Source organism: Festucalex cinctus, chromosome 9 (genome assembly GCF_051991245.1).
Source record: "Festucalex cinctus isolate MCC-2025b chromosome 9, RoL_Fcin_1.0, whole genome shotgun sequence".
NCBI classification, from domain to species: domain Eukaryota; kingdom Metazoa; phylum Chordata; class Actinopteri; order Syngnathiformes; family Syngnathidae; genus Festucalex; species Festucalex cinctus.
Genome location: NC_135419.1, coordinates 2,866,409 through 2,937,873, shown reverse-complemented (window position 1 = coordinate 2,937,873; position 71,465 = coordinate 2,866,409). Strand labels below are relative to the sequence as shown.

The 71,465-nt window shown below is 39.7% G+C and overlaps 5 protein-coding genes across 7 annotated transcripts; 4 read left to right on the top strand and 1 right to left on the bottom strand.

Annotated features, from left to right (window-relative positions):
- Nucleotides 1–503: 503 nt before the first annotated feature.
- On the top strand, nt 504–9,122 carry tent5d (terminal nucleotidyltransferase 5D). Of its 2 annotated transcripts, none has more exons than XM_077532736.1 (3): nt 504–1,687; nt 4,329–4,639; nt 5,964–9,122. In XM_077532736.1, the coding sequence occupies exons 2-3, from the start codon at nt 4,337–4,339 to the stop codon at nt 9,093–9,095; spliced, it is 3,435 nt and encodes a 1,144-aa protein (XP_077388862.1). In that variant the 5' UTR covers nt 504–1,687; nt 4,329–4,336; the 3' UTR covers nt 9,096–9,122. The 2 variants fall into 2 exon arrangements, with proteins under 2 accessions (XP_077388862.1, XP_077388863.1); XM_077532737.1 differs by lacking the exon at nt 504–1,687 and adding an exon at nt 2,892–3,041.
- A 10,060-nt stretch (nt 9,123–19,182) lies between these two features.
- hmgn6 (high mobility group nucleosome binding domain 6) lies at nt 19,183–22,795 on the bottom strand. 2 transcript variants are annotated; one of them, XM_077532009.1, is made up of 6 exons: nt 22,630–22,795; nt 21,656–21,682; nt 21,499–21,528; nt 20,350–20,400; nt 20,155–20,271; nt 19,183–20,066 (listed from the first exon to the last, which is right to left on the bottom strand). In XM_077532009.1, the coding sequence occupies exons 1-6, from the start codon at nt 22,642–22,644 to the stop codon at nt 20,019–20,021; spliced, it is 288 nt and encodes a 95-aa protein (XP_077388135.1). In that variant the 5' UTR covers nt 22,645–22,795; the 3' UTR covers nt 19,183–20,018. The 2 variants fall into 2 exon arrangements, with proteins under 2 accessions (XP_077388135.1, XP_077388134.1); XM_077532008.1 differs by having other exon boundaries at nt 20,155–20,274; nt 22,630–22,794.
- An 856-nt stretch (nt 22,796–23,651) lies between these two features.
- sh3bgrl (SH3 domain binding glutamate-rich protein like) lies at nt 23,652–32,379 on the top strand. The gene is made up of 4 exons (XM_077532007.1): nt 23,652–23,892; nt 30,589–30,774; nt 31,349–31,429; nt 31,662–32,379. The coding sequence occupies exons 1-4, from the start codon at nt 23,848–23,850 to the stop codon at nt 31,695–31,697; spliced, it is 348 nt and encodes a 115-aa protein (XP_077388133.1). The 5' UTR covers nt 23,652–23,847; the 3' UTR covers nt 31,698–32,379.
- A 154-nt stretch (nt 32,380–32,533) lies between these two features.
- Nucleotides 32,534–34,886, top strand: LOC144025713 (uncharacterized). The gene is made up of 2 exons (XM_077532006.1): nt 32,534–33,992; nt 34,100–34,886. The coding sequence occupies exons 1-2, from the start codon at nt 33,866–33,868 to the stop codon at nt 34,795–34,797; spliced, it is 825 nt and encodes a 274-aa protein (XP_077388132.1). The 5' UTR covers nt 32,534–33,865; the 3' UTR covers nt 34,798–34,886.
- Nucleotides 34,887–37,962: 3,076 nt separating this feature from the next.
- Nucleotides 37,963–43,264, top strand: LOC144026052 (transmembrane protein 182-like). The gene is made up of 5 exons (XM_077532548.1): nt 37,963–38,204; nt 40,620–40,743; nt 41,735–41,833; nt 41,967–42,104; nt 42,196–43,264. The coding sequence occupies exons 1-5, from the start codon at nt 38,037–38,039 to the stop codon at nt 42,414–42,416; spliced, it is 750 nt and encodes a 249-aa protein (XP_077388674.1). The 5' UTR covers nt 37,963–38,036; the 3' UTR covers nt 42,417–43,264.
- Nucleotides 43,265–71,465: the final 28,201 nt, after the last annotated feature.

Here is a 71,465-nt window from a genome sequence, read left to right as displayed (position 1 = left end):
TATACAAAAAAAATGTCATCTTTTTTTATCTTATTTTTTTATTTTTTATTTTATTTTTTACTGTAAGTACAGAATGTGACCACCTTTGCCACTCTTTCAGAAGTCACTGTTGTTGCATTGCCTGTATCTGCTGGGAAAATGACAAATTAAAACTACAAACATTAACCACCATTTGCTGCAAAGTGAACGCTTATCTTATATTAGTCTTTACACAAAAGGCAATTCAGCACTGGCAATGGCAAAACAGTCTCCAAAACAGAGTCAATACGCTCAATTGGATAGTCGCTCTTATAACGTGCCGGCAAAGAATAAATAATTATGTGTCATTTTACTTAATAGTGAATGAAATATGATATCTATTCAAAGCGACTAACGTAAATTGGCCTTGTGATGAGGGAGGAACGACCCCGAAGACAAGCTGCTCGATGACTCCCGCCTTCCTCTCATCCTCGTCAAATCGCTCACGATTTTGCATCGCGTGACCGCGCCTCCTACGTCACGAGTGTTCTCGAAGTAGACAGATGCGCGTGTCCGAAGCAAACAAGTTCAGTCCGGGCTAAAAATAGTTTGTGCGCGGAATCGCTAGGTTGTGGGGCAGGTCTAGTGACGTAATTTATGCTCTCTGTTCTTGTGAACGAGTAATTTGACATTTATTTTTTTCCACCACGCCTTTTATCTTCATGTTTTCCCTTGTGTGTTTTGTCACTTGTTTGTGACGCACCCAGTATAAAACATATTCCCCGCGGTTTTCTGACACAGTAATTTTATTTTATTTTATTTTTTTAATGCGCATTTACACACACGAAAACACCGAGAACGCCTTGCAATGGCCGCTTTATGTTGGAGGGTAGACTATATTTGCTAACGATTTAAAAATAATTGATGTGAAAGGTCCGTCGTGTGCTTACGTGCAGTGGCCGAGTTGGGTGGGATTAACGGATGGGTCAAAGAAGCTTGAGCAGCACGGATGACTCATAGCTGGACACCAGATATCATTTCTGACTGTGGGCGAGGGGGAAAATGTTTGAAACTGTTTTTTTTTTATTTTATTTTATTTTTTTTATTCACTAGTTCAGCTGCCCTTTCGGGGGAGAAATGGCGGGTCACATGCGCGAAGCAAACTCAGTGACCTTACATACAGTTCCAAAAATATCGTCATGCATTTTCGCTCGTTCTAAATATAATTCAAATCAGAAATGGTTGTTGATGCCTGCCACTGTTGTGACGTGCAGTCAATGCGTGTAACTCGCTCAGCTTCATCGTGCGCGCACACACACACACACACACACACACACATACACGCACGCGCGCACATACTCCCCAGCCATAAGTGAATGACGGCAGGTCGCCATGGAAACTGCGTTACGCTCCGGGCACCCGGAGAGGAAAACAAGAGCGCGAGGACTGCGTGGAGTCATTTCAGCACCAAACGCCTCGTGGACAGCGCCCGGGAGAAGTGGGAGCATCCTCACATGTCTGGACAGGGACAGAGACAGAGACGCTTGCAGAAGCAACAGCAACAACAGCAGAGAGCTTCACCAACGTGGGTCGAGACTTTCAAATAAAAATAATTTAAAAAAATAAATAAAAAGACTCTCAGACCATCCAGACGTGAATCGCGGTGGTTCCACAAAGGCTTGATCCCCCGCTGTGAGAAGAGGAGGCAGCCGCTCTGCCTCAGCAACAGGTAAGACCAGTCACCACTATGACGTTGCTTCATTCACTTCATGCTGCATGCATTATTGATCGGAAGTGAACCTGAACCTCCCACAAAAGTGCCAATGCTACTTATCCTGGCGTGTCTTTAATTACCTTTCCCTGGCATCTCACTTTTAACTAGTGGAAAGCCTGAAATGATCTAATGCGGGGGTGTCCAAACTATGGCCCGAGGGCCATTTGTGGCCCGCCATACATTTTTTGGTGGCCCGCACCAAATACTGAAAATAATTTTTCAATGCTATTAAAAAAAAAAAAAAAAAAAAAAAAAGAGAGAGAGAGTGGATTAAACATTTCTAGCTACGCAAAGACACAAAATTGCAGCTAATAATTCAGTTCCAGAAATAAAAAAATAGTTTCATCCACTTGTTTCTTGGTGTCAACGTCCAATTTGTGAAAACGTCTCATTAATTAATGGTTAATTATTAATGGGAAAAAAATGTGAAAACATCACATTAATGGTTGTTAAGTGTGGTGAGTTGACGACCGATTGTTCTTGTGGTTCAGAATTGTCAAGTTGGGATCAGCTGCTGCTCAGTGGAGAGGCATTATCCATTATAGTGGCACACAGGGGTCACTGTTTGCCCTGTGACTGTTAGCAGTTTTCAATAAGTAACTGTACATTATATCAACAATTTATAATTGCTTCATTGATTTTTACCATGTTTAACTCATTCACTGCCATTGACGGAAAAAGACGTCAAATGATGCATATTTTTTTTTGCTGGTCTGGCAATGAATGTGTTAATAAATAACTAAAAAAAATAAATAAATCAAAGTGGCCCTTGAAGCTTTCTATTTTTCTGTATGTGGCCCTCAGAGGAAAAAGTTTGGACACCCCTGCTCTAATGGAATCAAGGAGACCTCTGGCTCACTTTGAGTGTTAGCGATTGACTATGAAACTGTATAATGGTGCTAATTCACGAGTAAACAACCTGCACTATAGTTGCAAAAACAACAAGTCACCAGAATCAGTCGAGTTCTACAGAATAGGGCTTTGCGCCAACCACTTGAGTTTCAAGAAAGCAACGTGAGGACACAATTTCTCCGTGTTTTGTTTTAAATTGAGGTCTGTGTACCAACCCTGAGCATTATGTGTGAGCTGGGCTGATACGCCTGCATGAGTCACTCGGGCTGCAAGTTTGCAGAAGAGTGTGACGGGAGAGAGAGAGAGAGAGAAAGGGGCCAGCTGTATAGCGATCCTGCAATGGCTGTTTGCTTTCCAAAGATGTGGCTTTATTGTTTTTATGGTCAGTGCCTAAGGACCAGGTTTATTGCCTCTGTTTGTGTGATTTTTCCAGACTGAAATCCTTTTTTTTTTTTAGGTAAGCATACATATTTCTCTCTAATAAGCACTTCACATGTATTTTGGTTATGTCACTTTATAGTTGGAGAATGGAGTATTGTTTCGAAAGAAAAGTGGCAATTCATGTTTACTGAATCTGTCAGATGGATTGCAATCTAGGTTTGTAAAGACTGTCTTTTTGGCTGCTACAGTCTTTGAAGTCTGACAAATGATTGTCAGAGTGCAACCCATTATTGTTCATTAGCATCCCAGTGTTTACTTAGAGTGTTGACAAATCACAGCAATCATCCGTATTCAGCCGTAGCAATCGGTGACGACTACTGGTTAAAGCAAACAGCGGTTAATAACAGGCTGCCATGTATCACATTTTCACAGTCAAACTCACGCACTTGCTCCCCTTGAAACGCTTGACATGCGCCCTCAAGCGCACGCTGCGATTCGTGACACGGACGGATGTAATTTGGTTCATTGAAAAATGCGGGTAATTTGCCACGACTGACCGATGAGTGCTTCTGTTGAGGTTGCATGCGGTGCAACTTCCTGTATGACCAAACAAAATGAGCAATCTGATCTCAAACCCTCAACTCATTTGCTCCATTTTTTTTTTTTCCGGAGGGGTAATAGAAAAGCTTGTTTTTTTGGGGGGGGTGAGACACATGCAGGAGTTGATGTTCGTGAAATGTGCATATTTGCATGCCGTGCGCACACAGACACGAAAACAGATGTGTGTCCTTAATTTGTGACGTTGCTGTGATTAATGAAGTCTGCTGGCGATGACTCATTCAGCTTAACCCTTGCACTGCTCATGGAAACAATCAAATGATAAATATTTCGGCTGTCACAACCAATACACATGATTCGTTTTTCTGTTTGCTTTTCATTATCAGCCATACTAAGTTTAGATATCAAATAAACGTAGTTGATAGCTTTATTCATATAATGTTTCAGACTGAGAGGAAGTGTTAATAAAGTCCCAGTTTCATTGGATGCCGGCAAAGTGCATTACGCTTTTCAGATTCAATTATCTCAGTGAAACACTTCTCCCTAATTTGTTACGATCAGGTTGCAGCAGAGAGGGATATTTATTTACGCAGGGCAAAGTGTCATGAATGGCCACACGTGACCGTTTGTCAACACGTTAGCATTGTGGAAAAGCTGTCAGCCAAGCTGTGACTCGCAGACATCAGACCGGCAGGGACACTCTCTCGCTCTCTCGCTCTCTCTGTGTGTGGGAGAGTTATACATTTGTTGCTTTAAATATGAATGAACTCTCATGTTGGCTATTTTTTCCCCCCTCCCTTTCAAGGCAGCAGCATGTCTGAAATCAAATCCAGTCAGCGGTTCCACAGCCTGAAGCCTGAGCAAGTGGCAGTTCTCCATCAGGTTTTGTCAGACATCGTTCCCATCCATGGCCGCGGGAACTTTCCAACTCTGGAGCTCCGCCCTCGAGACATCATCATTGCCGTACGGGCTAGCCTGCGGGAGCAAGGCATCATCGTACGAGACGTGCGCCTAAATGGCTCCACGGCAAGCCATGTTCTGGTCCAAGACAGGATGAGCTACAAAGACCTGGATATTATTTTTGGGGTGGAGCTGCCCAGTCAGGAGGAGTTCCAGGTATGTCTTCGCAAAAAAAAGAAGCAGCCAGTGAAATACTGCATATGCCATTATTTCTATTTAGCAGAGTTACTCTAGCTCAGTAGTTCTTAACCTGGGTTCGATCAGTAAGTCAGTCTCAAGACACACTCGACTCAAATGATTCGTGATGATACGCCCCGCTCGGCCATCATTGGCTGCAGGTGATCACGCTATATTGCTTGGCCTATCTGTGCTGCCGGGAATTTGGTGCGCTCAGTAGTCAACTATTGACTATTTTGATGGTACGTTGTGTACTTTCTTTCTTTATTATTGTAATCCATTCATTACCAACTATGTCGAGCAAAACAAAACAAAAACAAAAAAAAGTGGTCCGATCTGGTGCTCCACAGGGTTCAATTCTGGGACCTCTGCTGTTTTCATTATATCTGTTGCTCCTGGGTTCCATCTTAAGAAAACCGTGGTGGTTGTTCTAAAGTGCTCTATAAATATAGAGTTGAGTTGAGTGATGCGAGTCAGCGTCCTAACTAGTGTTGTTGCGATACCGTTTTTTGGCCCCCGATACCGATTCCCATACCCAGCTTTGCAGTATCGGCCGATACCGATACCATACCGATACCTAAGTTTGTTTTGTTTTTTCCTCAACATGAAAAAGCTGTCCTGCCATTGGTTCAGAGCATTCAAGAGCCAATAGGATATCTTACGATCGGCATGCAGTGAGCATGTCACATATCAGTGAATGTCGTGAACGAGCAAGACACAAGATGCTGCATCCAAAATCCTATATTAGCGTTGGAATTAATGGTATCGGCATGTTACTTGTGAGTAGTCACCGATACCGATACCACTGTTTTAATGCAGTATCCGCGCCTCTGTCGATACCAGTATCGGTATCGGAACAACACTAGTCTTAAGCTGCATGGAGATGGGGAATACAAGAGCACAAAAATTTCTGAATTCAAGGTGAAGAGAGCCACATTCGATAAGAAGGGTACCATATACCTATGTCTTAATTTAAAAAAAAACACAAGAAAAAAACCCAAAAAAAAACAAAAAAACAAATGTGCTTAAGAAACTGGTGAGGTTCGGTACATCCAACAAGGTTAAGAACCACTGCTCTAGCTACTGTCTCTTTCATACTGCAGTATTGATTCTTGTGCTTTTCATTTTGACAAAAAAAAATGATTTAAATCTAAACTAATTCCATTACAATTTATTTCACAAGCAGGCTGAATTGGTTTTAATATTTGTAATTGAATTACACCCGAAGCCAAAGTCTAATATTGCAAGCAATATTGCAGTCATTATTTATAATCCTTGTCATATTGCTTCCCTTTTCCCACAGGTGATCAAAGAGTCCGTACTTGGTTGCTTGCTGGACTGCCTGCCATCAGGGGTCAATAGAGAGAGGATCAGCAGTGCGACAATGAAAGAGGCCTACGTCCAGAAGATGGTCAAAGTCTTTAATGACCAGGACCGCTGGAGTCTCATCTCATTGTCAAACAACAGCGGGAAAAACTTGGAGCTCAAATTTGTCAGCATGCTGAGGAGGCAGTTTGAGTTCAGCGTTGATTCCTTCCAAATCATTTTGGATCGTCTTCTCGAATCTTACCTGCAGGAGTCGCAGCACAAGCATCATGTTACACTGAAGGACCAAGAGGTCGAGAATAAAGACGTTAAGCAGAAAAGTACTGAAAAACCCAAACGGAAAAATGCACCCCTCTTAGAGAAAGGGGCTCACGTTACCGACGCTGACCAGAAAAATGAGATGCATGGAAAACAAGATCAAATGGAATCGACTAAACACGTCACACGGGAAGGAGGTAGTAAAGCCAAAACAACCACAGAGCTCAAAGAGAACCAAGAAAACCTTAATGAATCCAAACTCCCTGGGCATGCATCCTTAGACGTAATCGCAGGAGAGCAACCAACCACTGAAATCAACGAGGCAGACTATAAACTCAAAGATGAGGCACAGTCCCCAGACTCAAACGAATGCTCCGGGCACTCAGGACTGGTATTTTTAAATACTAATGCTGAAAAACAGGAAGTACTCACAGAGGAAACAGGACTGACAAAAACCACGCAGCCGACGCCTGTGGAGTCCGTAACAGCGACAGAGAACCGTGATAGTAAAGAATTATCCGAGAACACAAAGACGTCTCAGAGCTTCGAAGAGTGCGTAGAAGACGAAACACGATGTTTGTATAACCCAGATGTTGACTCATCTTCTCAAGTAGACGTGATTTTAGAGAATGAAAAAAAAGTTCCAATCAATGTACTGACAGATGCTGAGATTGAAGGAGACATAGAGCAAAGTCAGATATCGAAAGAATGTTTAACGCCAGACCCCACGCAGGCTGATGAGTGCGTCTCTTCCATCTCTGTCGCGCCGCTATCGCGAAACAGCACTCTGGAAACGCACAACACACCACAGATTGAAAGATCACCTGACACACCTGACAGCACAGCAGATACTCAGGACACACTCACGCCACCTGGCCTCGTTCTGGAAAGAAAGGCATTGAGTCCGGCTTGTAAGGTCTCCGAAAGACTCTCTCATATGGTTGTGCTAAAGCACTCGTCTCCGAAACCTCCACGTAGGATGTGTAGGAAGGTGACCTCCATTCCTTACCAAGGCACAGCCTTTGAAAGTGACTCTGTAACGGATTCCTGTTTAGATCCAAAATCTTCCTCAAGCCCTGAACTAGATCTGAAAGGAAATCAAAGACTTAAGCCCGGTCTTGTTATGGTAACTGGTTCAGAACTCACAAGAATCACACACTCGATTACAACAGTCCCAAGACCTGAAAGCAACCCAGACAGCGACCTTTCGGCAAATCTGGACTTTTCCGCCACTCCTGATCCTGTCCCTGATTCCACTTCTAATCTACCTCCGGATCCGGAATCTTCTCAGTTCATTACAGCGTGTTTGTCCATGACAGACATTCAAAGTCAGGAAGCGAGACCACAATTGGCTGAGCAAACGCAGTCTTCCGCGGAAAATACTGCTTTGCAACTGAAACATTCGGAATCTCCCGATAGCCTGGACTCACTAGTTTCACACGCTGATGAATCTTGCTTAAATGCCCAAGAGGCCGCACAAACCTCAGGAGATGAAACCAATGAGGAAGAGGAGAACAACACGGATGAGCCAAATGGCAGCAGTGAAAAGACTTCACCACGACAAAAGACCTCTCCCCCCCGATCACCTCCCTCCTTCCACGGTGGCGCCCCCCTTGTTTCATGTCTTCCGCCTCCTGTACTCAGTTTTACCCCTTCGCCCCCAAGCCTCAGCCCTCCGCCATGTGTGACTCCTCCCTCGCGCTGCCTCTCGTCTTCGATGCTGCACACTGCCGGCTCTACGACCAGTTACAGCTCCCCGTCCGTGGGCTTCAGCCCCACGTCGTCCAGCATCAGCTCACCGCCTTACCTCACCCCGCCTATGCTCAGTCTCAGCCCTCCCCCTGTCTGTCTAACTCCTCCTTCTCCTTGCCTCAGCCCTCCCCTCCTCTGCTTCAGTCCTCCAGCGGAATCAGAGGATGCCGTCTTTCAGATATCCTCGACCACAGACAGCGATGAACAGATTGTCGAACCCACTACCCTGCGCCGAGTCCCTGTCCTACAACTGGAGGATAAAATAGAACAGACGTATGTTTCCCTGTTGAGCGAGGTTCCAGAATCCGTCTCTTTTCCAATCACACTCCCGAGTGCAACCTCAAATGCGCTGCCCCACGCTCAGCTCGGAGACCCAAGTGAACCTGCCCCTCCAGACACAGATGAAGCGTTTAGCCCTGCGTCTGAGAACAAAGAACCCCGGAAAACAACTGCAGACGTATCTGAAGAGATCGCCACTCCGCAGGCAGCAAGCTGCGTCCCTGCGGTGGAGGTCCTAGCCGAGAGCATGTACGGCGACTTTGAGGCCGCCATGGACCACCTGCGCTACCGCTTGATCGCCACGAGGAATCCCGAGGAGATCCGAGGCGGCGGCTTGTTGAAATACAGCAACCTCCTGGTCCGGGACTATCGACCGGCCAGCGAAACTCAAATCAAGACACTGGAGCGTTACATGTGTTCGCGCTTTTTCATTGATTTCCCCGACGTGCAGGAGCAGCAGCGGAAGATCCTGTCCTACTTGAAGAATCACTTCATTGGTGAGGAGAGAAGCAAGTATCAGTACCTAATGACGCTGCGCCGCGTGGTCGACGACAGCACCGTGTGTCTGATGGGCCACGAAAGGCGCCAGACTCTCAACATGATCACAGTGTTGGCGCTGAAGGTTCTCGGGGAGCAGAATATTATCCCCAACACGGATCACGTCACATGCTTCTATCAGCCTGCGCCGTACCTTGCGGAGCACAACACGCCCTATCTAACGGAACCCAGTTACTGCAGCTACTACATACCTCAAGGGGGATCAACTGTCCTTTACCAACCGTACCCCTTGCACATGCATACACAAATGGGACTCGTTTAACTACAAAGGAAACATGCATGAATAACTCTACAAAACACACAGCAAAGGTAAAAACCTGCCTGCCATGAGAGCGAAAACACGCTTTCGTCTCTAACACACTTTTTGGTGAGTGCAAGGCGCTGTACTCCAAAGTTCAAACAAGAATATTAGTATTGAAAAACAAAAGGAAAAAAAATATTCTGGTATTGTTTCTGACTCAGGGCGGCACGGTGAGCGAGTGGTTAGCACGTCCGCCTCCCAGTTCTGAGGACTCGGGTTCGAGTCCAGGCTCCGGTCTTCCTGGGTGGAGTTTGCATGTTCTCCCCGTGCCCGCGTGGGTCTTCTCCGGGTAATCCGGTCTCCTCCCACATTCCAAAGACATGCATGGCAGGTTAATTGGGCGCTCCGTATTGTCCCTAGGTATGCTTGTGAGTGTGGATGGTTGTTCGTCTCTGTGTGCCCTGCGATTGGTTGGCAACCAGTCCAGGGTGTAGCCCCGCCTACTGCCCAGAGCCAGCTGAGATAGGCGCCAGCACCCCCCGCGGCCCTTGTGAGGAATAAGCGATCAAGAAAATGGATGGATGGATGTTTCTGACTCATAACACTTTGGCATACCTGGGACCAAAGATGAGTTCCATGCAAACGTACTTCCAGGTTCTTGGATTCCGACGTGTTCTTCTCCTGTTCTTACTGTGGTGTTCTTACTGGGTTTGTTAAGACTGTGGACCTTACCTGTGATGAATATTGTGCATGGACTACATGGGACTGTTCTCGCCACTGCCAAAATACTGTGTGACTACGTTCCTCAGACGGTTTCATGTGACTTTTGTTTTCATTTACTCAAGAGTAAAATGTTGAAGATGTATACAAAGATGGGTTGATCAGTTTGTGACGTGCTATATTCAAACGACATGCATGTTCACATATTGTAAGATTCACGGGAAGTAAGATAATGCATGAGCAAGTTGATTTACCGTACATATATGACACAATGCAAAAGCTTTTCAACTCATAGAAATTGATCTATTTTTGCAAAACTTTCCAAGACAATACCCAACTGTCATTCTACTGGTGGTCCACAATGCCTTTGTAATAACTGTACAACATATTACAGTATGTTGTGTGTGAATACAATCCGTCATTCTCAAGCAAACTGTGAGAAAACGTGCTTGATACCCTTTTTTTTTTTTTTTTTTTTTTTTTTTGTGGAGCCCTTTATGTAGTCACGTGACGTACTTCACCATTTAATTTTCACAGGTGGTCAGATTATAACATCTTTGGGTCATTTCCTAGCACGGCTGGGCAAAAATTCAGAATTCAATTCGATGGATGAATTTGAATTTAAAAATGGCTTCACCCCCACAGGATGTTGAATTGAGTTTTAAATTGGATTACAGGAAGTAGAATTGGATTCAATGCAACTCATTCTCATCACGTATCAGCGTATGTCACCGGTGTGTTTCAAATGAAATGTCTAAAATGTTTGGGCAGCCATTATAGATAAACAGCGATAAAACAAGTCATTGAAATGCTTTCTATTATCATATAAAACTATTTATAAGTTGATAAATTTTTTGATCAAAATTCTAAATATTTACAATAATTTAAATTACTACATGCAATTTATGTTGTATATAGGCTTCTTCCTTGTAAAAATAAACTTTAACTTTGCGTCATGAATTTCTTTGACTTTCATGGAATTTCGATTCTACTTCCTGCAATGATAATTTGAACTTCAATTTTGCTTCCTTTTTTTTTCCCAATTCAAGAATTGAATTGGAGTTCAGGGTTCATTCTCAGTTGAACGGTGAATTTTGCCCAGCTCTGATTTCTAAGCACGGCGGAGGTAGAAGAAATTTGCCTTTTGAAATACTGACTCTTCTTAGAATGAATCAGCGCTCACAAATCCACATGATAATTCCATAACAAGTTGAACCCAGCACGGAATTCATTTAAAGTAACAGAAACTATGACCAAAGATGGTTGGGCAGGGAAATCAAGTGCCTAATTGAAAGAAACGAGTTTTTAATCTTCCTGTTTTGCGGGTATTAATGGGGTGGGTGTGGACCTGTGTTGTTGTTTTCATATTTAATTGTTGACCCTTGTCACTAGCTGCCTGTTTTGATGTCTTCTTTAATGTGTTCATTTGTTGTAGTTTATTCATGTTAATTTTTGATAAATAAAGTGGAACTGGAAAAAAAGTTCAAATTATGGTGAGATTATTTCAGAAGTAGCTCAGCCAAAATGAAAAAGTCACATTTCTTCCACATATAAAATATCACAATTTATCTCAAATATTGCTCACAAACCAGTCTAAAGCTGTGATAGTGAGCACGTCTCCTTTGCCGAGATAATCCATTCCACATCCACAGGTGTGCCATATCAAAATGCTGATTAGACAACATGATTAGTGCACAGGTCTGCATTAGATTGCCCCCCAAAAATGGCCACTCTGAAGGGTACAGTTTTGTTTTATTGGGGGGGGGGGGTTCTGAGGACTCAGAAATCTTTGGTCAGTACTGACTGGTTCTCTGGAGAAGCAAAGGAGAAGTCCTCACTATCACAGATTTAGACTTGTTCGTGAACAATATTTAAGAGAAATTGTGATATTGTGTATGTGGAAGCAGTTTTAGAGCTTTGAGTTCATCTCAGAAAAGATGGCAGCAAAAACACAAGTGTCGCGTTTCTATTTTTGTTGCGTAGTTCAACCAATTAGTTACAGTTTTTGCTCTGAATGCAGAGATGAGATTCCACCGCTTGTCAGTGCAAGCGCAGATATTTTATGGCGGGTTACAGTTAATCCAGTTTTGGTAAAATCCAAAACTATTTGCCTTTTAGACAGCTGTTCAGGTAGCATTAAAAAAAATTATAAAAAAAAAAAAAAAAAAAAAATCAGCGTAAAATATAAACTAAATGCAATTGCTTGATGAGCTGAATTTGGCGTGCTTGATCAAATAAAGTAAGCATGCTTAAATTTTTCTGCATGTGGCCCTCGCAGGAAACAAAAATTTGACTCACCTACAATACAGCTTGTTTAAAAATATGTAAATTTAAGGAAAAGGCTGTGGCTTCTGATTTGGTTTTACACATAGTTATCAAAAATACCAACAGTGTGTTGTTGCAACAAGGAAACTCCCTCCCAGCTGACTCCCTTCTATGTCACACCGCTAATTATACAGTGGGCGACAATGTGATCACAGGTTGGTGCTTTCACACATCATCTATTTACTCCCAACGTCGGCTCACGCGAAGGCTGTGTGTGACTCTCTGGAAGAGAGAAGACGTGTGCGTGATCTTTAAGGCTCTCTATCAGTATCTTGCAGACCTCTCAGCCACTCGGGGGTTTCCATAGAGACAGGGACAGACAGCCTGTTGGGCGCAGCAGAGCAATGACGTCGGACAGGGGGGAGACCCACACAGCAAAAATGGGTGGGAGGGCGGATGCTAAAAGAAACAAAAGAGGCTGGTGAAATCAACGGCTCAAGATAGTGGACGGGTGACTAGACGGGAAAATAGAGTTGAGAAGGTAACAATAAGACAAGGACAGCGAGTGGAGAGGTGGTGATAAAGCAAAAGAGGTAGGTGGAACAGAGGAGTTGATGAGGAACGCGTGGGAGGCTGTCAGGCCTTCAGTCACAAGGGAGTCACCGTGAAGTGGCTGCAGTGACGCCAGCAGTGATGTCAGAGCAGTATACACGCACACGCACACACACAAGCATGTGCACCAGACACACGGCTGCATGTGCATCCATTTTCCTAATGTGCAGCCCACTTGTGCACCATCAACAGGCATTTTCAAAAATTACTCAGACACCTCATCCACACGTCTCCATAACTCATTCGGGTTTAGACGGCAGGGCGTGTTACTCAGACGTCCAAGTCCCTTTAGATCATGGAGTTAAATTTAGCGTTGCAGGGCGTCAACATGCGAGTTTGGCAGCGCAAATGGTTATCTCAATTGATTGAAAGTACAAAATGCCAGACTGTTTATTACTTTTGGTTGCCCTTTACAATTTCATGTTAGTGCAATGTTTGTAAATGTCATTCTCAAATGAACTTGCGATTGAAAATCAACTGGAATTAGAGCTGCTGAAGGCTTTTTTTTTTTTTTTTTTTTTTACTCTTTTGAGGACACAATTCACATTTAGTATTCACCATTTACTGAATGTATATTTAGTCATTTATAAAAATGACTGCAGCCTCACCCAACCTAACCTTGTACCACTCACACCCTCTTAAGTTTTTTTTTTTTTTCCCCTCACTCCACTACTCCACCGTGTGCCTCTCACACATTAGCCTCCTCTGACTCAGTGCTCATTCAGCACAGACAGAAAAAGCTAAAAAAAATCTTGATGAATAACAGCAAGGAAAAGCAAGTGTAGTTTGTTGTCATATAAATCATCACACATTCCGCAGATACACGTACAGCATATTATATATATATACACACAGTGCTGTATATGTACATACACAGTGCTACCTTGGAGTTTGAACATAATTTGTTCCTGTGAAGTGTTCAAAGTTCGAATTATTAAACCTCCGAAATGTTTTTCCCATTGGAAATAATGTCAATGCAATTAATCCGCTCCCAAGCTCCAAAAACAAGAAATTCCTATTTTAACTCATTTGCTCCCAAAAACGTATAAATAGGCTTATGTTCTATTTTAATTGTTTTAAGTGTCCCAAAGACGTATTTATATGTTTTTATGTGTTTTTTTTTTTTTTTAAGAGAGAGCTCTGGATTGTTAATTCGGTAGTGTTACCGATTCAACGTCTTATCATCATTGCATCATTTTTTTTTTTTTATGTGTATGTGTGCGTTTCTGTGCGTGCCCGTATGTGGGTGCGTGCGCGTGCGTGCAAATAATTCACCTAAAGCCGAATAAAATGTTAATTTTAAATAAAATTTATTTTTTAATGAAATTTCTATTTTAATGTTAATTATGTTAATTTTTTTTAATGCTAGATTATACAGAACACTTTGATGCGGCCTCTCAACTGCAGAGAAAGGGTGAACAACGGTAGTAATTACAAACACGGCCAGCGGGTGGCAGCAGAGGATAAGAGATCAACCAGGGCCATGTTGAAAACAAGCTGATTTCCCCAGAATTCTAATCAAATTTTTGAATAATAATAAAAGGAAAAGGTAAAGAAAATCACCACCACGCATTCATAGAAGCTCAGAGGTGTCGATTGGGAAGGAGTTCATGGGTAAAAATCCTATATTTATATAGTGCGTTTTCCTGAGTGAAAACGGAAGTAGGCTATAGTGCAGGGGTGTCCAAACTATGGCCCGGGGGCCATTTGTGGCCCACCTAACACTTTTTGGTGGCCCGCGGTATATAATAAAAGTAAGTTAAACCTAAAACCTAAAAATAAATCCTGAACTATTTGACTTATGACCTTTAGCAGTAGCAGTGTTTCAAAAATAACTACATTATATTAACAATATGCCATTGCTTCAATTATTTTAATAAATAAGTTCAAGTAAAAAAAAAAATAATAATAATCAAGGCCCTTGCATCTTTGTATGTGGTCCTTGTAAGAAAAGGTTTGGACACCCCTGCTATAGACCCTCCAAATGGCATGAAATAAAGAAAGACCTGCTGCACAACGCACGTGTTATTTCCACTTCTGTGACGGAGAGCTGAAGAGCTTAAAATATGAAACCGGTCCATCAGTGTTTACATTACATTGATGCCGGGTCTCTTTGGGACGATGTTCCAATAGTCTGTGACGTGGAGCACTTCTGCTGTTTGGATTGAAGAGTCATTTAGCATGGAACTTGATGACAAGGGTCAAAGGGAGTTTGTGTGTGTGTGTGTGTGTGTGTGTGTGCGTGTGTGTTTATGCCTACACTGATTGACGTCACAGACTCCCACTCATTTCCATCTCGCCTGCATGCGCACAGAATAGATTCCCATCTGCATCCAGCTTTTCTCCCCTGGAACATTTTTTTTTGTACCCTTATTTTATGTTTTGCTCCCTCCCTTAATGCTCACCAATGTTTCTTTCTATCGTCCTTCCTCCTCCTGCCTTCCTATAGTCACTGACTCGCTTGCATCCATGGAGCGGAGACAGCTTGGCGGATAAACAAGACAGTTAAGCATAAACATTTGAAGACAGCAAGACAAGCTCCTCTTAGAAAAGCACATGAAAGACCCCTGCCTTAAACGTCTGTTCATTTCAAGCATCACTAAGGTTCTGCAAGGAGGGAGGGCACATTGACTCCTTGCACCTGATGGCTGCTTGTGTGTGTGTGTACACGGTCCTCTTTTCTCTTCTCCATGCGTGCTGAACTGTGACGTCGTTTCCGCAGTCGATGTTCAGCCACACTCACTCGTCGGTATCCCTGGTGATGACGGGGCATCATTTTAAATCGCTTCCTCGTGAAAGGTCATCCTCATGTTTTAACGCAGACGAAGGTGTGTGCAAAAACTCACTCAGCCGCTCTCACGCTCGCCTCCTCCCGTGACCATAATTAAGTGCACGGTGGGGCTGCAGGGGAAGACAGAGGCTGGAAATGCGTGGGATGACAGGGTAGGACGTCTACGTGTTTGATAAAAAGAACATGAAAGCTTTTTTTTTTAAGTCATCATTCCGAGAGTTCGACAGGACACGGGTGCATAAGCCAAATATCTGTGATTACCCTGAATTTGGGAAAAGAATCCCACGGACAAACCCGAAGCAGGTGGACCAGAGACAAGAGTGTGCGTGCATGTTTGTGTGTGTGATTTACAAGTAAAGCCATTAACAAGTCAAAGGGATGATCACAGGAGACAGATTGAACAGATTGATCGATCCATGTGTTGGAACTGTGAAATATCACTTTGCAGATGAAAAAGAAAAAAAAAAAGTATACAGGTGCTAAAGAAAAAGGCATTGCACCTCTGTCTGATCAATGCACAGTTTTTCTGCTCATGATAAAGACAGTGGAGAATACATACATACTCTCATTCGAACTTTCTGGCTGAATATGAGGCCGCTTACTCTTCACAAGGCTCACTGGAGCCAATCCCATCCGGCTTCGGGCAGTAAGTGGAAAGCCCTGAACTGGTTGTCAGCCAATCGCAGGGCACACAGAGATGAACAACCACTCACACTCAAAAGCACACCTAGGGACATTTCAGAGTGTTCAATTAAGCTGCCATGCGTGTCTTTGGAATGTGGGAGGATGATGCATGAGTACCCGGAGAAAACCCACGCGGGCACGGGGAGAACATGCAAACTCCACCCAGGAAGGCCGAAGCCTGGACTCGATCTTGCAGCCTTCTTAGATTTCAAACAACTTCTGAATAAAAAAAAAGTTGGTTATTGTATACTTTATACATTAATTGTACTATTTTAAGCTCGACTCGGTCATGAAATTTGATCATATTTAATTTAATGAATAACGGATTTGTTGGTTCAATTTAACATGAGTGATTAATAACTCGTATGGCTATTTTTTGTAGCTTAAACACAGATTGAGTGTTAGGTTTATATGTTTTTCCCCATATTTCCACACAATAAGACAAATATGGCAGTTTGGGGTAAAATGTATTAAACTTACTTTATTTCGGGCAATGTTTATGCAGGTTTGTGTGCATAATTTATACATTTAAAGTCAAAGTGTGTAATGTTTAGCGCCATCTAGTGATGAACTAATAATTAAATCAATTTAAAAACCCACTATTGATTTCAGCATGCACAAAATAGATTTTCTATCACATCAATGTCAAACTCCATCCATCCATCTTTTTGTTTTCCCATGCAAAAGACTGGAAAGTATGCATGGTGATTTCTTCACATTATTCAAATTTTCCTGATTTTGTGGGTTTAATGAGCTGTAAGCCCAAATAATGTAAAAATAAACAAAAAAATACTTGAAATCACTTGAGTTGTGGACCCTGAATCTATAATGTATGAAAGTACGACTTTCTGAATAGAATTACAGAAATTATTCAACTTGTGGAGGATATTCTAATTCTTTGACGATGGTCAATGTCTGACCAATTGGTTAATCAAGGCAATTTTCAGAGTGTAGGTCTGCCAGCTGGGTGGTGAATGGTTGACGGCGCTACTCCTGCCTTCACTGGTGTGTTTCAAGAAATTCTCCAGCAATTCAAGAGGACATGACCACAAAGTCGATCAACTGCGGCATAACGTGTCTTGGTGCCGATCCATTGGCGATTGGCCTCTCCCAGAGTTGGTGACCCCCATGGGAATTGGAGCTGCAGCCCGTGAGTACAGGCCTGGCCACATGGTAGCCTCCAGATAGGGGCCCAGGTGACTTTGTGTCTCGGGCAATGGAAAACAAGGTCCACGTTTTGGTTTTAACAGAGGGAGTTAGTTGCTCACCGGTACTTTCCCTAAGAACTGTTTGCCAAGGGTGACTCTGCCAGGGGCATAAATCCCAAGCGCTCATTTGATTACTGGTAAGAAAGAAAGAAAGAAAGAAAGTACGGAAGCATAGAGCTGCCAATGTGGAGTAAACATTTTTGGCTGGTGAGTATGTTTGAACATACTCGCAAATATGTTCGAACGTACTTGTAGGCTACATGCTACAAAGTTAGCATACATTCCCATAATGCCACGGGGTATTATTTGCGCATGCGCAAGTGAAAAAAATGACAAATCTAAATCATGCACGGCAGACATAATAAATCATAAAAGTTACGAATAAACACTGTTGTTGTTGTTTTTTTTTGTCTACGTAAATTTCTAATGAATTGATAATTTGGCCCAAATGTCTAAAAAGGTATGCTAACTTTGTAGCATGTCGCCTCCATGTAAGTTCAAACATATTTGCGAGTATGTTCGAACATATTTGCAAGTATGTTCGAATGTATTTGTATGTTCGAATGTATTTGCGACTATGTTTGAATATATTTACGAGTATGTTCGAATATATTTGGGAATATGTTCAAACATATTTGCGAATATGTTCAAACATGTTTCAATACGTTTGAACATATTTACAAGTATGGTCGAACGTACTCGACAGCCAAAAATGTTTAGTCCACATTGGCAGCTCGACGCTTCCGTAAGAAAGAAAGAAAGAAAGAAAGAAAGAAAGAAAGAAAGAAAGAAAGAAAGAAAGAAAGAAAGAAAGAAAGAAAGAAAGAAAGAAAATGTAAATAATTGAAAATGTAGTTTTAAAAAGTAATGAAAGTAATAAAATTAAATAAAAAAAACAAGGTCAATTTAAGTTTAATATTAAAAGTTTAATATTAAAGGCCTTTTTTTGGGGGGGGGGGTTGTTTGTTGAGCCAGAGCTCTGTGTTGAGCGAGGCAAGGTTTCCATCTAGTGGCACATACTTGGAACAACACCCACCCCTCGGGAGACACCATATCGACAAAATGGAGCCCAGTGCTCGGCCATGACGATTATGGCTGGCTCAAGAGAAGCCGCATCTGCTCCACGAAATAGCCAACGAGCAGGAAACTAAAGCGATTATGACGTATTTACTGTGGCGGATGTGGGCCGCGAATCATGGATGGATTTGCAGGAGAGAGAAAACAGAGAGAGAGAGAGAGAGAGAGAGAGAGAGAGAGAGAGAGAGAGAGAGAGAGAGAGACTGCTAAATCCTACTTTAAGATATCCTATTTAGGGGTGAGCACTAGCGAATGTGAACCATATAATGAAAACACTGCTCTGAAAAAATGTTTATGAACAACAGACATGCGCGTTTGGATGTAGTTTAAAAAACAAAGCCGCTGGACTCAAGAGAGTGGGTTAGCTTAACAACACTATTTGCATCTTTCATGATTCTGCTTGCATGTAGGTCTCAGTGGAGACTGAGCTAAATGTGAAGGAAGATTGTATAGAAATAATGTAAAATAGTGCATCTGGGTCATGGTATTCATGCAGAGTTGTGTGTAAACATGTGAAGACTAGGTGGAAGGCAAACCAGGGCAACTTAACACAAAGCTAATGGAAGAGGGAGATGTTGACTTTCAGATGACAGAAGCGTGCCAGGATTACCAACCTTGATCAGGCCAGACACATTATTAATTAGGCATCATTATTTGCGTGATGCTATAATATTTATCCATGTGTAGTTGTAAAATCATCTTACTATTTTTTTATTCCCCCCCCCCCAAAAAACAGTCTCCACACACATGCTTCGAGGAAAATTCCCAGGACTCGTTTTTATTAAGAGAATTTCAGAACATAAGAGTGGGACCAGACACCTGCGTTTGTGAGTGATTTCCAAATTCAAATCATTTAAAAACACAACCGTTCAAAAAAAAATAAGCTGACATGACAGCGTGGATGGCGCAGGAGCTGTTTTTTTCTTTTTTCTTTTTCTTTCCCATCTTGCTCATAACGCAGGGTCGTCTCGGACACAGGCCAGAGGCATCACTGTTCCAGGAATGTTTCGCATGTTCGTCTTCCTCTTTCTTATGGGCGATGCGCTTAATTAACCTTGAAAAACACATTTTCAATGAGGGGGAAAAAAACAAATAATAATGTGACATAAGCAAAGGGGAACTCACTGCACATTAAGAGATCTAAAAGAAACAGCCACGACGACATGGCTGAACCGTTAATAAAACATGGATAGGAAGCTGAACTTGCGAGGAGAGGGAGGGTCTAATCTGCAGAGGAGGCGGCGGGAGGAAAAGCACAGGAATACAACAAGTCACGACAGAGCCAATCCGGCAGGGGACACTTTCTACACCAAACAAGGCTTGAACAATCACGAAATGCCATTTAAAAAAGATTTTAAGTGTGTTTGTCTTGCTTGCAGACACTTTGATATGACCACTGCAAATCTGCAAGGTGCTCCATAATCAGCTTTTGCTTTTTGTGCTAAAAATCTGTACGGATACTTATAAAATCATTGATAAAAATATTCCTCTGTTAACAATACGCCTTGGAGGGAAACCATGTGAGAGACTTGAGAAGGGAGATTCAAAGGGAGGGCTTGTAGAGGAGGAACGCTTGGGGCAGTGGTGCTACTCTGACTTGGCCTCCTCCTTGGCCTCCTCGGGAGCTTCCTCCACCTGCGGCACACGGAAACGATAGCGAATCGGCAAGGTCAACGCCATCGTTTGCACTTTTCCCGAATCCGCAGCCGAAGCGTCCGCTCACCTCATTGGTCTTGGCCTCTCCGTTCTCAGAGTGGTTTTCTTCATTGGCCTCTGCCTCGGCGTTCTCCTTTGTCTTCTTGGTCTTCTTGTCTTCCTTCTTGTCATTCACAGCCTTCTCCTTCTGGGAAAAGGCAGCAAGATGAGCGGATTCATATTCAAACAGTTGATGGCCGCGAGCGCGGTTGGCCCCGCCTACCTTCGCTGCCTTCTTCACTTTTGGTTCCACCTTAGATGTGGCCGGCTTCAGCTGACAAAAACAGAAATAAAATATGCTCAAATGGGTTTTCTTTTGTTCATGCGCAAGATTTGCGTTGTATAAGCAGTCTAGGTCCCGGGGTATAACTTTTAAAAGCAATTGCTCGTTCTATTATTACACTGTAACATTAAGAAATTATTACAATATGCAAAACTAAGCTGTTAAGAGTATTGGGTTACTTTAAGTCAAGTTGCCAAATATGTCAAGCCCTTTTGTATGCTGCTTTTTAACAAATCATGTGATAGGGCTCTAAATCACTGTCACACTTACGTTTGTAAAATAAATAAATTAAAAATTAAAAAAAAAGATACATGAGTAGTACCGAGTATAAAATTTCTATAACCACGGTTGGTTTTGCTCTCTAAAATTGTTGTCTGAGGTTTTGAATGCAATCTGAAAATATTCTATTCTAAACATTACACGACTTTTTTTTCTTATAATTATCAAAAACAAAGCGGGCTAATCCCACAAACCCTTTATGCACGGGTTTCATATTATTTTGTAGTTACAGAATATGAACCACCAACCTATCTTGGAAACAATCTTCAACTTTTCTCTGAATGTAAAAGTGTATAATATTTGATTAAAATGTTTTTACGATTTAAAAAGAGGCAGCTGCGTGCTACTACAAGCTTATGTGATTCAAATAAATTGATTATGTTTAAACATATTTAATCATAACTTTTTTTTTAAGATTAATGTAAATTACCCTTAAAATTGTGGCATTAAAATAAAGTTTTAACTGAATTGTTCTCAACCTGCATTGGGTTATTTTTAACCCAGCAGTTTTTAAATATATATATATATATATATATATATATATATATATATATATATATATATATATATATATATATATATATATATATATATATATATATATATATACTGTTTAGACTGTGATGCTATTTATGAATGATTAATGAACACTCAAATTAATTTAAAACAAACAAAAAAAGGTTTTGCATGGAAAATCGCCTGTTTTTACCAAATTAACTATTTGCTTGTATATATTTAAGTTCTGTTTATCTCAAGTTAATTAGCCATATTATTCAATGAAAACATTATTTCTTAATTGGGTTCTCTTACATCTGATAACCGTGCTGATCTCCTCGTGGGCTGTAACAGAAAACAGGTTATTTTTAATCATGTTGCAATGTAATCTTGGGACATTGTGCATGATGACAAATACAACATTATATTTAAAATGCCATATAAAGTGCAATTTAACATTTTCAACACTCACCTCCTCCTTGTCCTCTGGTTCTTGTCTCTGCAAAAGAGAAAAACAGCAGTTAAACACAGAAGCATGAAAATACTATTGTTAAAAGCTTAATTTGTGATTATAAGTACAATAAAGTGCCACCAAACGACTTGTGTACTTAAAATGATTAACAACAGAGGTGTCGAAAAAACTTTTTCATATCACCCAAAAACATGAAAGTGTGACACATAGAGCTGCTTTAAACCGTTTAGGGCTATGCAATATGGCGGCAAAGCGTGGTGGGCGAGAGGGGCTCCGAGAAGTTGAGCATGCGGGCCTCTGGGGACACATTTGGAGGGCCCCGGCCTCGCTTGTCCCTTTCACTCCCCCGTGTCTGCCTCCCATTCAATGCATGCAGCTCAGATTTGAAAGCTGGCGCGGGAGTCTCAGAGAGGGGGGGGGGGGGGGGAGACCTCGCTCAGCCTCACTGGCGCCACCCGCAGGCACAGCGCCGCCACCGCAGCCATTTGGGACTACGAACAAAGAGAGAAAATATAAAATTGTATCCAAACGCGACCGCGAATGTCGGATTTTGCGCCCAAAGCGCAAAGTAAAGTCACCGTAGTATTTTCTGGCGCCACTTTGGCGCGCTTTCTCGGGCAAACGGCGATAAGCTCGCCGTTTGTTCTCGGCTGGCTCGCCGACGAAGGTGGACAAGAGCTGCAAAGCATGGCTGCTGCTGCTTGTGCTTTAACTGCATGGAGAGCCACAGACTTCGAGCTACATAACGGACAGCGGCGGCTTGCACCGTTACAGAGCCTATCAGCGCGGGAAAATATTCATTCCAACACACAAAAAAAATCACATTATTTTTACAAATCTGGGCGAAATGACCGATTACATCCGAACACTATACATTGTGTTATAATTAAGTAATGTCTCAGAGGAACGTCTCGCACGCGTTTGCATTGCATCCGCGCTCCTCTAAGTATGTTTACGTGTTTTATCTCACTCACCTTTCTCCTGGGCATGTTGAGCTCGTGGATGTTTTAACGCAAACACAACTAAAAAAAAAACAGTTGTTCTCAGTGCATATGAAGACGAATGTCTGTCCTATGCTCGCCAGTGTAGTAAACACACAGAAGCAGAGAGGCGAGTGGTTGAATGGGGGGAGGGGTGCGGCTAAGCGCCGGATTGACAGCTCGGTCAGCCAATCGCGTGTCGCCTTTCAGGGCTGCGGAACACTTGGAATTTTGGAGCCGGTGATGGTTCGGGGCTCTGCACGAATGGCTTCTTCTTACAGGGGCAGATGGGAGGACGCCTGTGAGAATGAAAGGATTCGAGGACATGTTGGCCGAATACATGTGTAGTGATTGTTCAAGGAGAGGGTGGGGGGGGGATTCACGGGAAAGCCGCCGCGTTCGAGCCCCCCAACCGGTGGAAACATGCAACGTAAAAGCCGAGCTTTCTTGTTGATTTTTCTAAATAAAACAAATTAAACCAACATCCATCGATACGGGGCGATTTTTGTCGTCATCTGCATTCGTGTTTGAGTCCAATATGGCGCCCACTCTTCTCCTCGCGGACACTTTTTTTTTTTCTTCCCCCGGCTTTCCTAAATTCATTTGAGTGGAAAGGAGTGCATCGTCTGCTCCAGACGCCTGCAGGGGGCCCACTGAGCACGTCTCTTGAACATGGCTGCCCTCGCCTCTCACTGCTGTCTGGTGCACAACCACACGCACACAAAAAGAAGAAGAAAGAAAAACTCCTTCGCGGCGTGTTCTATGCACGGCAACTCATTCATTCGCCATTTTTTTTTTTTTTTTTTTTTTTGCTATGACACGTACGTGCGGTGCTGAAACGCAAAGACAACAACGAGTTGAAGTCCACATTCCCGCCAGACACAAAGCACAGTCTCGCCACATTTTATTATTTGCCATTTTGCGGTTACGTGTCTCCCTGCGACTCGACTCGAGCTGTGCACTTCTCACTGCTCAGAATCTCTCGAGAGGGGCTAAAAGGGGCGGGGAGGCCAGGAGGGGCGGAGGAATGCAAAAGCTCCATCCAGTGCAGTAAGAGTACGAGCGTTTGTGAAGGCAGTTTGTTTGTAACAGAGGATCAAACCTGATAACTTTGTCGTTTCGTTTTTTCCCCCTCCTCTCGCCACAATTCCTACAACATCAACCTGCCTCGAAAAGAGCCAGAGCAACAAACGTCTGCATCCGGGATTGACCATGGTGATCAAAGTGTACATAGCGTCCTCCTCTGGGTCCACTTCGGTAAGGGATGAGAGAATGTTACATCGTTATTGTGATGTGTGGCTATTTGCAGCATCCCCCTGCCCTCAAAAGCCAAAAGGAGGGCAGCTGAACTTTGCTTGAACTAAGAATTTGTATCAGTAGGGAAATGTCCGGCCCCTTTTACATGACCTGTCGTTTTGGATATTCTGTACACTTTATTTTTTTCAAGCTGTGTTACAAGAGAGTTGTAAGAGTACAATTTACAACATGCTGCTGTCGACTGTTGTGGTTTTGGTTATTGTGTTTACTGACAAGTGATGTTGATGACAGCTAAAACCAGGCTAGAAAACAGGAAATGCTGGCGGTTAACAAAACATTTGCTGCACATTCTCTGCTTGGAATGGTTTGGATTTGCTGTTGGAACTGAGGGTGTTTAGTTTCAGGCATGCCAATTTCATCCAGAGTGGAAAGGAATGATGGTGATGCAACTCTCCAGGGCCTTTTAGAAAAGTGCAGCCGGAGCAAGTTTAAGTCATTTTAGACATCTGGTTTAGGAGTGACACATCATTTTTGTGCATTAAACAATTAATCTTGGGTTGGAGTAGTACCTCTGATTTAAAGTGAGCACACAACCACGGTTGCAATCTAACACAACTGACTTTCCCAATGGTTTATGCTTGATTAACATTACCACAGAGATCTTTCTTCAGCTACACGTTATGTTTATTATTGAAATGTAGCGACTTGAACTGCACTGGGACCTGTTGCCAATGTTTTGCTTACCTAATTTAGGTACATGACAGGCTAACATGCTATAACATAAGCTAATTAACATACCCTCTCACAGTGATGTAGTGCACTTTATTTTCACCACAAACTACAAGTAGAGTCACAGTGTTGTTCAATTATTTGTACTTTTCAACAGGGTCATAAAACAGGATATTGATTCATGTATTATTGGCATGGTGAAATGATCAAATTGGATGTTGTAGTTGTATCGAATGTGGCCAATGAGTGCATGTTGGAGCTTTTTTTTTTAAGCATCTGTTGGTGTCATTCATTGATGTAATCTTTTCGGTGTACTAAACTAACATGCCTTTGTCATGAGGTTGACATCACCTTGAAGATGATCACTCAACACTCACTCAGTCACATAGAGCCTCTTTCTTTTCAGTCGGCACTGAGTGCTTAAATGGCTTTATTGCCCTTACAGTAAATGATTGGTGAAGACTTTGGTGGTCTAAAAGGACAGAGCCAGTCAACAACTCTGTGAGACACGCTCGCTATATCAGCCCTGATTCTGATCTGTTTTAGCAATCAGGAGCAACGGAGCCTGATGAATGTGCCATTACAAGCCTGGTCTGGTATATCAGCTCACATTACAGCTTAATTGTCTTTCCCGATAGGCATTTCCGACAGTTTGACGGGAATTTGTCCTTGTTTAGAATATACGCTATATAAAAGCAGCATTTGAATGTCTGACAGTTCTGGAAACAACTTAACTCATCACCACAAGTCCTAGTTTAATGCAATAAAAATGTTGGCATATTTGACATTTGCTAATAGAGATAGAAAGAACAGCTCAAATACAAGGACAACTCTTGTTCGTGTGTGAGCTACATAGTTTTCAAATTATTTGTCTGCATAAATCGGATGCTTGTAGGGCATTTTCTAAGGCCACAAAGTTATGTTTTGTCTTCAGATTTTGTGTTTAGCTTGTAAAGTAAAGCCATACTTAGAACCACTTCATTAGACATATCTGTGTAGAATTTAATAAGCGCTGTAACTACTTTTAAAAAATAATCATGTTTACAGTGTTAGAGAAATATTGAGCCAACTGTACGCTACATTTATTATTGAACTGGTAGTTTACAGTGGGTAGAACGGTACTGCACAATGAGATATATATGTCTCGTACATTCTGCTCCTTTAATTTCCCAGATAAAATCATCTAAATATTACAACTATCTCATTAAATCCTGTCCGATGACGTTACTAGGTCCTGTGTGAGAGGTGTAATCAATCCAGCACTTGCATAGAGCAATGATCAATCATGTGGTGTCCCTAGATGTATTGTCTTGTCTTATTTAAGTGTACCTACCTACAGTACAAGTGGTTTAGGTGACACAGTTCAGATTTTTTTGCTTTCAAGTGATACAATTTGGATATGCATCATGTAAGGGGAAAACTGCATGAAATTGCACGTCTTCATATTGGAATTAGACATATTCAGATTTTATTTTATTTTTTTAAACTAATATGTAGCAGATACTTGCCATCGTGAGCCTAAATGCACCTGGTCAATGCAATATATTTATATATATAAACACTTACATTAATCATTATCTAAGTAGATTAAACTGAATCCCCACTATTTGTGAAGAGCAAAAAATAAAATTTATTAAATCATGATAAATTAAACAGCAGGCTACATGCTTCTGTCACTCACAGCAAGTCGTCCAAGTCCCGTAGAAGCTGTTAACGCTACGCATGTTTTGGTGAACAACTTATATCTCCCCTGAACCCAGATTAAAGGTGGTCTCTAAGTAAAATGACATCATTTTTTTCCACCACAGTATGTTTGTATCTCAAAAGATTTGTTGGAAAAAAATGAAGTCATCCTCCAATTGTTTTTATTATATACTGGATCATAAACACTCCTAATACATGTTATTATTTGATAGATTTTAAGTCATTTCCTGCTACATATCTTTACTGCCTAGTACAAACTACCGCCACACGTTTTCCTTATTGCCACCAAGATAAGGTTGTACGTAATTGTGAATGCGGTAACATTTAGTAGTACATATCCGCAGTGTTTGTGTGTCTTTCTACCTCTGTTTTCTTCCCAGAATTTGTAGGTCAGACATTGTTTAATAGGTCAGTTGTAGGCTTCTCCCTCAGGCAGCTGCGAGGGAGCCGAGCCAAAGCTGTTCTTTTGTAAATGTGTTGCAATGCTGACTGAGCTCAGGCTTGGGTGGAGGCTACGACTGCTGTCAAACCTCCAGCAAGCCTCTGTTTTCAGCACAAATCAGATTTCCTTGAATCAAGGCAAAACTATTATCACTGTAATACTCAAATAGACATACAGAGTACACACATATTCTTGACTTGGCTTGACTTGAGGGTTTCCTGCCTTCTGAAAACAAACATTTAATTGTGTCTGTTTTCCATAAGTGATTGCATTTTTTTTTTTTGGTGTGAAGAATATGTTGTCAAGAAATTTTAAGTTTTCTGTTTTGTATTTGAAGTAAATGTAAGTTGATCCTCAGCCTCATTGCTTTGTGAGCGATTGATGTAAGCTTGTACTGGATACAGTTAATGTAATCAATCCGTGCTTTTGTCTGGCTGCGGTCAATGACTGAGCTTTTTTTTTAGGGATCGATCGGACCTAAATCTAATTTCCCTTCTTGACAACAAAACACTCAAATGCTGGTGATGATGACAGTGATTATGATGATGCCGTTTGTAACACGAAGAGAATCATTTCACAAGGCTATGCTGAATACAAAAAAACGAAGGCCTGGAGAATTATATGAAATCTTATTATTGTCTATGAACTGTTTTGAGTTAAAACAACAACACCTTGCTAGCGTTAATTACGTTACCGGAAATTAAACATTTTCATCAACACACTGGACGAAAACTAAACTACGTTACTAGACTACAACCCTCATTTAATAAACAATAACTAGGACTAAATCAGTATGCATTTTCATCAACTAATGAAGACGAAACGGAAATGTACTTCACTTCATAAAAACTGAACTAAAATAATCTATGGACATTTTAGTTCATGCACAAAAACGAGACAAAATTATATATTTTGTAACATCCTAGTCTGCTAATCTGTCACTGTGAAACTGTCATGTGACACACCACCTTTCTAATGTGCAGCTAGCGAGTGCAACATGCACAAACACGTGGGACAGATAGGAGGTGGATTCACAGTGAAAGGTAAAAAAAAAAGAAAAAAAAAAAGTAATTATCGTAACATGAATTCAATGACTATAACATTCCAACTATAATGTTAGTCTGACCGCTAACTAATGTAGGCTAACATACTAGCTTGTAGAATGGAGCCATACGAGCCACTTGAAATACTGTAAATGTGTGTGAACTTTGAAGTTATTTTTCATCAAAAAGATGAGAAAAAAATTCTATGTTAAAATAGTTTTAGATCTGAAATGTTCAACATTATCTGCTGACAATATATATATATACACATACATACACACATACAGGGGTAAAATGATTGTAGACTAGAATAAAATGCTAACACTAAATTCAGGCACATTTCCCCCAAAATATTGAAGGCTTTATACAAAAATGTGTTTGGCATCCGCGGAATGACCTGCATCAGCAGTCTTCATTCTCTGGGTATTAGAAACACATGATCCATTTCTAGACAAACAATACAACGTGTGTGCCACTTTTCCATGGGCCCATTCTCAGTGCTATTTGCATATCTATCTAGCTATATTGCACAAGGCAACATAGTTTATGGAAATGAATTATTTAAAGCAGCAGACGAGACTCATGAATCAGGAGTCAGAACTTTCACTTTTCATTCTTAGCATTATATACTAAAAGCATTGGAACACTGAGGCTAGTTAATAGATTTTTCTGGCCCCTGAAAGCATTTGGATTCATCATCAAAAGAGGAGCCAAGAGATCAACGTTTCAGTTTTTCTTTCATCTGGAACGCATACATAACTTAAATAAGCCATAACTACGTATAAGACCACATTTTTTGGTTAGCAAAAGTATTGAGCTTATAATGAACTGAATGAATTCAAATCAATATTTTATTTTTTGTATTTTTTTTTTGACTGCAAGTTGCAGTTGCAGGCCCCACCGATGCAAAAGAATCACTCAGTTAAATGTTGAAGCTGTGCAAAATGTTGCAGTGGTTTGAACATTTTTGTTATAAACATATGGTTGATCATGTTATTTTGTTGGTCATGTGGAACGTGTGGGATGTAAAATTGAGATAATGGTTTGGTTTAGTTTAGTTAACGAAAGCCAACAAAATAACTAATACTAAAATTCAAAAAACATTTTTGTAAACGAAATAAAATAAAAACCAAGATGCTTTTTTTAAAAACGAAAACTAACCGAAAATACATTTTACGTTTACAAAGCTAACTAAAACTAACTATAATTATAGTGAGAATGTCCGTTGTTTTAGTCTTTGTTTCCTTTTTAGACATTGTCCCAGCAGCCGGCAAGCATAGCGTTTAGTTGACTTTCAGCCACCAAATTGTTTCGTGCGCCACTCACCCATTAATACTCATACAATCTTGTAGTACTGTACTTTGCCAAGATACTGGTTAGCATTGCACCAGGTGTGTGTTTCTGCGCAGCTGAGGGTGCGTGTGTATGTGTCGACTTGCAGCAGGCCTTATTTGGCTCTCGTTTGACTTGTTACCTCCTCTCAAGACCCAGAGGAGCGTTTGTTTCCGTCTGGCCTTGTAGGGCCATCCTCCCTCTTACATGCACCCATCAAGGCCCTATTGGACAATGCATACAAACACACATCCATGTAAGTGGCAGGGTTAGACACTCTCCAATTCTGCTCCTTCTTCTTTTCTTTTCTTTTCGGCCTGTCCCGTTGGGGGTCACCACAGCATGTCATCCTTTTCCATCGTAGTCTCATCCTCCTCTCTAACGTCAGTTGGCCCCATGTCTTCCTTCACCCAAACCATCAACCTTCTTCGTCTTCCTCTCGCTTACATTCCCGACAGTTCCATACTCATCACCTTGTTCGAATTTGTCAGCTTCCTGACTTCATTCCCGCGGCAGCGACAGCACGCACAGATTTTTTTTTTCTTTCCACTCACTCACACGTGTAAGCTTGTGTGAGTGAGAGGAAGAAACAAAAAATCCATGGTTAGGAAAAAAATCACCACCAAACATTAACATAAGCCCAGATGTGTAGACTGAGAAAGAGTTAAAGTGTGTACATCCTGTATTTAAAAAGTGCATTTTCCTGAATGAAAACGACAGAACCTGCCTTGAACAGCTTTCGAAATAAATGTAAAATAGTTAATAGCAGGAAGCAATTCTTGCTTGTAAAAAAAATTATTTCTTCAGCACAAGTGTTATGAAAAGAAATGTTACTTCTTTAAATGTAAATAGTTAATTTGCATCTTTGCATATTTAAAAATGCAAAAACATTTATTAATAGCATTTTTAGTACATGTTGCGGGTCGCTTAGAAAGGGGTGGCAGGCCTCAATTGGCCCCCGGGCTATAATTTGGACACCACTGTTCTTCGTCAATATCAGAATTATCACTAATGTATAGTGGGATATTCCCTGACCTATAAACTACCATTCCAAAAAGTGTTTTGTTTTTAAGTGTAGCCTCTCGTGAGTAATTTCCTAAATTACGGTTTCCCCAATCCTCTGATAAAATAAAATAAAAATTACCATAATTAAAGAGGGAAAAGAGATTTTTTTTTATTTATTTTTTTGTGTGCAAATATTGAGCTCTCAAGTACTATTGACACAAATATTTTATATGCGTTAGCATTGCTTACCACACAGTGAACAGTTTTTCATGTGTGTTTTGTGTATCACAGCAAGAAGGAAGTGTGGAGCTTTTTATTTTTTTTATTAACCCCCCCCAGATGCATGACGGTTGCGTGAAACCAAAGCTGTTTCCTCAAATGGCTCTTCGCAGTTGACACATGACTATAACTGACAACTTCCTCTTCACCACCCACCCGCAGATTAAAAAGCAGCAGCAGGACGTGATGGGCTTCCTAACCGCCAATAAGATCGGGTTTGAGGAGTGTGACATCGCGGCCAACGAGGCCAACCGGAAGTGGATGCGAGAGAACGTTCCCGAGGAGTCAAGGCCGGCCACGGGGAACCCTCTTCCGCCACAGATATTTAATGACAGCAAATATTGTGGGGTGAGATAGAAGCAAATGATTCAAATTATTACCATGATGGGAACTAGTACACTGTAGTACACGTCTGTTGGCCTGCCTGCCTGTCTATCTATCTATCTATCTATCTATCTATCTATCTATCTATCTATCTATCTATCTATCTATCTATCTATCTATCTATCTATCTATCTAGATAGATAGATAGATAGCTTGCTATCTAGATAGATAGCTAGCTAGCTAGCTTACTATCTATCTAGCGAGCTAGCTTACTATCTATCTAGATAGCTAGCTTACTATCTATCTAGATAGCTAGCTTGCTATCTAGATAGCTAGCTAGCTAGCTAGCTAGCTTGATATCTAGATAGATAGATAGATAGATAGATAGATAGATAGCTAACTATCTCTCTAGCTAGCTAGCTAGCTAGCTAGCTAACTATCTCAATTAATAGCATGCTCTGTTATATACTGCATTTCTTTTTTTATCTATATCTTTTACTTTTTTACTTTAAGTTATTCCTTGGAGGAGAGTTATGTTTTTTGGGGGGAGAGCACACGTCTCTAAAGTCATCTTTCCTTCTCCTTCCTTGCTTCTCAGAACTACGAGGCCTTCTTCGATGCCAGAGAGGACAACGCTGTGTATGCATTTCTCGGTCTGACTGCTCCCCCGGGCTCAAAGGTGAAATTTTAGTAACCCATCATAACTGCATTGTTTTCTTACAGCCCACAATAATTTAGTTCAACATTTTTTTCTGTCACGGCACCCAAACATGGCTCATGTGCTTCTCTCTGCTGCACAATGGCGCCCCCCATCTGCCCTCCTTTTCTCTAGCAATGTATATTTAATACATAATCATTTTTCATACCACACTTTATCTCCTTCCTTTCTTTCCATTTGTGTTACTTTACAGGAGGCTGAGGCTCAGCTGAAGAAAGCGCAACAGTAGTTCACCTTTTCTGCTTGAGGACCAGACTCAGAATGACCAGGAATACGTTTAAAAAAAAAAAAATGTTACTCCTCATTTTTCACGTTTTTTACCGTTCTGTTATTAACTGTGCCTTGTCAGTTGTTGTTAAAATGAGGTACAACAAAAGAAAACCATATTCTGCTTCTCAAACTCTGCAAGTGCTTCCTCAACCTACCTTAACCTCAGCCTGCTCGCCTATTAGTCCAATCTCAAGTCAGTCGTCCATTTAGCATGATTAAAAGATGTGCAATGTAGTCTCATCCTTGTGCACAATATAATGTGCACTCATCGTGACCATTATTAAAAGGTCTTAAATCTTCTTGGATCACCGAAACATTTCCATGTTGTGCTCTTGTCAGTTCTGTTATTGCTGAAAGTGCAGCACCTACTTCAGGAGCAATTCAATCCCATTTTTTTTTTTGTGTGTCCTTCCTTCAAACTGTCTTAAAGCTGTTTTAACGGCAACCTTTTTCTACAAGAGAATATATGTTTAACAGTGAGACTTCAGACAGCGACAGATGTGACATTTTTTTTGTGCTGTTTGATTATTTTTTTTTTTTGTAATGAGTGGAACAGCTCTTGCCTCCTGTTTTTGTATTGTATTGGTGTTGGAGAATGTTAGTTAACTTCCCGAAACGAAAATAAAATTGCTGAACTAAAATGTGTCTTCCTAGTCGGTTTGATAAAGGACAACACACTAATTTAGTGTTGATTTTAACCGTTAAAAATGTGGACAATCTGTTGCTTAGTTGTTATATTTCAAATGTAAACAGACGGGCTTCATTATCACATGGATGCTTACAATTGGGGTGGTTCAGGTGGACTTGCTTTATGCTTTATGCAGGTCCCAACCACCGGGCGGTGGGCCACTTTAGACCGGGCAGCGGTGGCCGACGGGCAGCACAGTTGAAAGAATTAAAAAATTACTGTACTTCCGGTTTATTGATTAGCCGAGTCTTTAAAAATGTTTTATTTTGAAAAGTAACCGGATTCTTTCTGTTTACGACGGACTCTTCACGTTTTGTGTTCAGTGTTGTTTTGCCATGTTTAATTCACCGTATTCGGAGCTCATTTTTTGTCTTAAATGTCCGACTCGTGTCATGCTATGTAGTTAGCTAGCTTACCCCCCCAAAAAAACAAGTTTGCAAACTGATGCGATTTACATTGACACACGCACGAACCGTCTGTATTTGTTTTTTTGTTATTTGTATTTTAAAATTCTCAAGTGCAGTGTTTCTATTTTTAGTTTCCTACTAATTTCAACTGTTATTGTCATTTTTAAAGATATATTTAAAGTATGAATAAAAAAATAAAAAAAAGAACTATGAACTCATTCATTTTTGGACCAATGAATGTAATTTTTTTAAAAAAATATGTAAAACTATGAACTGAACTAGTTCATTTTAAGCTTCCCAGTTTGAATTCATAGTTAGTCCAGGAATTAATGAATGGATAGTATAATAATATAATGTAGGCCTATAATATAAATAGTAATATCAAGAAACACAAAAAAACAGCAATGAGAGTCTTGCATATGCGAATGCTAAACGATGGCAAGTTTTAGAAGCAAACCATACGTATTTCATATAAAATGCTGCTGTGCCACCTTTGCACCGCGGAAAATACATATCTGTGAATGTAGGAATACCTCCTGTAGAAATATTTGCAGACAAAATAGCATCTTAAATTCAAAAGAGATTGCTTTGACAGAAGCCTTTTATGTTTTTATTCATGTACTGCTGCAACTTCTGTGTATTTTTTTTTGTCTTCATTTAGAAGGCAGGGGGACAAGTTCGCCCTCTTTCTGAGAAGTTCTCACTTGAGTTTTTATGCTGTCAGTTGAGTTTGTTAAGATTTCCGGATGGAAGCGTAAATTTAGAGGGTGAACGTTGTCATTGAACACCCCAGCTGTGTCTCATTTACCCTCGACAAGACAACAGTGTTTTTCATGACTTGTTATTGAAATGGTATTTACCCTCTTCTCTTTTCTTATTTTCTTTGTCATTCTTAATAAAGGAAGTAAGTCGAGTGGGTGGAGGGATCACTTCTCTGTTGGAGAAGTGACACAGGCCACATTTACGTCCGCAGTCACATTTCACCTCCCGAGAGCTAGCGACGTACAAAAACGGCAAAATTAATTCTAAGTCATGCTGGGGGAAGGTTTTCTGAGTCTGTTGCGTTACAAGGAGGATTACAAAAAGGATGCTTCGGTTTCCATGGGACACAAGTTGCAGGCAAGCTCGCTGACTCCTCAGACAGATATTCAACAAAGAGGTGAGCAGCGTTTTCAACGCTCAACTATGTGAAATAGGACTTGTTGTTGACTGATACCACAACCAGACACAAACTGAAAACTCTTGCGTATTCTTTGCGTTGTCCAGGTCTAGACCAGGAAGATCCTGGCTCCAGACTATCTCACGGATTGCGAGCAGCACCCCCATCTGCTGCAGGCCTTTCTATCCCCAGGTCTTCACCCGTTCACACCCTGGAATCAGACCTGACCCTCTTCTCGGGCGCTTGCAGCCTCTTGGATCATTATCCTGATCTGCACGTGGCCGACTCGGGCCTCATTTCCTCCAACCCCCTCAGAACCAGCGCCACTCAGCAAGATCTTTACACCGAGTCTTGTGCTCTGACCCGATCAGAGAGTGCAGAACAACAACGACAGTTACTTCACGAGCCTCTCCTGTCACTTCCAGACCAGGGCTATCTGGTCATGGGTGACGGGGGAAACACGAGTTTGGGTCTGCCCGCCTCACAGTTGGAGCCCATGTCTAACTCGTTGCTGAATGGACTTCTGGAGAAAAAGCTGGATGAGGTCTATCTGCAGCACCTGACCGATAACCTGGCTCGATGCAACTCCAACCTGGGCAACAGCCTCCTGCACGGCCTGGTGCCTCCTCTGCAGCCGAACAACCTACAGCGCGGCCCAGATTCACTGGAGACCAGTCTGGAAAAGGGACCTGGAGGGGAGGGTGGCAAGAAGATAAGTCACCTTACCACCGCAAATTTAGCTCCATGTTCGTCCAACTTTAGTACCCCCATCCTTCGTATTTCCGAGGATGTGCATCCACAATGAAGGCATGTAACATGCTAGTTATTACAAGCATTTAATACAGAGTTGTTTGTTCTTTTCAGCCATCAAAAAATAAATAAGTAAAATATCAAGGAGTACAGTGTGTTTTGTTGAACTGCAACGGACAATTACAAATTGTGCTCACTGTTGATCGAAGGTGAATCTACTTCAACTGCTTGCATACGACACCTGCTGGTAGATTTTTGCACGACATCACAATCTGTACATTTATCAAAGTCGGACTTTTAATGAAAAGGCGTAGCTCTCCTTATATACTTGTATACCAATACCAACCAATGTATGTCGCAATATAGTTCATGCTTAATGCATGTGTAAAAGATAAACAACAAAGGGTTTGAACAATCAAAATATAACCACAAACAGTGTTGTTTTTTTTCCAGTGCAAAGGGCACTCATGCATAAAAATGACCATTCATGGATAGCACAAAACGACAAACCAGAATTAATCAAAAGAAGTCTTGTTTTTTTTTATTTTATTTTTTTTAAAGGAGCCTAGAAAAATCTATCATTGATTCCTGAGAGTTAGGACAAACTTGTGCATAGGAAAGTCAAATGTACGTTAAAAATCAATAAATTCATCAAAATCAGCATGATTAAAAAGTTGCATCTGGAGGAATTGTGTATATGAATGTCATTTTTATAATCCATTTTTAACTTTTTTTTTGTGCTAATTTATTATCTGGTTTGTAGTCAGGAGCTATGTTATTCAATCTGTCACAATTGATGGCCCCTCCCCAAAACATTGTAAACACTTGAAAATTTGGTAATATATACTGAACTGGATATGTTTGAATATAAAGGAATGTTTGAATTGATAAACAATGCACCAAGTAGTTCAAACAATAGCCGCCAGCCCGCAAATTTGCCTATGAATTTTATGTCCTGCAGTTTATGTCAACTCCATCAGATCCGTTCACAATCCTGCAATAGCATGGTCAGCTATTGATAGATTTATTATGTGTAAATTTTCCATTCTCTCCTCGTATACGAGTCCAAAAAGGCCTTGTTTTCTCTTTTTTTTTGTGTGTGTCTGTCTCTTCATTTGTGTATTTTTAAAATGTCATAGATGGTGTATAAAGCTGACGGCTATATCCGTAATTGTGAAAGTACAATATAAGAATTGATCATATTTTATCAATTGCATCATTAAAATTTGTATCCACTACACTTCTGATTTGTAGAATATGGACAGACTGTGGTCTACTTATTATTGTGTACAGTTACTTATAAAGCTCGTTCTGATATCAGGAAAATAATCATAATTTTGTATTGCCATATAGTTATGCAATAATTTCACATGATTATGGTTACATTCACTTTCTGTTAAATCCATTATTGCTCTTATTTTCACCACTAGAAATCAGCAAAATGACACATTAAGATTTTAAATAAATAAGGAAGGGTTTTTACATTTTGGACCTGGATTTGACACTTCAGGTTTTAATGATCATTTATTTTCATATGTGCGTTAAGTGTGTGTATACCTCTCCGGATTTTGTGACTATTTGCAGGTGATCATGTCGAAAAACACAAATCATTTGTACGTCATCTATTTCAAGATATTGAGTATGTTTTATGTGGGAGAAATGTATCTCCAGTAGATGGCAACAAATAGCACGTTTTAAAGTTGTACGACACCCTGATGGGAATGCCAGTTGTTCATTGCTTGAGGAATAATGATGGATATATTTTGACTTTCAAATTCTTTGTCAAGTCAAGTTTATTTATATAGCCCTTAATCGCAAAAAGAGTCTCAAAGGGCTTCACATGCTCACAGCTGAGCTGTCAAATGTCAACGACATCCCCTGATCGAACCACAAGAGGGCAAGGAAAAACTAAAAAAAAAAAATAAAAAAAAAAACTTTTGACCAAGACTGACGTGCAACTATAGTAGAAAGAGGAACAAATATTGTACTGAATTTTAGCCACTAGCATCCCTTTATACATTAAGAAAATAGGGTACATTTTGTGGGAGGATTCCATTCAAGAAAAAATTAAAATTTGCAAAAGCGTCACGTGAAATAATTCAGCACTAATGACATTTTGTTCGACATTTTCAAGTCATTTCAAGACCGAAACGAAAAATTGTGTTCCTCCTTCTACTATATTATGTAAATATGATGTCTTATTTTAACCATTTTTTTTTATAGGCATAATCAAATAATAAATATAGGCTACATAATACTGTACAATATCTTCACATAATCAGGAGTAAATGAAGTGGTATTAATTGCAGACCAGACTGGTTTAGTCTTAAAATACAAATGATTATGAATATTAAACTATTGTATTGTGTGGTAACACATTTTGGTTCATATTTGTTTTTACATTTATACCTAAAGACTCATTAGATAGAATTTACAAAGCACAACATTTATATATTAGCATATTGGTAGGTTGTCTAAATGGCAAACTACGGGTTGATGCCCTTGAAAGAAAGAGAAAGAAAATGATACACATTTAATTCTATAATTAAATGAAATGTCTGCTCGATATTTATTCATATGAAACTTTTAGAAACAAAGTAAACAGCCAAATCTGGTTGGACACTCCACCTGCTTATAATGCGTCACCACTGGAAAGGACATAAAAAAGTACATGTGACATCAAACGGAAAAAATATCCCAGCACCTTTTCAATTGACGCTGTTATGTCCTTCATACCATAACAGTCATCAGATAATCAAATCATATCCCACGAGATGCTCTCTGATGGTTTCATAGAAACATATCTTTGCTTTGGATTCAGAAGATCAACAGGGACAAAAAAGATGAACAGGAAACAATTGACCATTATAAGGAATTTGCTTACAACTTTAAAACCTTCCTCGAGTTGAACACGTTAAAGATTCAACGGTTAAATTCATTTCCAACGAGTTCCCCCCAAGAGTAACGCTAAGCTAACAAATACGTCGCGTTCCGTGAAGCTGGCACGCTCGCCGTCTTCATTTCTGCACAAACAACCGGACCACAAAATGCTCGGCACACCGAGGGTAATTTGACGAGGAGGGCAGACACGCTTCCTAAAAATAACTCCTGCCGTACCCCCCGCGTTGCCCTCCTGAGTCACTGGAGCCGCTTTCTCCCAAACAGCTGCCAGGGAGTGGTCCAGAGGCATTTGGGCACGGGGGCCTCGGAGCGGACAGTGTCGAGGTATCACGAACCTCAAAGTCTAAAAAAGAAGATATACGGTCGTGGTTGAGACGATTCTCGGTTGGAGATATGAGGGTGGGCGCTGCAGCCTTAGCTGGGGGGATATTCGGAGCATTGGGGACCATCTGTTTCTTTCTGGCCTTTGGAACAGACTACTGGTTTGTGGCCAGTGACAACTGCGGACCTTACGCACGGCCCACCACAGAAACAATAGAAAAAGATGCCAATGGGACCCAGGTAAGACGTTTATGAAGACTGCTTGTCAAAAATGGCTGAAATGTGTTTATAATGTACATGTTTTCCCTGCAAAAAAAAAGCCATTTGTATACAAATGTCCAGTATTTATTTGATTTTTTTTAACTATAGTCACTTCTAGGGGTGTTAAAAAAAAAATCGATTCGGCGATATATCGCGATACTACATCGCGCGATTCTCGAATCGATTCAATAATAGGAAAAATCGATTTTTTATTTTTTTTTTATTTTTTTTTTTATTTTTTTTTTTAGGATTCACACCTTAAGCATGGAAGAATGTTATATGAACGGAACATTAAGCCTTAATATTTTATTTTAATGCTGTTCAAACATGAAACAGATTACAACCTCTATAAGACTGAAATTTCAGATAAATAAATAATACATTTTCATATAAATCTTACACTCTACAAGCTTACTGATTAGTATTTTCTAAATTTGAATGAAAAAAAATCGCAACAATCGACTTATAAATTCGTATCGGGATTAATCGGTATCGAATCGAATCGTGACCTGTGAATCGTGATACGAATCGAATCGTCAGGTACGAGGCAATTCACACCCCTAGTCACTTCCATTGAGGGTCAGCAGTAGGGCTGGGAATCTTTAATTGTCTCACGATTCGATTCGATTACCATTTTTGGGTCTACGATTCGATTCAGAATCGCTTTTCAATTCTCGATTCATTCGATTTTCGATTCAAAATGATTTGATTGACAAATGATTTCTGCTTCAAGTTACAGATATGCACAACATTGTCATCATCGACTCCAGACAAAATGACAAATAGAGACATTAAAGTGTCTTTTTTTTTGTTTGTTTAAACGTTTATTAATTTTGTATTATAAGTGCCTTTTTCCACAAAAACAGCATGTGGGCTACAACTGCCTTTCCCCTTTCTTTCTTCTAATTTAAATAAAATCAATTTTTGGATATTAAATATCGATTCGACTCAATTAATAAATGAGAACCTCGATTCTTTTATGAATCGATTTTTTTGGCACACCCCGAGTCAGCAGACTGTCCAGTGCACTCCACAACATTCCGCAGATAATCACCAGATTTCAATATCAGATGGCGTGACTATGTTGGAGTCAAGTATTTTCAAGGTGAAATCGTATGCAGCTGCTACTAGAAACATACAGTTTGCTTTGGATTGTAACATTTGTAAACTTGTAAACAAGCTACTTTTTTCTTTGCAAACCTAGTCGAATGATTATATATATATATATTTTTTTTTTTATAGAATTAAACATGTCATGATTAGTCAGTGTTGTGTGATACTTATTTCATTAAATGCATATTTTGAATTGTAGCCTTTCATGGAGTAGAATCAATTATACTAGGGGTGTGAATTGCCTCGTACCTGACGATTCGATTCGTATCACGATTCACAGGTCACGATTCGATTCGATACCGATTAATCCCGATACGAATTTATAAGTCGATTGTTGCGATTTTTTTTCATTCAAATTTAGAAAATACTAATCAGTAAGCTTGTAGAGTGTAAGATTTATATGAAAATGTATTATTTATTTATCTGAAATTTCAGTCTTATAGTGGTTGTAATCTGTTTCATGTTTGAACAGCATTAAAATAAAATATTAAGGCTTAATGTTCCGTTCATATAACATTCTTCCATGCTCAAGGTGTGAATCCTAACCCGAAGTCAGACGTTTTGTTGAATATTTTTCCATTAAAAATGGAAGTTTAAAAATCGATTCACACACACACACACACAAAAAAAAAAAAAAAAGGCAATGATTATAAGACGTTGAATCGGTAAGACTACTGAATGAACAATTCTGAGCTCTTAAAAAAAAAAAAATCGATTTTTTTTAATCGATTCGAGAATCGCGCGATGTATCGCCAAATCGATTTTTTTTTTAACACCCCTAAATTATACACTTGACTACTACAGCTTCACAAGCATTGTAAGTGTCGCTCCAGCCAGAGTGCGTCTGTCGAGCATGAAGGTGCGTAAATGGCACACTTCAGTAAACACACACAGCTGCAAAAGTACGCAATTGCGAGACACACGTAAGAATATGACCCCGAAGTGGATAGGCACACATAAATAAATGAGAGCTGGTAGTGTTGAAAAAGCACAAGCTGCTGTAAGTCTTTCATTTTCCATAAGAGGTTGATTAAAGTTTCTGTGTCATCAATCATATTTTCTGACAAGTCGGCGGAATGTATGAGCATGCATGTTTCATAAGTTTCCTCTTGAAAGCTGCCGATCAGAACCACATTGGAGGCCTTTGGAACCTTTCGGTGAGCAACGTGGGCCGCTCGGAGTCGCTGCAGCGCAGCCGCATGTGACTGACTTGACAGATATTTCAGGTGTTGTGTCTTTATTTGACAACTGATGTCAGCTCGTCTGTTTTTTATTCTTCAGCCGCAGTTTGTGAAGGCAGTCACCAACTCTCGGCCGTCTCTCACCCTCCAACATGAAGGCTTTTTTTGGCGCTGTTTGTTCCATGTGGAACCCGCCGCAAATGAAGTCTTGGCAACGTTTTTCAGTATGTAAAAGACTTTTATAATCACGCTCGTTTTGCTCCGAATGGTGCACGGCATTGTGTAATATAACAAAATGTACTCACATAATAATGTTTCCAAACTACGGCCCGGGGGCCATTTGCGGCCCGCCATACATTTTTTGGCGGCCCGCGGCAAATACTAAAAATAATTTTTCAATCCTGTTTATTAAAAAAAAAAAAAAAAAGGTGGATTAAACATTTCTAGCTACGCAAAGACACAAATTTGCCGCTAATAATTCAGTTCCAGAAATAAAAATAGTCCGACCGATTGTTCTTGTGGTTCAGAATGTCAAGTTGGTATCAGCTGCTGCTCAGTGGAGAGGCATTATCCATTATAGTGGCACACAGGGGTCACTATTTGCCTTGTGACTGTTAGCAGTTTTCAATAAGTAACTGTACATTATATCAACCATTTATAATTGCTTCATTGATTTTTACCATGTTTAACTCATTCAATGCCATTGACGGAAAAAGACGTCAAATGATGCATTTTTTTGCTGTCTGGCAATGAATGTGTTAATAAATAACTAAAAAAAAAAAATCAATCAAAGTGGCCCTTTGCAGCTTTCTATTTTTCTGTATGTGGCCCTCAGAGGAAAAAGTTTGGACACCCCTGCACTAAACTACTAGACATGTCGTTTTTGTTCATTGTCCTAAATAGGCCTTCAATCCAATTATTTTCTGCCAAAAGTATTTGTTTATTTTTCCAATGTACCAAATTATTCTGCACAGCCATTTAGAAAGACAAAAGGGTTTTAATTTGATTTTTAAGTAAAATGTATTGTCATTGCATAGAGCAATGAAAGTCACTGAAACAGCCACAACCCGTCCAAGAACGTGAAGCCTGGCAGGTTGCAAATCAGCACCCAGAGTTGCTGAAAAAAATAAAAAATAAAAGTATGTTGCTTGGGACCTTTTTTTTTTTTTTTTTTTTTTTTAAACTGTGTTTTCCTTTTTTTTTTTTTACTTGTAGCAAACCAGCCAAAATCCAAAGTGTGTGTCCATGGCTACCTCTTCCCATTACCAGTTGCACTTGGACGAGTACCTCATCCCAGTTATGATGCCACAGCAGGTGTCGAAAACCTCAGTCACGACTTACAGTTGCTGCTATGATGAACATTACGTAACATTTCCAGTCAAAAGCAAGCAGATACGCTTTACAGATTGGATTGTTGCTAACTGCGATGCGCTTGTATTCGTTTCAGTGTTTCGAGGCTTCTGGACCGTGATTCTAATCCTCGCGCTGGCCTCAGCTCTGACCGGGAGCTTCCTACTTGTCTGTGGGGTTCCCTTTATCAGCCATAAACTCTACAAAGTGGGTGGAGCCTTTCTTATCATTGCTGGTAAGTGGGTGTAAACATCACTACCATGGTAATGATAAAAACAGGAAAGGTCATCTACATAATTGGTCACCGAATGTATATTTCTCCACAGCGTGCTTGTTTCTCCTTGTGCTGCTGCTCTTCGTACTTTGGATGGAGGTGGTGGATGTGAAGCGTTACATCCTCCAGGAGCGAGGGGAGGCGTGTAGCGATCCCCGGGTCTCGGTGCTCTACGGCCTGTCGTTCATGGCGGCTGCAGCCGGCGTGCCGCTGGAGCTCGTCTCTGGGTTGATCTTCACGCTCGTGGGACGAGCGCTGCTTGCCAACAAGTGAGCGAGAGTCATCTGGCGTAGAAGAGGAGACAACTGAACTTTTTTTTTTTTTAATGTCCCGCACGGGGGGACTGAGCAAGAATTCACTCAAAATCGCATCATCGTCCTGCAAGGCCATTTTTTTTTAACTCATTTGCTCCCAATAACGTGTAAATACGTCTTTTTTAAAACATGTTTTAAGTGTCCCAAAGACGTATTTATACGTTTTTTTTGTTTTGTTTTTTTATGCTAGAGCATACAGAAGGCTTTGATGCAGCCTCTCAACTGCAAAGAACGGTTGCAGAAATGGTAGTTATTACACAAACGGCCAGCAGGTGGCAGCAGAACAAAGGAGATCAACCAGCGTCATGTAGTAAAAAAGCTAAATTACTTACAATTTTGAATAGATTTGTGAAAACTGATGAAACTCGGCTCTCTTCTAATGCTAATTGCTGCAAAACGGGAAAAAGATAGAAACATACTTTTTTTTTTTTTCCTGATGAAATAAGAGACTTTAATCTTTCTTTTGGTAGGTTCCATGCTTTTATAGCAATCGAACACAATATTCTGTGGGCCTTGCAAAATCAGTCAAAATCCAGTCAAACAGCCGGGAGCGAACGGGATTGCGAAATGTGAAAATGGCTGGGAGCCAAAGAGTTAATAGAGCATAATGTAAAAAGTTTATATGCCCCCAAAATAGCACAAACCCCTCCCATAGGGCCTTAGATGTTTGTCACTGTAAAGATGTCAAAAATAAATGACAACCTAATTTGATGAAGAACATAGGTGATCTCGATGGCAATTTGTTTAACAATGGGATCAAATTTAACAGAGTAACTGTATTTTGTAAAGTTAATTTTCACCCATTAAATCGACTGGGATTTTTCTTACATTTCTGTCTCTTTTCTTTTTTTTTTTTCTTTTTTTTTTTGACATCACAAATGTAAAAAAACAAAAAAAGTTGAGGGTTTCATGTCAAGTTCAAAATAAATAATTTTTTATTTAATGTAAAACATGTTGCTTTTATTAAGTTGGATACAAACCAACCATGAGGAGAACATAACATGCTTGGTAAAATGGTATCTAGCTTTTACTGCTGTTCAAGCTTTAAAGCGTTAACTCTGGAGTTAAAGCAAGTTGAGCTTTAAAACTTTTAACTTTGACAGCTAGCTAGCTAACTTATCAAGGTGTACAGTATAAGAAGTAAAAGACTAATAAAATAGGTAGCCTCCAGTTAATCAATAATGAGGTACTTGTAATAGATAAGCTTCATTAACATACACGAATGAAGCTTTGTTGATATTTCATTTCAAAATGAATGATTCAGTTCAAGAGACAAAGGGAGGCGATGCAGCTGTGTTTCCCGTCCTTTTGGCAATCGATCAAACAAACTGGAGTGGAGCATGACCAGGGTGAGTGGCTGGATGGTCCAGAAACTGGAATTATTTGGACAGGGAGGACGATGAATGAGTAGATCAAGCGATGGCAATGAATTTGCTTTGGGAGAAGAAGAACTGATGCATTTTGAGTGAAGCGTACAAAATCGCCCAGCTCCGCTAACTAGCAAAAGCAAGCTCTAACTAATTACCATTAAACCACATTTTGACCGATGTCAGCCAGCCATCCATTTTCCATTGCGCTCGCCATTATTAGGTTCATGTATGAGCTGAAGTCGATCTCACCTGACTTCAAACGAGAGGCGGAGTACGTCCTGGACTGGTCGTCAGTCAACCATTCACAGAGCATTAAATCATCAACACTCACAAGTAAACCGAAAGCAGTTTAGAGTGTTCAGAAGTCTAAAAGCCTTCGGCCATCTTGCTGCCCACCAACACTATGTTTATCATTACAATAACTTTGCAGCGTAGGCCTCGTTGTAGCGTATATTGATACCAATTATGTTTAGTTTGAATTCAAACCTTCAATAAGAGAAACAACTTAAAACAACAATTGATACAAATTTGGCACCTGCAAATGTACATATTTGTATTTTTTTTTTTCCCTCAATATATTTTTTCAGTTTGTTTCCTGGGATTTTTACCCATATATATATATATATATATATATATATATATATATATATATATATTATCTTGATAATTATCGTATCGTGACCTTCGTATCGTGATAATATCGTATCGTGATGTTTAAAAATATCGTTGCCTCCCTAATTAGCTGTGGAATGTATTACACATAATTGTGTCTTATATACAATGTTGTGATTTTCCCAAATATTAAATGTTGGAAAAGTCTGAGTATACATTTCTTGGTGTAACTTGACCATTAAATATGCTGCAAGTCACACATTAAAAAAAATCAGAAAACATGATAAAAAAAAAAAAAAATCGTGAAAAAAAAAATAGATATGGTTGTAAGTCAAATGTTACAAAAAATAAAATAGTTTGAGGTATGGTTTATCCTAAAGTCTGCAACCAACAATGTAGCATTGTGAGGCTAGTACTAGCATAGCATGACGTTGGTGTCCAAAAATTCTGACTTTACAACAAGATGATATTCTCACTTTTTATTGACTCTTTCAGAGAATCTTTTTTTTTATTTATTGATCATTTGTACAAGCATTGCTATGATTTGGTTCTTGAGTCTCAGAATGTGCAGACTGAAAAGCTGCCCATGTTAAAAGAACTCCCACAAGTGGCCAGCAGAGGTCTCTGCAGCTCTCCTCTTCACAAGCAACGTTTTCCATGCATGCTTGGACACGAGGAAGAATTATGATGGAAAGGAAGGGGAAACACAAGAAGCGTGAAACAACTGACTATTTTGTTGTTGTTGTTTATTATTATTTTTTAAAACTATTTATGTTGTTGTCACTCACTACATCATTATTAAAATGTTATAATATCCCATAAAATTAGTATGCCGTCATGAACATATTGCCAGTAGTTGACAGTCATTCAAAATTAAGCATTATTATTAAAAGAAGAAGAATTAAAAATACAGATAATAAGATAAAATAAGTCCTGCTGCTGCATACATTATATAGTGTGATTTTGCATCTTTTTTTTTCTTTTTTTTTTGTCCCCCGAGCATCATTGAGAACCCTTCACAGCACCTCACTCGTCTCTGGAGCACCAGGACACCCAAATGCAAGTGAGCTCTAATCCAGTCAAAGACAGGATACCCTTGGTGTGAACACTTTTCTTCCATACTCTAACCCTCTCACCACACTGAGCCGATTACCTGCTGTGTGTGTGGGGGGGGGCGTGTGTGTGTGTGTGTGTGTGTGAGGCCTCTGAATGTGTTTGTGTTGGTTATTTCTCATGTTGTGAGGACATAAGTCTATTGACAAAGATACATGTTTGGGTGTTAGCCTCTCGATTGGGGGTCGTTACCGTCGCTTGAGCTTCAGGGAAGCTTTTCGAGGTGGGGGGGGGGGGGGGGGGGGTTAGCAAAGGGGTCCCCAAAAATGATGTAAACACAATTTTAAGTGTTCATGTATGTTTTGCTTGTGTGTGTGCCACACAGTTCCTCAGATAAAAGCTTTTCTCCTGTCAAAAATGACTGCTTAGATAAGCACTGATATGAGAGAAAAGCAAGCCTTATGGCATCACTTTTTTTTTTTTTTTTTTTGTACAGCCCAAATCAAATCCTCGGGAACGGACCCCGCCTCCTCCAAATACACGCACGCGCACTGCTAATCTATTTTGAGGGTTTTAAGGTAGATAGGCAGCAGGTGAAGGGATAAAGAAGAGTTGCCGCGTGCATTTCTTTCCCCAGTTTTGTATAAATAACAAGCGTGGACTTATGAAAGACATCCCTCCCCTCGACACACGCGCGCACGCATGCGCACATACGCGCACGCACACGGAAGTGTAAATGCAGGCAGATTATGTCTGAGACAGTCACAGCTCTTGCCTTCAATTAACCTCACAAAGACCGGATCACTTTCACACAGATGATGATAGCAGAAGGCAGTAAAAAAAAAAAAAAAAAAAAAAGGTGAACTAATGGAGAAGGGTATCGTGGTATAAGTGATTCCCATTTTCAGACAACTGTGAAGCAATCATATCGCTCTTTTTTTTTTTTTTTTTTTTTTTTTTACTAAACAGGGCAAAGTTGTTATGCAAAAACATGGCTACTGTTTCATTAGTCATCTGTTACATATGGTAGACAAACTGTGTTTAAAAAAAAAAAAAAAAAAAAAACATAACATACAGTACTTCACATCCGGAAGCGTTTTATTTTTGGCATTATATCAAAATGGTTCATCCAAAGGGGAAGAATATGCTTTACACCGGAAATAAGTGGGCTTCCATTCAAAACAATAAGAATGCAGAGTAAGCAAAAATAGTTGCTGTTTTATTTTTACTTTCACTTTTAACAGTGAAAATTTAAAAGAATGCATGACTCATTTAGCCATTTTCAGGAGTAAGTATTTTTGTCTACAATTAATGTGATAACCATAATTTTTCCATGTACAAGTAATAACTTTAAAAACACATTTTGCCACTTGCTGTCGACTGAAAATGACATCATGTGTACTCGAATGACCAATCATGGCTCAGTTTGTGAAAGTCACATGACCAAACCCAGAAAACAGCTGCGCTGTGATTGGTCGTTATACCTGAGCTCTGAGCCAGGGTTATTATAGTTTTGGAATTTTTCATTTTTGTTAGTTTTGATTTCGTTTTGAGTTTTTTTTTTTTTTTTTTTTTTTATTTAGTTAGTTTTAATTATTTTTCTGGGTGGTTCTGTTAGTTTTTATTAGTTTTAGTTAGTTAATAAATGTTTCGTTTTGTTTTAGTTAGTTTTTGTATTAGTTTTAGTTTTTTTAAAAAAGTGTATTACTTGTGCGCAATATTTAAAAAACACCATGGAAGCGACGTCATCTGAAGGTGCTTTTCTATTGGCTGCTGCTAGATGATGTCACTTCTGTGTGACACACTTTCAAACGTCCTTATTCCGGTTAATATCACAATAAATATACTTAAAATCATCCCCAAAGGCTCATGCATTAAATTAATTACCAAAGACTAAAATGAACAACAGTTTTTTTAACATAAAATGCAGTTTCACTTAGTTTTTTTTTTTTTTTTTTTTTTTTAAAAAGCCTTTTCGTTTTTATTTTATTTCGTTAACAAAATTGTTTTTTTCCCTGAATTTTAGTTTTACTTTTTTCATTCCTGTGATGTCATTTTCAGTCGACAGCAAGTGGAAAAATTTGTTTTAAAAGTCATAATTGTACATGAATTATAGTGAAGTTATCAAATGAATTCTAGACAAAATAAAAATAACTTTCTATTTCTGAAAATAGAAAATTTCTTGAAGAACGTGAGATGCACGTGCATCCATTCACCAATAAATGATACATATTGGCACCATCTATTATTTAAAGTTCAAAGGGATTGTTTTTTTTTCTTTTTTTAAATACAATTGTATGACAGTTGGAAATGTTGAAATGTTACTAAAAGGGTTTGCGCTGGCCATAGTTGACATTGTTTTTTCTTTTTCTTTTTAATTTGCATGTAGTTTGTCTTTTTCTTCCACCCCAAAATCCAGTCTGCTTTGACAGTCGCAGTGTTTTGTTACCATCACAAGTGTTGCTTTAGCCGCAAAGCTTTTCTGAGCCAAAATGAACACCACAGCTCATTTTCTCTCTTTTCTCGCTTGGCGTTACTCGCAATATTTGTGCCAGGGGAAAAGCAAGCCCCCATTTTATGACGACCGCAACTCCAGTTGGGATTTTTTTTTCTTCTTTCTTTTTTGTATATTTTGGATTAACTGATGATGGATAGACAGTTGCTCTAAATTAAATAATATTTTTATTGCGCAAATGTAAATTTTTATGTTATTATAAATTTTTGTAATAATAATGATGACTCTCAGTAAATGAAATAAACTAATGATGCTTGATTCCACTTCTTTTTTTTTCCAGTGCAAATAATCAACTCTTAGATAGTCACCGATACCAATACCAACTACCGATACCACTAGTACTTTTGATACAATAAATGTCCCCCAAATAATGACAGATAACTTTAAAGAAAGTCCTATACATGTATATAATCCAATATAGCATTTTTCCTTAAAATTGCATGAAATTAATGGGATTTTTTTTTTTTTAATTTGTCATTTCTAATGGCAAATGGGCCACAAGAAGGTACCCGATAAGTCTCTTGTGGCAGAGTATTGATAACAAAAGATAAAGCTTAATCAACTAACTCCTTTTAAAAAGGGACACATATTGAACAATTGTCAGCGGTGAAAAGTTCATATTTTGTCCAAAATGAATTTCATAACTTCATTATTTTTCATGCACAGTTAATACATTTAAAAAGTAATTTTTTCCACTTGCTATCGACTGATGATGACATCACTTGTGCTGAGGAAGTGGATAACGGCCAATCATGGGTCACCTGTTTCGGGGGTTTGGTCAGCAAACTGAGCCATGATTGGTTGTTCAGGTGTCCTCAGGTGATGTCATCTTCAGTCGACAGCAAGTAGAAAAAATTGTTTTTAAAGGTATTAATTGTACGTGGAAAATAATGAAGTTACCACATTAATTATCGATTACTACTGAAAATGGCTCAATGAGTCAAGCATCCCTTTAACATAAATTTGCAACCACAAAGAGATTTTTATTTTATTCTCCGATTGAGTTGTACGTGTTATAGGTCACATTTATGGTGGAAAATGTAGAGATTATTTTTTTTTTAACTACTATTTCAACTGGGGTGTGCAGACTTTTTATATCCACTGCACGGGTGACCTCCACTTACAACTAGAGTTGTCACGATAAGGGTAATATCGTGATATTGTGATATTAAAACTGCCACAATATCGTCGTCGTCGTCATGTTCACAATATTTAAAAGACAAAAAATCAGGTTAATTTCCATTTGTGCAGTTCTAGCACCCTCTAGTGGCTAGTTCATTAGTCCAATTTAATTTTCATTAGGGATGTTTTGGCCTTCTATGTTTAAAATCGATGTTAATTGTCAGATGAAAAGGGAACCTAATTTGCTTGTTAAGTGATCAATGTGTGATCAAAGTGTCTCAATATTGTTATTAGCGATTGTAGGTAGTTTATATGCATTGCTGTCATGTACAAAAGCACAATATTGTGCTTTTTTTTCACTACGAGCTCTCTCTTTTTTTTTTTTTACAATATTGTGATCTTTTTTTAATATTGCCAACGCCCCTACAACATCGTGATAATTATCGTATCGTGACCTTCGTATCGTGATAATATCGTATCGTGATGTTTGGATATCGTTACATCCCTACTTACAACTATAGTGTGAATAACTCACCACGCCGCCTTCCAGAATTTTTGTTGCAGCTGCGCTGTTTGTGTTTCAGCAAGCACGACAAACACACAAATCAATATGCACATGTACTTACTGCACACTCTCAAAGTTCTCCAGCAAACAAAAACAAACGCGTGACCGATGTTGTGGAATCCCCTTACATCCTGTACGTAGAACAAGGGAAAATAAAACAAAGAGTTATGCTCATCCACAGACAGGAAGAGGTCTGCGTGGACAGAGGAGGCTCGTTTGTGTGCCAACAATCCCCTTTTTTTTTTCTTTTTTTTTTTTCTTCTCGACAGTACGTCTGTATTTTTTCCTTTAACGTCGCCTTAACGCACACGTTTCTCCAAATTCTTTCATTTCTCCTTCAGGAGCGAAAGAGGAGGGGGAGGAGAAGGGAGGGCAAATACGAACAGTTCCAGGACTGCAGCGCGGTTGATTGGCAGATGGCAGCATATGGAGCTGTGGAGGCAGGTTTGCACACACTCACCTCGGAGGAAACAAATATTTGCCTGAAGGAGAGAGCGGGGAAAGAGAATAAGGGAGAAGCAAAAAAAGAAAAAATAATTAGTTTGCAAACGCAGCGAGAGATAAAAGGCAGCAAGACGCATCCATCAAAAGGCGGCAGAGTTGCTTACAAAATTGAAATCTTCTCCAGGCTGACAGATCCGGTGGGTGGTTGGGAGAGTTGAACACACGCGCGCTGGATAAGCGCACAGGAAGCCGACGCGCGGCGCACATTAACATCTGTGCGCGGCGAATTAACACTTGGGCATGAATCTTCCACGCTTCGGCAACACGTCTCAAGTCCCTCCAATTATTTCTTAATTACCGTCTCCGCATTAAAACGCACGTGTGTGTTGACAGCACATGCAACACGTCAGATACGTTGAAGGAGATGAATTAAAAGAGGATTTTTCTTGAAAGGGCCAGTCTGCCGGTTTGACTCTGGAAAAGGCACTTTTTAAATACAGGATTTAAACAAACAAACTACTTCTGAATTTACAGATCAGGGCTTGTCTTCATTTCTGGTGGTGATTTTGTCCTAACAGCCTGTATTTTGCCATTGTGTGTTGTGTTTGTTTTGTGGGAGTTGAGGACAAAATCACCACCAGAAATTAAAACAAGCCCTGATCTGTAAATTGAGAAGTAGTTTGTTTGTTTAAATCCTGTATTTAAAAAGTGCCTTTTCCAGAGTCAAACCGGCAGACAGGCCCTTTAAAACATAATTTTATGATTCCCAGGAGATGGTAGTAGTAGCTGCACGATAAAATAGAAGTGAAATAGAAATTTCAGAGGTCAGCCAGTCCTCATTTAAGCATATTTCAGAATAAAATTTTGAAAATTTAAAGATCACACTTCATACACGGGTTTGTAGGAGTTCCATTCTTTATTTTTTTTTATTATTTATTTTATTTTTTATTTTATTTTTTATTTTATTTTTTAGCACAATCAGACAAAATGTGCTTGTGATTGTACCATGCACCGGAAGCGTAGAGCTGCCGATGTGGAGTAAACCTTTTTGGCTGGCGAGTATATTCGGACATATTCGCAAATATGTTCGAACATACGCGCAAATATGTTCGAAGGTACTTGTAGGCTACTTGCTACAGAGTTAACAAAACCTTCCCATAATGCCACAGGGGTATTATTTGCGCATGCCGAGTGAAAAAAAAAAATGACGAACCTAAATCATGCACGGCAGACATAATAAATCGTAACAGTTACAAATAAACATTGTTTTTTGTCTACTTAATTTTCTAATGAATTGGTAATATGGCCCAAATGCCAAAAAAAATTGGGTTTTGTTTGTACTCGCGCATGCACAAATAATATCCCGTGGCATTATGGGAAGGTATGCTAACTTTGTAGCATGTAGCCTACATGTACGTTCGAACATATTTGCGACTATGTTTGAACATATTTTCAAGTATGTCCGAACATATTTGCGAGTACGTTCTATTTTTTTTATTTTTTTTTATTTTTTCAGATCAGTGGTTCGTCCTCTTCTCTGATTCTTCTTCTACTTTTTCCGTTAACTCCCTATATGGCAGCGCTACAGCGCCACTCCAGACTTGGCATATATATTACAGCCGTTAAACGTCGTAGACGTCTTCTTTAGGACACTCGCATGTTTTGAGACGGTTCTGTCTGTACAAGATTTGTTTGAGGAACAAACGTGTAAACAGGGCCTTAGGTCTCTGTTTGTTTGTTTGTTTTTTCTCAGTTCAATTTGTCTGTTGCTTTTGTTTTATTGCCTCAGCTCCTTTCAATTGTCTTGTCACATTCCCCAGGTTGTGTGAAGACATTTTTTTTTTTGTGTGTGTGTGTTGTAAATTTAGTCGCCTTTTTGATTCCAAGTAGGGGTGTGAATTGCCTAGTACCTGACGATTCGATTCGTATCACGATTCACAGGTCACGATTCGATTCGATACCGATTAATCCCGATACGAATGGTCACGATTCGATACCGATTAATCCCGATACGAATTTATAAGTCGATTGTTGCGATTTTTTTCCATTCAAATTTAGAAAATACTATCAGTAAATTTGTACATGTACACTGTAAGATTTGTATGAATATATTTATCTAAAACTTGAGGCTTATAACCGTGAGCCACTGGACACAAACAGTTTGCAATCTGTTTCACATTTGAACAGCATTAAAATAAAAATATTAAGGCTTAATGTGCCGTTCATATAACATTCTTCCATGCTCAAGGTGTGAATCCTAAAAAAAAAAAAAAAAAAAAAAAAAAAAAAAAAAAAAAAAAAAAAAATCGATTCTGCCGATTATTGAATCGATTCGAGAATCGCGCGATGTAGTATCGCGATATATCGCCGAATCGATTTTTTTTTTTAACACCCCTAATTCCAAGTGTCTTGTTTGCCTTTTGGAAGTACACGTTTTGTTTTTGAAAGCACAACACCACCACACAAAACTCTGCACCCTGACAGTTTAAGATGGAACTAGTAGTTGCATATGTACAAACAGAAAATATCCATCATCTCACCTGGATTGTCTGAGATTGTGTATCATGACTAAAATGGCTTAATCTTCCAGCATAGATTTGTTGAACAGCCACATTAATTTGAGAAAAAATATTTATGATCTCACCAAAGGAAATGTTTTCATTTGTTTACTTTCTGATGACTACAAAAGCACTCAAATGACTTGTTCGATTAGGGATCTTCATGACTAGATAGATGACTTGAGCTAGGCCGTTGTGTGGCTGTTATTTTTTGTCCTTGCTTGGCGCCTTTCTATCTGTCTGCATTCTGACAATACGTATCCAGTATTTGCCCATGTGGGCGGGCGGCCTAGACAGTATAAGTGCAGGGACGATTTTGACTAGATCAGTTCCTCTTCTCGCATACTGATAGAAGAGGGCTCCGCAGCTGTGTACTCGATCTTTCTGGCATCCAGTAAACAGTTCAACTGAGAAAATTACTGTTAGTATAATATCGTGAGCATTAAGATACAAGAACCAGTGGAAGTTCCCACCCAGAACTTTACAGCCTCCATTGGAACATGGTCGAGGGATCGGTCATGTGTTATTGGGCCATGGAAAAATCCAACACAGTACATGTTGGACAAAATGCAAATCTAGAAATAGTTAACAATTATGCATTTTCCTCCGTATGAATCTTAACGATAAAATTCAGGCATGTGAAGCGGGTGTCTATCGAGTTACGAAATTTGGTGCCGATCCAAATCTGCATTGTTCAGCCTTGGTGGCCCATTTTTTTTTTAGCTCTTTCTTTCTTTCTTTCATTGTTGCCGTAAAAATAACCAATTAATCCCCTTAACGCCAACCGCAAAAAAGCCAAACAGGACATGAAAAAGAGCCGCTCGGCTTTGATACGTTCAAACACTGACCATGGGATTATTCAGCACTGATAAGGTAATTAAGCGACCATGATAGTGTAATTAAGCAACATCTGCGAAGAAAGGCTGCCGGAGTGTCGCGTTGCTGCGACTGCATCAAAGCCGGTTGGCTGTGTTTAGAAAAAGGGGGCCTGGCGATGCAAGACCATTTGGGATTCACACGGACCCCCCCCCGAACAGGGAGGCCCACGAGGGCCGAGGGAAGGCTTGAAGGCTGGTGAGAAATTTTCATTGAAAGAATTATTGTGAAGGAAATTAAATGACACAATTCAGTCACTTGAAATGGTCAAAGATTATCCGGGGGGGGACAGCGGCAACATGTGATCCGCTTCTCTCTATCAGCACTCCAACTGCAGCCGAATAAATGGGAATTGCGTGATTTCACTCAGGTGTTTACCTTGCTTCCCTTTATTTGTTGTCATCAGGCGGTCTGCAATGTTCTCTCACTTCTCCCCCGTGTGCTCTGAATCAGCAGAAATTACATTTTATTCTATTTATTTGCTTATTTACTCTTATCTGTTTTCCATTCCCGAGTTCTCCTATCAGAGACCTGCAAGCCTCGGAAGGCGGATGGCAAGGGGGGAGCTGTGGGCTGTGTGCGTGTTTGTGTGCGCAAAGGTGCGTTCGTGTCTATGTGTTTCAAGAGATGGCTATGAAATTAAAATAGAAATAGAAAAAAAAACAAAAAAAACATTGGATTCATCACTTTTGTTATCACCAGCTATACAGTTTACAGGAAACAGGAAATATTTTTGCATCCCGAACTGCATGATATATTTTAGCAACACTTGGCGTCGTACACCCAATAAGTAAAAATCACAGTTCTCACTCTAAATGCGTATGTTACCAACAATTTCTGTCACATACCCAGAAAGAAATAAAATGTTCAATGTCATGAATAAAAGATGTCTACATTCACTACCCCATATTGGAGACAGAATGTGAAATGAAAGAACTTTTGCCTTTTCTTTGAACAAACATATTTTCCACAAGTTTTGATGTTCTATTTTTCACTTTTGTATTTCTATTCAAGATGATTATAGTGTGCACCGAGAAGCCTTATTTCCCTTCCGTCGGAGGGAAATGGTGTCTTCGCGTAGCTGCATGTGAACATTTTATCAAACTCCTTAACTCATTTGCTTCCAATAACGTGTAAATACGTTTTTTGTTTTTAATGGTTTAAGTGTCCCAAAGACGTATTTATACGTTTTTTTGTTTGTTTGTTTCTTTTTTTATATCGGTAGTGTCCAAACTACGGCCCGGGGGCCATTTGCGGCCCATCATACATTTTTTGGCGGCCCGCGGCAAATACTAAAAATTATTTTTCAATGCTGTTAAAAAGAGGGTGGATTAAACATTTCTAGCTACGCAAAGACACAAATTTGCAGCTAATAATTCAGTTCCAGAAATAAGAATAGTTTCATCCACTTGTTTCTTAGTGTCAACGTCCAATTTGTGGAAACATCACATTAATTAATGGTTAATTATTAATGAAAAAAAAGTGAAAAGATCACATTAATGTGTTGTTAAGTGTGGTCAGTTGACGGCCGATTGTTCTTTTGGTTCACAATGTCAAGTTGGGATCAGCTGCTGCTCAGTGAAGAGGCGTATCTATTATAGTGGCACACAGGGGTCACTATTTGCCTTGTGACTGTTAGCAGTTTTCAGCAAGTAACTGTACATTAACATCAGCCATTTATAATTGCTTCATTGATTTTTACCATGTTTAACTCATTCACTGCCATTGACGGAAAAAGAGGTCAAATGATGTATTTTTTGCTGGTCTGACAATGAATGTGTTAAAAAATAAATTTAAAAAAATCAATCAAAGTGGCCCTTGCAGCTTTCTATTTTTCTGTATGTGGCCCTCAGAGGAAAAAGTTTGGACACCCCTGCGCTATATGCATCACTTTCTGAATGATGACTCTTTTGAGCATGTCAGCAAGAATTCATTAGTTTCTTAAATAAATAAGACAAGTATAACAAGTAAAAATGCACCATGTGGTACTCATTGTGAATGATAAACTTTCTATTTCGACCCATAAAAGTGTCACTATAGTTTATACTGAGGGTGTAAGACAGTTTAAGATCTATAAATCACTGCCTCATTAACGACAGCATCCTCCTCACCTCGTCCAGCCAAGTCGTGAAGTGCGCGTGTGCATACGCGTGTCCACTCAGGAGGAGCGAGTGAGTGATCTGGCCAGGATCTGAACTGCCGCTTTGATCTGCCCGAATCCAAACAGAGCGAAAGAGACGCTCGCCCCTCACTGTGAGGATTAAATATCCCTGAGTCGGGACATCACAACACCCCCGCCCGCATCCCCCTCCACCTTCCTCCCTCGCCTCACCGCTTCTGTACCCACACCCATCCCTCCATCCCCTCCGCTCCTTTCCTCCTCCCGTCAGCCCTGGTTATCACTGTGTCTCCTGAGGGCTGAGGCGCAAAGGAGACGGAAGAGAGGAAGAGGAGAAAATAAATTAGAGGAGCGGTTTTATGGTTCTAAAATGCCAAAGAGGACATCTGGGTCCATGAGGAGCGATTTTTACCCACACAGGTCGAATTCTGGACGGTTTGTGGTTTCCCGTGCAGCTTGCATTCAGAGACGACTCTCAACCTGGACAGGATGTTTTCAAGCGTTTGTGTCTTGAAGTGTTTAGGAAAGTGGTGCGAAAGGTGTGGAGAGATGGAGGGATGTGAAAACATCCAGAGTACAAGAGGAATTGTTGTAATAATCCAAATACAATTCAACTGGCACGCTGTGAGAATGTCAAAAAGAAGCAAATGTAGACAAAGAATAATCATTCAGGCATATTCTGAAGTCCAATACTGTCAAAGTAAAAAAAAAATATATATATATATATATATATATATATATATATATATATATATATATATATATATATTAGAGATAGACCGATATGGTTTTTTCAGGGCTGATACCGATGCCGATTATTAGTAGTCAATGACGCGGATAACCGATATTTGGAGCCGATATTAATTTTCACTCAAAAGGGAAAATATTGGCATCAACATTTGGAAAAAATACAAACTCCAGTTCTTTTTTTTAATTGTATTTATTTATTTTTTATTTTAAAGTATATACTTATTGAGCAACTTTTAGGGTTAGTGAAATTTTGGATTTTTTTTTTTTTTTTTAAATCTTAGTCAATAGACATCTTTGTTTTTAAAATCTAACAAGTCCCAGGGGCAGTGGCATGTTTTCAAAAGTTAAATAAAAACAAACAATTGTTTTTTCCACTAAATAAAGTATTTATATATATTTGAAGTATTTTATTTATTTTTTTAAATGATCTTAGTTTTAATTTCAAACAAAAACAGATGGTGCAGAGAGTTCCCAGGGTCAGCAGCATCTCTGAAAATTTAAATTGAAAAATTGTTTTTTTTTAATTTAGTTCCTTGAAGTTAAGTTGTTGTTAAATGGATCTATTATCGGCCATATGATTCTTCAAAATGGCCGATGCCGATATTCGTCAAAATGCTTAATATCGGTGCCGATAATCGTCCCAGCCGATAATCGGTCTATCCCTAATATATATTTATGTAACACTGGAAAACACAATTTATGTTCAGTTAGGACTAACAGTGGTTTTTAACTCATTTTTGGGTGCAGAATCCAAAACAACAAATCTCAATTTTGAGCTTTTGGGTACCCATTTTCTTATTAAAAAACAAAAAAAACAAAACTTGAAATAAATGTACACCAGGGTTATTTTAGTTAACGAAAACTAACAAAATAGCTAAAACTAAAATTCAAAAAAACATTTTCGTTAACGAAATAAAATAAAAATTAAAATGATTTTTGAAAAACTAAATATACAAATAATACAAAACTAAATAAAACTAGCAATAATTATAGTGAAAATGTCCCTCGTTTTAGTCTTTGGTAATTAATTTAATAAATGATCCTTTGGGGTTGACTTTGAAATTTTAAGTACAAGGGAGTCCTTCGTTCCTACGCTGGCGATGTAACCCGAATTTCGACTTAAGTCGTATTTCACCGTTAAAGTCGATATCGACAAGTACTTTGTACAGTAATAAAAAATAAATAAATAAAAAAAATAACATATTTCAGGTAATTCAGGTTAAAAGAAAAAATAACTCAAATTTTATGAGAACACATTCACAAAAGTGAAAATTACTGAGCTAATATATTTAAAAAAAAATAATAATAATAATAATAAAAATGATTATTTATTTTTTTTAAAAAGCTAATATTTTACTGCAATAAAAATGCTCCAACATTTAGCTATGCACTTACAAAAAAAATCAAATCTTTTTACTATTTAACAGGATTAGAGTTCATTAACTGGATTATAGTAGATGGGCTACACGTCATCGCGCAAAAGGAGTGCAATGAACTGTCAGACCAATAATCCCAACGTGAACTGTGTGACTTTGAAGACATGACACATGTAACTTTTTGAGCAACTCCCGCGCAAAGTCGTTCTTTCCAAATTACGGCCAAAAAAGTGCATATCGAGTCAAACGTGCGTCCCTGGTCGAATACCTCCAGCGGAAGAGAAGCAAAGGTCATCGCTCTCCACAAGGGGTTAATACAATCATCATTACTGCTTCCTGCTGGGGTGCCTGAGGAAGCAGGGAGTGGAGGAGGGCCTTGTGGGGGGGATGAGAGCGGGAGAGGATGAGGGCAGGCAATAGAAAGGGGCAATTCTGACATGACAGTGACAAATTGCCTTGTATTTATTCAAATGGTGTAAAGTGATCTTTTGGCTGTGTCATAATGTGTGTTTTCATAGTGTTTGACCCCACTGATGAGTTAACACTAACAGGCTTGTAATGACAGGAAGGCAATGGGAGCCGGAGACAATGAACTTATTTGCTTTTGAGTGACTTAAAACTTGAAAACAAAAAGGTGGATGTGAAAATAAAAAAATGTGACTCATTGACTGCCACACATTATTTAAAAAAACAACAACCCCTAATTCCAGCGAATTTTGAGCATTTTAACTCATTTTTCGAAGCAAACAGAATATTGTGTTCCTTTGCTACATGTACAACATGGGCACCACATGAAAGATCGCTTTGCATTCTTTCATTAGAAAAAAAAAGTATGTTTCTACCTTATTCCGTTCTTTAGTAGTCTTCATTTGAAAATAGGTTATTTGAGTGACATTGAGCGAACATTGAAAAGAAACAATACATTTTCTCCACAACAGTGACTTTGATACTAGTATTTTTTTGTTTAGTGACACGCCGTCAAATTAGGTTTAATGTTGCAAAGGCTTTGATCATTCACGTCAGCCTTGAAAAGGTTCTATTTCGTCAGATTGCGTCATGTTTCATTGTAATTTGCAGCTCTAGTTAGGGCCCGAGCAGCTACCGATGCCATCTGCTGGCCATAGTTAGTGGGTGTTTTTGATTTCACAACTCATTGACCCGGCTGCGCTGCACTTGGGCGTTGCAGTGACCACTGATATATTCACACACACAAAAAAAGTAGTTGACGTCACTTAACGTTGATGGTGGCATACATCGGGATTTTATTAAACGTTATTAAATGTTTTTGGCGGTCAGAGTTAAGATACTTGGGGACTTGCATTGGTCAAAGTTGTTTTTACAGCTCAAGACCTAAATTAATAATGTGGTTATTTTCATCATTAGAGTCACTATGGCATGCAGGGAGATTCTCCCGCGGGGGGGTTGTTTCAAAACCCACACTTGATATCAGTGTAATCAATAATATCCCCTGATCCACAAGTCAAAAAGGTGATAGTGCATCCACCTCACAGCTTGCTTGTCAACAGACTTGTCATCAGGACATTCCCATCATTTCATCATCCTCCGTGTACCATGTAACAAACATATGGACAAACAAACTTAATTGGGAAGCTCTGTGAATTATTTATTGATTGATTTATTTACTTTTGTTCGGTGTTCAGATCTAGACAGGTATATGGTAATTATTGCAAACAACAAAGATCCATCCCAGACTTTTGCACAACACTGTATGTTTATACAGATAAGTGCACAGATGGCTTATTTTATCCCAGCTCCACCTAAAATAATTGCAGCGTCTCTGTTAACGCAAAACATTATTTGTCAGAAGCAAATTTAAAAAGGAATCCCGCCTGTGATCTTTTTCTCCCCCACTAAACGAGAAGTTATTTTGATCTCAACATCTCCTTATAGAATAATATTTTATCTGATATTTGATAGAATTTTCAGTAATATACTCAAATACAAAAATATTCAAGAGCTGCATCCGAACAACCCCTTATATTGTCATATTTGTATTGTTAAAGGCCCAGTATGCCAGTTTCACTCAGGAAAATTCACTTTTTAAATACAGGATGTACACACTTTAACTTTCTCTCAGTCTACACATCTGGATTTAAGTTAATCTTTGGTGGTGATCTTGTCCTGTGTTCAAAAACCTCCACTGTAAACATAATTTTTGCATTAAAGCAAGTGTGATTGTGTTTCATCAAAATTCGGACTTGTCCTAATCCAAAACTTGACACCTTAACAGTGAGGCACACCAACGCTTCATGGACTCACAAAATAGCAAATTCTGAAACCAAAAGCGCAAGACCTCTCTGCTTGTCTTCGCAATGTCTTCTTGTTTATTGACCCAGTCACCAGCAGCGATCCGGGAAGTCGACACACACCGATGAACATAGCCAACACACACATCGTCTCACGGAGCCAGTACACAGCGGGGATGAGTCATGGGGAGCTGAGGTCAGTGCCGAGATCGAAAGATATTAGTAAGAAGAGAGGGGAAGCACCTGCTCCAGCGGCTCTCACGGGCAGAGATGCCAATGCGGAAGTCGGGGAATGTGAAGTTCTTGGTGACATTATCCTAAAACTGCATTTCAGAATTGATGTATGGTATGTGGGCGGTGCACGAGGAAGTACCATATTTTCCGCACTATAAGGCGCACCTTCAATGAATGACATATTTTCAAACTTTTTCCATATATAAGGCGCTACAGTAGAGGCTGGGGTTACGTTACGCATCCATTAGATGGTGCTGCGCTAAAGGGAATGTCAACAAAACAGTCAGATAGGTCAGTCAAACTTTATTAATAGATTACAAACCAGCTTTCTGACAACTCCAAAATGAATAAACAGCTGTTTTATTATTTTCTCTGAGGTCAAGTATTAGTATTAGCTAGTGATCCAAGATGGCGGCATCTTCTGCGCATGCGCGTCACCGATCGTGCAGGGTCACCGATAGCGTCTTGACAGCGAGACCTGTTGCGGCTCAATATTGATCCATATATAAAGCGCACCGGATTATAAGGCGCATGGTCAACTTTTGAAAAAATGGAAGGCTTTTAGGTGCGCCTTATAGTGCGGAAAATACTATGGGAATGATAGAGTTTTTCCATCAACCTCCAAAAAGAAAATCCTAAAATGAGATTCCGACACAGATGATTTTGGCTTTTTGACAAGCTAAAATCTGTTTGAAATTTTTGGTTGAATTGCAAATCTTGTGCTCTAATGACTGTTTTGAGAGATTCCACTGTATCTGTATATCTAAAAGTGACGTCACAAAAACAAAAACAAACAAACACACAAACCCATGCTTCTATGAATTCATGAACATAATAATACCCCCCCCCCCCCCACACACACACACACACACACACCCGCATACACACAAAGCCGTCCAACATTGAGCGCGCTATTTGCCCTTCAGCTTCCTTCCTCCCTCGTCACTCTTCCTTGGCGAAACCTTATCAGTGCTCCAGGAACTAACTGACATTCACACAGACTCTAATAACACCGCAGCGTTTGAGATACTTTGCTCTCTCCTCTCTCTCGCCCCGTGTCTCGCAATCTGGCTACTTTTTCCTCTTGTTCTCTCTTCCTGGTCAATTAGACAGAGGCAGAAGTCCCAGTTGGCTCCCGGTGGTAATCAAACATCTTTTTCTTGTCCATTTAACACTGGGATTAATTTCCTACAAGGTTAATTAAAGAGGCCCGTCAGACAGAGCTGATTATTGTAAAGGTTACTGTTTTGCTGCCTGTGCCTGTGAGTACACGCACGCACGCGCGCGCGTGCACACGCACCCTCATGCGGTTATACGCCGACGTTCTTCGTACACGTGCACTCAGAGGGACGAAACGGAGACGAGATTACGCTGTTGCCCGTGGAGAAATAATAAGTTCAGAAATGCTATCGCGGAGTGTCAGGTGAGAGCTTTGAGAGGAATGTTGCGTATTAATGAGACGAATGCACCAGAAGCGGCTGTGGGCGCTGGCGAAAAGAGAACACAACATTTAAGTCTGTATTTACAAAGTTTAAAGTTGCTACATACGATATAAATACAATTTAGAATAATAACGTGGGCTCTATTAAATCCAAAATTCTAGATATTCGGGATCACACATCATGCATAGAGCGGTATCATTACTTGGCTACAAGGTCACTTCAAAGTCATGAGATCTTCAGAGAATTCATAGAGATATGAAATTCTTGTTCTATTTTGACTTTCCTAAACCAGCTGATGGCTGCACGGTCAAGATTCAGATCCTCAATGTGTATAATTACATTCATTGATGATTGATTGTCAATAGGTGATAATGTGAGTGAGGATAAATGTTTGGCAACTCTTGGCTCCGTAAGTAAATAATAATAATAATAATAATCATAATAATAATAATAATAATAATAATAATCATAATAATCATAATAATAATAATAACAGCAACAAATAAATCTATCTATCCATCCATTTTCTGAACCGCTTGCTCCTCATAAGGGTTGCGGGGAGTGCTGGAGCCTATCCCAGCTGTCTATGGGCAGCAGGTGAGGTACACCCTGAACTGGTTGCCAGCCAATCGCAGGGCTAAATAAATAAATAAATAAATAAATAAATTTTAATGTAAATAAAAGTAATAAATAAATTATATATATATATATATATATATATATATATATATATATATATATATATATATATATATATATATATATATATATATATATATATATATATATATATATATATATATATATATATATATATATATATATATATATATATTCTATTGGAGGTTTATCAACATTTTCTGAAGAATATTTGGTGGGTTTATCAATTTTATTATTATAAATATTAAACTCATTCACTGCCAGTCATTATAGAAAATTTTTATTTTTTATTTTTTAAATTTCCAATACTCACGTGATATTCCATTCAATAATTATATATAAACCAAATCTACCAAATAACAGAATAGACTCCCTACTTTTTGTCCCGTCCCGTTCTTTTATAATTGACAGCAGAAAAATGTAGGTTTGCCAAAATACAGCCATTTCTCCCATGGACTCTGAAACTGTGTTTATTTCCTATAAAATGGGGCTATGATGTCATCTACCGGTGGTTGGGCATCAGTAAAGTTGTTTCCAAGTTTGATATTTACAGTGGAGCATGCTCAGATTCGCCCCCATTTAGCACCGCTCTAAAAAATACAATTGACAAGTATACTTGTCAAAGGCAGTGAATGAGTTAATATCACCATTAGATGGCAGACAGCGCTTAGGTGCACTTGCACCCAGGTCTTATAGTGGCCTATACTACAATCTGCACCATTCGAATGAATGGAATCTAATTGCTTGCGTCGCCGGAACGCACCGCAACCGCACCGCAGCCGCACCGCAACCGCAGCCGGTGTAAATCCCGGGTTAGGTCAGTGTCATTCCGTGTGTTGTGGTAGCATGCCGTGCGGGGCTAATGGAAAAGCGGCAACGGTGGTTCCCGTCATCATTTAAGTTGTCCTAAAAAGGAGTAAGATGTAATGGAATTCATTTTCCCTTCTTACCATGTTGAGTATGAGATTTTTCCATGTTATCTCTCCTCTGATGGTGACGTCCATGAAGCTGGGACACGAACATCCCGTGAATCCTCTTTCAAAGCGGCCGACAAACGTGCAGACACTCCTGGTGGAGTGACACTTCAAACCTGGCCAGTATGCATGGCCAGTAGTCTCCACAGTCTAGTGGGGGAGAGACTGCTTCGGAAAGAGCAAAATAGAATCATTGTTCTGTCTTACTGCAGCATCTCCTTTGTCATTGTGCACTTTTGTCCTCCCTCTGTGATCGCTGACACATTTCATCGAAATTGTTTTCTTTCCAGAATGCACAGAAGTGCCAATCTAAAATCGTATTTTTATATATGCATTATTATCATACCAATAAATTGGACATCTTTCATGGTGGATTTGGTATCACTTGGGGTGAAAAAACATTTTTACTCCATATGGGGTCTTTTGTCCAAAATTTGGACACTCATTGTAATTGTGATAATGAAGTCATTTAATTCACTTTCGACCACTCACAATGTTCAGTGGCATCAGACCTAACCATACATATGTAGTTTTTATGTATTTATTTATTTTTGACGCCCTCTATGGACAATAAACGCAATAGTGTGCAAAACTAACTCTAATTTTGTATATATGCACTCTTTGTTCATATCCTACCAATAAGTGCTACATTTTTTATGGTGGATTTGTTATTCATATTTGTGACCCATGCACATGTCTAATACTCAGCAATCATAGAGCACAAAGGTCACCATGACAGGTCTAATGAGACTGAGAAAACATTCCTATTTAGCTGGTTACCATAACACCAGTGAGTAAACGGAGGGTCACAGTCCACAACACGTTCGCACAAATGCGGACACGCACTCAATTACCAGAGCAGCAGCCATTTCTCGGAAAACCCGCCTGTTTCTGCTTTCTTCTAAAGTGGGATGGAGCCCTCAGGTGACACACACACACACACACGCACGCACGCACAGTTGCACATGTGCGCCTTCATTAGCATGCTAATTGGAGGTGAGGACAGTGTGGTGTGGAGGTGGCACAGAGTGTTATTCACAGGCTCTGGGAGGAGGGGGATCCAGCTGACTCCCCCGATTTGGTCTTTTAGCTCCCTCACGCATCCCTCCACCCCGTCTCCCCTCACAAGTCACCCCTGACTCTCCCTCCACCCAATCTGGCCGTCTCCTCCCCTCCCGCTGAAGCCCGCCTCTGTCACCGCAGGCTCAGCTGCCGAGGGGAGCCTCAAGTACACAAAGCGATCTGTGTTCAACACTTCTCACCGGTTATTGAGACCAAACATTGAGGTTTTCTTTTTTTTTTTTTTTTTTTTTTAAATGTTGCCTTTTGGGCCAAAATAAAAAATAAATATCAATCATGTACACACACATTGGCTAAATTGATTGGTACATTTTCATTAAAAAGAAAACAACAACAACGCGAGTTAGTCAAATAATTTAAAAGAAAATAAAAAACACAACATTGACGAATGAAAATGAGGCATTTGTTGTTGTCTTTGTAGTTCAACAGAATCATGAATAAAAAAAATGAAAGAAAGAAGCTGACCAGAATAAAAAAAATAAGACCCCTTAACATATGATGCACAACCTTTTGAAGCACTCGCTACAATGAAACAATTTCATTAATAATCACTGAGAGACTTGCAACTTTCTGCAGTTTTTTTTTTTTTTTTGGGGGGGGGCTCCTCATACCAAATTACTCCAACGGTCCATGTTTGGTTCTCCAGACTGAACGTTTCCGCTCAAGCTTCCCTGCAGGTTTTAGATGTTTCCATACTCCAACACACCTGACTATAAAGCTCAGAATCGTTATTGGACTTGCTGGTGAGCTGATCATATGAATCAGGTGTGTTGTAGTAGGGAAACATGTCAAACCTGTAGGACTCCAGCCCTTGAGGAGCAGGGCGGGGGAAAACTGTTTCAGCTGTTTCTACATATAGGACACTTCAGTTGCCGATGCTTTTGCTCTTAGCCATTTTTTTATTTATTTTTTAGATTTTAGAGGTGCGAGGTGGTCTCCAAATGTCCACGTCACGTGCAGCCGTAAGAGGAGATCTTTCCATTTACCTGTCACTTGCATGAACGATGCACTGTGTGCCCTTCCGCCGCTCTGATTTTAATGAAAATTAGTGGAGCCGCTTCCATTGTCTGGGAGTCAGCTGTGTTCCATCCCAAAATGATGCTAGTCAAAGTCTAGGAAATACCATAACCATGCGCACAGTTAGACTGCGCTTTATGGTAGCCATGCGCTGGGCACGAAAATATGGTCTCTAGTGTTTATTAACAGAAACCCTCTTTTCTTTACTCCTAAACAACAACAACAACAATTATTGTCGCCTACCTCAGTTTTGTTTTGTTTTGTTTTGTTTTGTTTTGGTTTGGTTTAGCTGAAGGAAATTTCCACTGATTCAGTTGTTAATTGAGACAGTCAAATGAACTGCTGTCATTTGGGGAAATTCATAAATATACAGCTGTGTGCTATCTGCATCGCCATAATAGCCAACATTGAGCTTCTGAAGCATTTGGAACATATACAGACTCAACAAAAGGGGTCCAAAGATTGACCCTTGATGGGCCCCACATCTAATGGCATTCAACATCTTTGGTGATCATGATGTTGAGAATGTGACCTTGAATGTTGTTTGAGACCAAAAGCTTAGTCATATAGTAAATAATGAGATGGGCAATTTATTAGAAACATCTGTCAGAATGAAACATAGGACGCTTCAAAGAATTTTGCATCTCTGACAGTGTCAATCAAATTATTATTATTTTTTTGTTGTCTGAAAATGCTTGATAACTTTTTGTCAATAGTTTGTGCTGGTGTAACTAATGTAGCTATTGAGTGAGTCTATTTTTTCCCCCCCACGTTAATAATTTGGCCTCGTATTGTCAGAGGATCACAAAGCACAAAAAATGGGGCAAAGTTTTCCGGGTGCATTCTAAGGATTGCCTTTTTGACACCGTCACAACAGGTATTTAAGAAGTCATTGAGTGCCACACAGGCTGAGCGTTAAACGGGGGAAAAGGAGCCAACGAGGCAGCCAAAAGTAACCTGCTGTTACTGTAACGAGGGACCCCGATAACACAGTAATAACAGGCTAATCGTATTTGGGTTCAGAAACCACAACATGCTAATTCAATTAGCTTAATAAGCCCCTGTAGATAAAGAGCTTGTTTCGGCTGTCGTGATTGGCCGGCTCCTCTGGGGCCGCGCAGCTCTTCATTGGTTACCGCGAGTGGAGGGAAAAGATCAGGATGTGGTGAATGACGGTTTTATGATAGAATAGATTATTGGCCTTGCAATCTTCAGACTATCCAAAATATCAAAGTTTGTCTCCATACATATTCGACCAACTTCTGCCCAACTCCGATTTCTATGCAATGAGCATCTTCTTAAAGTGACAACAATGAGGAAATAAGTCACTCATCTCTCAGACATTTCTTTATTCTTTGTCTCCGCAAACAGCCAACACAATGCCGCGTTAAAACCACTCCGGGTTTTATTGTCCTGCCGCTGTGTCTCAGTTGACGCTTAGCGTCTATCTGGGAGCCGCCGTCTTTGTGCGAAGGAGCACGGGAAGGACGGCGCCATTGTTTCGCCAGCTGAGGAAGGAGAATGGAAGTGTTACAGTGGAGAGAATTGGCAGCTGAGCCCAGCAAGGAGATTCTCCACACAATATTAAGGGAGCGGGATCACCGTGCTCAAGCGGCCTCTGCTCGCCCGCTTTCTCTCACGCGCACACACGCATGCACACGCACGCCCCAAATGGAGACACACAACCTGAGCTCCTTCCCCTTTCTCTGTGAAATCTGCATTCACTCTTAACCCTTTGTTTTTCAGCTGACGAGCTAATCTGTTTACGGGTGTTTGCGAGGGCGCTTTTGTTTGCACCGGGCACATACGTGCGCACACGCACACGCTGGCCCAGAGCCAGCTGACACCAGCAGAATATTTGTTACAGACTCACTCCGGTTCTATTTCTTCTTCCTTTTCTTTTGAGCTCTTTCAGAAATTATGTTTACGTACTTTGGCAACATTTTCCTAAAATTTCAAATGAATCTAGAAAGTTAAGCACTATATTGGCTTTAAAGTGAACAGTTGTCATTGTCATCGTACCTCACAAAGCTCCAGGCCACATTGAAAATATCATATTTTTGACGTAAACACATTTGGATCGACAATAGTTGTTTTGGGTAAGGTTCGCTGTCACTTTTGAACTCAATCACATTTGATATGTGTTTCTTTTTAACCACACATACATACATAAATGATAACTGACACAAAAAAAAACTTTCATTTATTACAGCAAAAACGAATCAACCAATCATTTGCTCACAAAATAAATTAATGACATCAGTTTTTTTTGTTTTCTTTTTTTTAAAATTTGTAGCCTACCTGATAAAAGCTGATGCTGTTTCGTTGGCAAGGCTCAAGTTATAATACAGGATGGTACTGATGCAATATTAACTAGTGCTGTCAAAGTTAAAGCGTTAACTAATTAATTAATCACAAAAAATTATCGCATTAATCATTGTATTATCACAGATTAACTCATTCACTGCCATTGACGGATATAGACGTCAAAGATAATTTTTTCCTTGGCTGGCAGTGAATGGTTTAATCACACTATTAATTTTGACTGCAGATGATCCTTTTTAGCTGACAGCGGATGGTTACGTTAAAGGTAGCTGTTGGAGTTTGCGCAATAAACATAACTACATGCATTAAAGTAAAGCATTTAATAAATGTTTACATATGCCGTATAGGTAATTTATTCCCATTTTAAATTGTGCGAATAATTAATTGATTAGAAAAAGCAGAATGAGCGTGTGCAGTGAATATAAATTTTTGAAGACGTCTTCATTACATTAAATGTAAAAAAAAAAATTAACACATAACAGGCGCGCTTCAAATTTAGCGGGCAAAATATGTTGGGGGGGGGAAAAAAGCCTTTTTAAGTCAGCGATTAATCGTGATTAATCAAAATTCTAAAATGTGCTTAATCTGATTAAAAAAAACTTTTAATCATTTGACAGCTGTAATTGCTTCTAAACATGACAAAATTTTCCAGAAACACGACGTGGCCCTACAGCGACGCACTCCATTCGGAGAAGTCACAATTCCTACCGTAACATACTCGAGAAACGTTGAGCTAAGTGACATTATATTTTGCCAAAACAACAACAACACATTTTGCAGGTGAGTGGTGCATTACAGTTGTTACGAAATCCCACCAAGCAGACTGACTGTCCTCGTTTTTCCTTTCTGTGGCTCATGAAAGATTTATTTCGCTGGTGATCCAACGTATATATGCGCGTGTGCATCCAGCGTGCAAGTGCGTGCACGTCGGAGACACAAAGTGGGGGATGGTCTACGTGATCAGCAGCACACTAAGCAGATAAGAGAGAGAAGAAAAAAAAAAAGCGAGCGTCGAATTGACAGTCGCGGTGTAGGAAGAGGTGCGACTGCAAACTGGTGTAAACAACACAGCTCAAATTTAAAGAAGGATTTGTTTGGAGGCGAAGGGCACGGATGGAACTGTACTGTACAAATAAGCAAAGCAAAAAAACAAAAACAAAATACAAACACAAGGCCTGCTGCGGCCTGTTTCTCTTCTCCGCACGCCATCTCAATCCTCTTCATCGCCGTCACACTCATTTGAGAGATTAGACAGCGCGGATTAGACGTCGCCAGCTCGCCTCTCTTGAAGCGACGCTTCTCTTTTGTGCGCCATTCTTTCACTTCATAAAAACGTTATTATATGGAGCGCTGGTAAGACTCTCGCTGTCACAATCGCGGCGTCTCACTTGATTCTCTTGCTCAAGTCGTTATGTAAGAAGTAAACACTCACAATCGCTGGCTGCTCCTCCACCTTGCGCCGCCATATTGCGTTTATTGGCGGGCCTTGTTATTAGATTCCCGATGCCTCGGCCACTTCTCTGATTAATGTGCACAAACGCCACACACGTATCGCGCGCACTCACGCGTGCACCAGGCACGTGCTCGGGAACGGCGTCTTCACTCTCACCAACTTAGCGGCGCTATTAGTAATGATTGAACCTTATCCAGTGGATGTAATATATTAGCGGGGAGATTATTCTGACGTTAAAACATGTTCCCTGTGCTGACAGCATCATCAATCACCCTCACCCTGCCTGTAGAAGACTCACTGGACATAATTGCTTCAGCATGGGGCTGGAGGAGGAAGGCAAGGGGGGGGGGGGGGGGGTAAAAGCGTGTGAGATTGAGTTTGGATTTCCTTGTCAGAGCGCGGCTGACAATAAAGGAAGATGCAATGAACTTGACCATCCAGCAACTAAGTCAAAATACAAATAAAAGCGGAAATGGCACATTATTATTATTATTATTATTATTATTATTATTATTATTATTATTATTATTATTATTATTATTAGGGATGGGCGAGTACCGATACCAAGTATCGGTATCGGGCCGATACCAGCCTTTTTTCAAGTACTCGAGTAGTCGTGACGACCGATGGCAGAGGGGGAAGACGTTAAGTGAGTCCTCCTTGCCTGTAAGTGGCGCCATAGCTTGCAGCAGTTTTTTACCAAAACTTCACCGGTTTGGAAATACTTCAAAATTGTGAATCTTAAACTAAAAAGAGCATTTTTGTGTTTTATTTTGAGCGTTAAGACTATTGAAGAGTGACTTTCTGTTTTGTTTTGTTTTTTGTTTTGTTTTTTTGTCAAAATTAAAGGAAATATATTTGTTTAAAGCCCCAGTGTGTAGCTCACGACCGCCATCTATCGGTCAAACAAGATAATGCAATGATTTTAAGCACACGAACTACGGCGTCCCAGAGAGACCCTACTTCAACAGCCTACCACCAATTTCACCGGAACAGAACGCAAACAACTTCTGGTATTCCCTCGAGTGATGACGTAAGTGAATTGCATTTGTTAGACATACTGTACAGATCCCTAATAATTGTGATTTAGTCATTTAATTTCAGAATTAATATTTTTGTCGGCATTGTTTGGAAATACTGTACGTCAGCTAATGATAATGGCTATCTATGTTCATATTTGTTAGTGCAACTAAACCATGCAACAGAGAACACACAGTTATGTTATGTTTTATAGACATGTGGACCATCTCAAAGGGGGCGAGAGAGACGAGGAAGAGAACGCGGAAGTGAACGCGGTGTCTCGTAACGTACAATTATGTCATCATGGAAAAATAATTCCATTCGAGCATGCATGTGAATGGCTCAAAACATACCTTTGCTTGGAATATGTGGTATTTAGATTACATCGTTTGCTGATATGTTTAGTATATCGTACAAAATAATGGTGTTAACTGAACTACACAGATGCAACTCAGACTCGTAAACCCCCCCGTGTCTTGTTGCTACTAACCACTCAGAAAAGTGCTGCTTACAAAAACATTTGAAACCCTTTACTCAGATATTGATTTGTCACCATGTTGAACAATTTTACCTAATAAATATCACTAAGCAACTTAATTAGTTTTGATTGAAGATACAACAGCTTCCTTGTACTTCGATGTGCAGGAATTTACATGGCTTTCACAAATAGTCTTGCTCATGTAATAATGTACTTCATTGGCTCAGTGACTTTCAGTTCATTGTTTGGTACCTCATCTGACATACAATTGTTACCTTCTTGCAGAGACTCGTACAGGAAATGACCATGGAGGAACATGAAGATATCCAAGTCCAGCTGATAGACTGACACCAAGAAATACTTTTTGACACATTGCTGACACATCAGCACCACCATGATTTCCTGTACCTGGATCCCACATCAGCACCACCATGATTTCCTGTACCTGGATCCCAGACTGCAGCACCTTGGTGGACTTGTAGCAAATAAGTGACACTTTCCCAGATCCTTGAGGACAATACAAAGGTTTTTTACCTGGCATATAATTAGTCCATGTCTGACACTTGTTGTTGTAGTTTGTATAACTTGTATATTGTTGTTGTGTGTTAATTTGTACATTTTGAATAACTAAAAAAATACTATTTCCTTTGGCGTCAACATGCAGTGTTCATTCGACACCTAACCTAACACTATTTTAC

Coding starts and splice junctions, on each gene's coding strand:
- LOC144025713 (XM_077532006.1), top strand. CDS start 33,866: ATGCTGGGGGAAGGTTTTCTGAGTCTGTTGCGTTACAAGGAGGATTAC. Junction 33,993..34,099: donor GACAGATATTCAACAAAGAG/GTGAGCAGCGTT, acceptor TGCGTTGTCCAG/GTCTAGACCAGGAAGATCCT.
- hmgn6 (XM_077532008.1), bottom strand. Junction 21,529..21,655: donor AACCAGAGGACAAGGAGGAG/GTGAGTGTTGAA, acceptor TTTCTGTTACAG/CCCACGAGGAGATCAGCACG. Junction 20,401..21,498: donor GATCAGCACGGTTATCAGAT/GTAAGAGAACCC, acceptor TGTTTTTGTCAG/CTGAAGCCGGCCACATCTAA.
- LOC144026052 (XM_077532548.1), top strand. CDS start 38,037: ATGAGGGTGGGCGCTGCAGCCTTAGCTGGGGGGATATTCGGAGCATTG. Junction 38,205..40,619: donor AAGATGCCAATGGGACCCAG/GTAAGACGTTTA, acceptor TTTATTCTTCAG/CCGCAGTTTGTGAAGGCAGT. Junction 42,105..42,195: donor AGCCTTTCTTATCATTGCTG/GTAAGTGGGTGT, acceptor ATTTCTCCACAG/CGTGCTTGTTTCTCCTTGTG.
- sh3bgrl (XM_077532007.1), top strand. CDS start 23,848: ATGGTGATCAAAGTGTACATAGCGTCCTCCTCTGGGTCCACTTCG. Junction 23,893..30,588: donor CCTCCTCTGGGTCCACTTCG/GTAAGGGATGAG, acceptor ACCCACCCGCAG/ATTAAAAAGCAGCAGCAGGA. Junction 30,775..31,348: donor ATGACAGCAAATATTGTGGG/GTGAGATAGAAG, acceptor CTTGCTTCTCAG/AACTACGAGGCCTTCTTCGA.
- tent5d (XM_077532736.1), top strand. CDS start 4,337: ATGTCTGAAATCAAATCCAGTCAGCGGTTCCACAGCCTGAAGCCTGAG. Junction 4,640..5,963: donor CCAGTCAGGAGGAGTTCCAG/GTATGTCTTCGC, acceptor CTTTTCCCACAG/GTGATCAAAGAGTCCGTACT.